This window comes from Corylus avellana, chromosome 2, assembly GCF_965113065.1.
Source record: "Corylus avellana chromosome 2, dhCorAvel1.hap1.2, whole genome shotgun sequence".
In the NCBI taxonomy this organism is placed as follows: Eukaryota; Viridiplantae; Streptophyta; class Magnoliopsida; order Fagales; family Betulaceae; genus Corylus; species Corylus avellana.
In genome coordinates this window covers 29,060,397-29,132,485 of record NC_142491.1, presented here as the reverse complement: position 1 = coordinate 29,132,485, position 72,089 = coordinate 29,060,397, and the positions used below count along the sequence as shown (strand labels likewise).

Genomic DNA, 72,089 nt, shown 5'->3' with positions numbered 1-72,089 from the left:
TGGAAGAGGACGCCAAGATGGAACAAGAAGAGATCCAAATGCTGAAGGCAAGAACCCTGCCAATTGGGTCTGAGCGACAAGAGGCCACTTTTCTCTCCAGCATTGACAAGGAAGCAGACCCACTAGTAGAGTCGACCAGAGAGTGCTAGAGGTTGGGTAGCGTTTTATTAGATAGGTTGCGAGGTAGTTAGATTATGCACTATACATAGCAGTATAGTGGTTAGACTATGCATCGTACTTAGTGGTATGTTTTACAGTAGATGCTCATGTGTTTTCCAAAGTGAATTTCGAAACGAAAATGAATTTCACTCGTACCTCGAATTTCACAAAATCAATTTTCATGTCAATCCCAACTAGCCTTGTTTTAATACCCCAATTGTTTTATGAAAATACCTTGCCTTTGAACTGCTGGTTTCAAAAAAAAAATTAGGGTTTAGGGAGAATACCATGCAGTCTCCTTTAAAAGATAGTCGAGCACTCTTTAAACCTTATTCCTCCCATCTTATTTCATTTTATCCCAAGCCAAACATGTCCTCAGTAATTTTCAGCCATGTCTCCATGAGTTTTAAATCCCATCTTTTAAATGAAGTATGTGCTTCTAACCGTTTAAAATTTGAAATTTCCAGTTTTACGATTTTAGGGTTTCGAATTGGGTTTTCATCTTTCCTTGATTTTTGGTTAGGATTGAGCATCTAGACATTTACTTGTTGTGTTAAGATAGCTGTGGTTGTGATTAGAACCAATTTCCCATTCCAAACCCCCACATATTCGGATTTGGGGATTTTTGCCCTAAGTCCGAAATCCTTGTGTCTTCTTGACCCCACCATGCAGTTGATGCATAGGTTGTGACCCAAATGCCCTATGTTGACCAATGAACAAACCCCATTCACTCCACTGTTGACCAACCCGAAACCCTAGCCGTTGGATTTTGGGGTTTTGCCCTAAATTTTTGTCTTTCATGGTCTCAATGAAGCCCAAACCCCTTAATTGGAAGCCTGATCTAGACCGATTGGATTCGGGAGTTTTTCGCTCAAATCCAAAAATGACCAAAATGCCCTTAACCCTAAAACTGTAACTTTCATACCTTGGTAACCTCATATCTTGAGGTTGCGACTGTGAGGACTTGCCCTTAGGGCAGCGTTGAACACCTCGAGCCATCAACCCTAACCTAAACGATTTTGGTATTTTGTTCGAATTTGTAAAATTACTAAACTACCCTTGAGACCTAAACTTCTAATTTTTATAATCACCCCGGTATCCTCGCAGCTTGAGGGCATCGTTATATTAGACTTCCCCAAGGGTGGCACCATTCGTTTCAGTGCTATATTCTTTTAATACAAAATTACCAAAATGCCCTCAATGCCTAGACCTAAAATTTTCATGACATATCAAGTACCTAGGTGCCCTCGCATTTTGAGGACACCATTATTTTGGGTTACTCGAAGGAACCAAATATCTATTCAATTTTGGTGTTCTTGTTGGATGACTGAAATTCCCCTACCCCTAGACAACCCCACATTTCCCACATCTCGCCCCTAAGGGCATCCTTGTTATTAAAGACCCCTCTTGACAACGTTGAGATTAAAGGGAAACTCGACATTTGAAACCCACCAACTCTCACCTAGTCAGATTTAGGTATTTGGCCTAAGAGTCTGAAATGACCTAATTACCCTTGTAACTGAATCAACCTGCTATGCTGTTGAGCATTGGACTGAATTTCTAAACTACGAACCAACCCCTTTTGTAACTCCACTAAGTTTTGCTTCAGACATACCAGTGTTTCCCGATACCTCCTTGCACTTTTTCTAACATCTGAGGGGGGACTTCAGTTTCTAGAACTAGGCCACCACTTTTATAGTTAGATGAGTTATTGTTAAGGTTACACTTAGTATCGATAGTGATGGTTTTTGGCACAAACAAGACCAAGCACGGCAGCTTCACCTAGACTTCCTACCCAACCCGATTCTGTAGGACCCGAGCCCACCTCCAAGAGGCCCAAGATCCCGACTCCGACTTAAATTTTGAGATGGAGGACGCGGAGGAAGAGGCCATTTAAGACAAGTCTTCAGCTCACAGCTCTGCTCAGGATGTTTAGGCCAAGGATAGTACCGACACTGACAGCGATGATGCCCAATTTTCTTACGACTGCACATGCTTTAGGGTTGCCAAGGTGGAGCTCCAATACTATGCTTTCTATAGCGGCTATAATATCACTGTAGAAAGATGGATGGATGTGCCCAACGTGGGCCAGCCGCCGCCGAATTAGGTCTGGAGTTTTTACGCGAACCGACATGCCCTTTAGGATGATGATCAGCTAGTATACCACGTGATGATCAGCCGAGTTCTTCCGATCAAGAATCTCACTACTGTTACGAAGGATACGGTTCTCTGCCTTTACGCCCTCTTGACTAGGAGCACCATCGACTAGGAGCGCCACAAACACCGAGAGCTACACCAGGGGGTATGACATAAAGTCTGCTCTGATAATTGAGTTTTTCAGTTTGGTTACTTGCTTAGGACAGTTAAGAATTCACATGTTCGATCTGATCTACACAAGCACATTAGCACATAATTTCTTGGGTATGACATGAAGTCTGATGTGTGTGTTTTTATGTCTTGGGTGAAACTAGATGATCTATTATATGGATCTTTGCTATATATATATATATCTATGTGTGTGTGTGGAAAAAAATATAATAATAAAAAAAATGATCGTTGATAAGCTTTTCACTAAGTAACTGGACCTCTTGCCTCAAAGCATTGAGTTTCACTTCAAAAGGTGAAGAATTTTCAATTGGTTAATGTCATGGTTGGTTTGGTTTCGTAGCCTTTTTGACTAGAGTTAGTAAGTCCATAAGGGTGTTTTACACCTAATGCCTTAAAACTATTTGGTTTGGGAGTCATTGACTTAACACTCATTTCATGAGTCAATTAGAAAGCTTAAGGGAACTAAACATTACACAGCCTGACCAAAAAGAAAAAGAAAGAAAAAAAAAAAAAGAAAAAGTTATGCTTAGTTATTCATTAGAATGAGAATTTCAGTGAATTTTGAGATATTGAGACAATGCACATTGAAAATAATTGGAAGCTTCATATTTGTGTGCTAGTTCACTGTACACTGTTTCAAACTTGTGATGCCTTAACCTGTCTTTTGTAAGCGATTAGACTTTAAAATTTCAATTCATTGTGAAGATGGAGTTTATCTTTTTAAGCTTGTTAATGAATGAAAATCATGGTTTTGAGTGGTACTTAAATTTTTGGGATAACATGAACTTGTGCATGATGTTTATGGGTAACATTCCTAGAAAACCCTCACGAGACTTCACTCGTCCTCTAGGGAATTCCTAGGGGTTTAAAAGGCTTGTTGCATATGCTAAATGCAATCGTACATCCTTCGAAAGATGAATTTATCTTTTTGTTTTCTGTTTTTCCATTCAATTTTTAGTTTTGTATTGCTAAGGGACTAGCAATATGTAAGTTTGGGGGTGTGTTAAGTGCCAAAAATATTCATATTTTAGCCCTTAACTTATATTTGTTAATTCCTTAGTTTTGTTAGTTTATACCATTTTAGTTCTTTTATGTGTTTTCTATGTTTTTGTAGGCTTTTGGAAGAAAAGGAAGCTATTTTGGAAGTATCGGGCTTAAAGAGCAAATTTGGGAAAAGCTGGAGGCTCTTGTAGTGCGACCGATCATAGGGGACCTATGATCGAGCGAACTGCAAGCAAAAGGGCCAGAGGAGTGCAGCCTTGCGCTCGTGCGCACACAAGGAGACTTGATCGCAAAAGTACGATCGAACCCACATGGGCTGTGATCGATCACACCCGTGCGCTGGAGAATAGTCAACTGTAGCTAGAATTCCCTTTCCTTCCATATTAGGGTATTCCAAGTCCCACTTGTAATAGGACTAAATCCTACGATTTTTTAGGTTTACTAGGGGTTCGAGGATTTCTTTAGGCCTATAAATAGACCTCTTAGCTTCTGGGAAAAGGGGTGGAGAAAGAGGCATAAGCTCTGGAAAGGAACTGAAGGCTAGATCAAGAGGAGTTTGGGTTTTTTTTCTCTTCCACCTTTTATTTCGTTATGTAGTTTATATTTTAATTGGGGTTAGATTGAAGCCCTAATCATGTTTTTTTAGGATTTCAATATTGGTGCCTTGGCTACAATTATATTTTGGTGTATTTAACTTGATTAATTCCTATTTTATTGAATTCCTCATATGTGTTTGCCTAATCAACATATGCATGTGGTATGGATTAGTTAATTAAATCAATTTGGATGACCGAGTCCTGGGTTTAATAAGAGTAACAAAAGAAATCCACACCGGGTTCTTGGTTTAATCAACATGGAAAACCGGGAGTATACACTCATGCCCTAGGTTCCATGTGTTTGTCGATTTCCATAGATTTATGCTTTCTTAAACAACAACTTAGTATACACCCATGCTAAATCCTTTAAGAAAGAAAAGAATTTGAGTATACACCCATGCCGAATTCGTTGCTTAAGGAAATCAATAGCTTAAGGAGTATACACCCATGCCCTTAGGTTGGCAAACATTAAATATACCGATATGATTGGCGCATTGGCATATTGTTATCTTATTGAGAATGATTAGTGGTGGATATCAAAACCCTAATCCTTTTTAGTTTTGGTTTATCTTTTATTTTATTTCTTTAGTTTAATTCAATTGTGACAATTGAATTTTATCTGTTAATTAAATAGGAAATTACTTCTAAACATAATGATCTCGTATTTGCCTGCTATACTCTCATTTGATCTTGTGCACTTGTGAATTAAAACGTTCTAAATATTATCTATTAATTTAGGTAGTATTTAGCACAACAAATCTCAAGGTCAAATTCTTGTAATAATAATACCCATGTCAAAGCAGTATGGTTAGTGAATACAATAACTTTAGAACCAATCAAGTATGACCTAAATTTCTCCAAGGCAAATATGACAGCTAACAATTCTTTTTCAGTGGTAGAATAATTTAGCTGAGCATCATTTAAAGTTCTCAAAGCAAAGTATATAGCATGAGGTACCTTGTTGATTCTTTGACCTAGGTTGAATTGGTGCTCCTAGGTTGTGGATAATATTTAAAATGTTGAGGCATTAGTGGGTATGGTATTATGAGAATTTTAGTTACATGCCAAAGCTTTGATATAATTTTCTTTTACTAGGTAAAGATAATGGATTATTATTCTTGAGGTAATTTGAAGCATAAAGGTAAGAGTTGAAAGACAATATAATATAGTGATATAATATAGTGATATGATCTAAATTTCTTTTATAAGATATATGTTCAATGATATTAAGGTATTTTAGAGGTTGATAACATGTGATTGTGCATATTTAGATGTTTTATTGAGTGATTAACTTGTTAAACAAATATTTTTTTTGGTTTAAAAGAAGTTATTACAATGACAGAATGACTACATAATGAATATTGAATGAGTACCGAATGATTACGAAAAGAAATGTTTGGAGAACAAGCTCCATATAGTATTACACACTAGTGTCCATTGTTAAAAAAAAAAAAAAAGAAATTTGTTGCATAAGGAGACATGTGGTAATGATGAGCAGATGATTCCTCAAGAGCTGCTCCAAGAAGGTTATTTCTGCACAGAGAAAACCTAGTATGAACAGAATCGTATATATTTATATAATTGAATTATCAAAGGGAATATTTATTTCTAATGAGGTACCTGACTAGAGTGTGTGCAGAGAGCAACACCCCTGAACATCGACCCGGAGTTTTTCGTGCTGTCGCTGGAGACATTCGGTATTCTTCTCCATTTCTAGCACCTTTGGTCCCAAGTATTCTGCGTAAGATAACATCATCTTTTTCAGCTGAGTATTCTCCTACTTCAAATTCACGTATTTGCGTTTGTAGTATTTGAGCAGTCACTGTAAGACCCCAATTTGGTTTCTTGAGACTTTCAACTCAACATTTCTGGCACTCAAACGTTGTGCCATGTCAGAAACTGAAGCAGCACCTTGGATACTGAATGCCAATGAATTATTAATAGCATCAGTATTCGACCTATCAGCTAACAATGTTTGATCCCGTGGAATTACGAAACCTTTGGCCACTGCTACAGCAGTAGAATCATGGAGCATGACAGAATTGTGAATAGTGATAGGACGATTGTCAAAGACAAAAGTTGGCTGCCATACATCAGGATATGTAGCAGGTTCATTAGGGTGTGCAACAGGTACGACGGGAGGTATAGCAGGCACTTCAGGGGGAACAGCAGGCACATCCGGTTGCACGTTAGGCATAACAATAGGTTGTGCTGCAGGAGCAACATTCAAATCGATGTTGTTAAAGGATGATGATGATGCTCCCATATTTAGGAGAGTAAGGAAAAATAGTTGAGAATACGAATAATTTGGGAGAGATGAAGTATTAAGAATAAGTGTGCAGAAGAGACTGAGCGTCAGAAACTGAAGAGATTGTTTTGAAGTTTCTGGAAGCAGCAGGCGAGTAGCTTTAAAGAAATTTTTCACTTCAGGTTAAATAAACAGTAAACAACAAAGCGTTAGGCGACCTCGGGCCGCAAAGGATTTTTGTCAAAAGATCCCGTTGAAGTAGGATCTGGTCTCTTGTCATAAATTCGACTGAGCTCATTTTTTCAAACTTACTGTTCACTCAACTACTTTGAATTCCATGCGTGGGCAATTGTCATGCCAACGCGCACCACACGCGCTCGTTCATTACCCAGAAATCCTTCCTATAAATTCATACCTCTTTCTCCATTGCAACACATGCCTTCTGATCACACCCCTTTTACCTGAGATCTTCTGCTAATAGCCTTCCATACAGTGAAAGCTCGACTTTTCTCCTTGAGCGTATCCTCAAGAGAAAAATATAGTATCACGACTTGATTCATAAACCCAATACCTTATACTCTCAGTAGTAAACCATTGATGCAAGATTATCGTTGATCATGTCCTGAGGAAGCAAGATTATCCTTGATCATGCTTCTCAGGCTAAGCATCTCCCTTTTCTTCTCAGTCTCCATACATGACAGAGGAGAGAGAGCATCTGATGTGGGTATTTTGAAAGTCTCGGGAAGGAGTCACATGCATGCCATGTCCTGAAATGCTTATCAAATCTTCATTTCTAGAAAGCAACAGGACTATCTTTCTCTCTTTTCTCTTCTTGACCTTGCAAGACCCAAGGGAGAGAAATTATAACATGAGAGTTTTGAGACTTCCAGCTTGGAAACTTACCCATATCCTACTTTGCTTGCTTATCAATTTCATCTCTAGAACGCAGCAAAGCACAGCATATATTAGTCAAGAATGGATGAGAATCTTACATTTGATGTAATCGTGTATTTCGTTTGAGTTGAAATCATAATTACGAGTTTCTTTTGCTGAGTTATGATTTATCAAGTAAAGATGTAGTACAGGGAGATTTTTGCGGATATTGTAGCATTGACACAAAAGTTGGGATGAGAAAATAGAAACAATTGTGTATTTAGAATGAATCGAATTATAATGTCACTTCTGAGGTATATTCATGTAATGACGTTTTTGGAAAATATAAACTGTAAAATGTTGGTGCTATTTACTTTTACAGGTTTATGATGGTGAGAAGTTAATAATTATTAGAGCATCATATTAAAATATCGTATGCATGATTTGGAATACAGAGATACAAAAGAAAATATAGGCAAGGGTGATTTTTACACCTTTTTGATAAGATTGATTAAATTAGATCGAGAAAATTACTACAGGCTTGCAAGGAGGACTATGATGTTTGGAGGTATGGACTATTGATCACATGATTTATTAATTTGATGTTTAAACCTTGACTGTAGACTGTCGATGAATAACTCGATTGTTGTTGTTGAGGTTGGAAAAAAAAATGGAAAAGATTTTGAGGTAAGATTTTAGTGTGAACTGATGAATGATTGCAGAAATCGAGACTTTAGACTGTGAATAAGATTTACTCCTAGAAGAAGGAGATGGAATTTCAATATGATAAAAGAGAGTAGGCTCTGATAAATGATTGAAAGGAATATTTTAAATCTGAGACACTCAATTTGAAGATTGGACGATAATTTATAGGCTTTAATTTTGAGGACGAAATTCCAATAAGGAGGGAAGATTGTAGCGCCCCATAATTTTAAAAGTTATTTAAATAGATTATTTCGATAATGATGTTATTTTAATATCTATTGTAGCCATGGATTTTAATTCTTGGGAAATTTATGGTGTTACAGAGAGTGGTAATTAGAGAATAGTAATTGGTGAAATAATAGGATAGTAAATGGTAGGAAGAATTGTATGGGTAGGTAGAATAGTAAAGGTTGAATAGTCAATGGTAGGTATAAGGAGGGTAGAATTTTAAATAAGAAGGTAAAATAGTCAATGGTAGGTATAAGGAGGGTAGAATTGTAAATAAGAATGTAGAATAGTTAATTGTAGGTATACTAAGTGGGTAGGTGGAATAGTAAAATGAGGGTATAATTGTAAATTGAAGGTAGAATAGTATTTGGTTTTCTCCTATAAATAGAGCTCTTTCCCTTAACAATTTCACTACTCCTCTCCCATCTCTTCCACATATACTTCCTTCTTCCGCTTTTTACTCGGTATTTCTTCTTTCTCAGAGTGTTTACTCAGAACAGAGAGAGAAAGGGCGAGACAAAGCACTACAAGAAAGAGAGAACACAAGAGATAGCGGACTTTAGAAATTAGTTTCAAAAGATATACTAGTGATGTTAGTCAGATTGGAGCAATTAGATTCCTTCAGACCATTTTTAGCTTCAGTCTAGAGGTAAGTAAATTCACTACCCCTTCTAAAATTACTTCATGTCATGCTATTTGTTCATTATTGTATCAAACTGTAAATGATTATTTTATTTACCTGTCATGGGGATATGTTGCATGCATGAAAGATTTCTAAAAGAATTTTTTAGAAAGCTTTTATTTCTTTAAACGCTTTCTAAGTACAACAAGTTTATGTTCGGAAAAGTTTCCATTTTGAGAAAAGAAAGTTGAGAAATGATGATGATTATAAGAAATAAGAATAATGATAAACCCTCCTACTTGTTGCCCTAATATGCATCAAAAGAAGTACAGAAAAATGTACAAGAAATGAGTTAAATGTTTATGAAATGAGGGCACATGTATGGAGGAGAGTATTTTTGGCCCAAGATAAGTAAGGATGAGAGGAGTTCGGTACCGATACTCGGATGGAGGCGAAACCACCAAAGGAGGCTATGCCAGAATGTGGTATTCCATCAACATGATTGTTGAGTGTACCAAGAAAAGAGTTAATTGACAGTCGGGCATGGCTGAGGCCACAGTTCAGTGCCATGGTCATAAGGAACTGCAACCCTCGTGCACAGGGGTAACAGTGTACATGGGCCCTAATATGAGAAAATGATGATATGATTTCAAAAATGATATACTATGATGATTTACAATGATGATTTATAATGATGCATTATGATGATGATTTATGACGATGATTTATTACTAGATATAATAGTATGTATATGCTACGGGAGATGCAACTGTACATACATGTATTATTATGGCTGAATGTATATTTATTTGTGAAAACGATTTTCAAAACTGAGAACAAGGAGTAAAACTATTTATGGTTGTGGATTTTACTTGCTGGGCCTCCTTTGGGCTCATTCAGTTTTATTTCTTGTTTTCAGGTAGAAAGGTCGCTGGAATAGGAGGCCGGAATGGGGACGGGAATAATTATTAATTTTCAAAGTCTTTTCATATCAATTATTGTAATAATATGATATTCTGCAACTAAAGTTTAATGTTTTCTAATTTCGCTTGTAATAAAATCTCTTGAAGAATGTTTTATACATTTATCGTATCCTTTAAAATCAAGTACTCTGATAGACCTTATAGATCTTTGCAAAATTTTTGTTGTAAAAGAAGAAAAGTCGCAAACTCAGCCTTAACGGGCTGGGGATGTTACAAGGGTAGCCTCCAGAGAATCAATATGATGGACCTGGAAAACTTTCTCAACAAAACTTGAATTATACACATGCTAAAGCATTCCAGATTATCTTGGGGTAATTTCAATGCATCAAATATCTTGAATTGTATCCTCTCACCATTTAGCTTCATACTTATAGTACCCTTTTTCGCACAAATTTTTGTATCAGCAGTTCTCATAAAGGGTCTTCCTAAGATAATAGGTAAAGGCAATAGCACAGTGTACAGTAGCAAATTGACACCCGCTCCTAGATCCAGTAATACACACTCAAAACATTGGTCACCAATCCTGCAAGGAATAGTAAAACTACTGGGATCTTTAAGCCTTGGTGGTAGTTTTCTTAACAGTACTGCACTTACCTCTTCTATTAAAGCCCCGGTTTCATGCTCCTAAAACATTCTTTTACGAGTGCAACAATCCTTTAAAAATTTAGCATATGAAGGAATTTGTTGAATTGCATCTAATAAAAAAATGTTAATTTCTACTTTTCTCAAAGTCTCAAAAATATCAAGAAGTTTCTTTTCTTTCTTTGGCTTTACTAACCTTTGAGGGAAGGGTGGTGCATTGACATTCTCCATTTCACTTACCTTGGATGTTGAGTGATAAGTGCTAAAATATTCATATTTTAGCCCATTAATTTATATTTGTTAATTCCTTAATTTTGTTAGTTTGTGCAATTTTACTTCCTTTTTGTGTTTTGTCTTTTTGTAGGTCATGGAAGAAAAGGAAGTGTTTCTGGAAGTTCCAGGCTTAAAAGGGCAATTTGGAAAAATTCTGGAAGCTTTGGGATCGAGCACAAGACAATAGGATCGAGAGCATATGTGCTCGATCACAAAAGACCCATGCTCGAGCACAGAAGCGCTCGAGCGCAAGAGACCAAGAGAATGAGTGCAGGCGTGCGCTCATGCGTATGTGAAGCAGGCTCAAGCGCTTATGCTCTCCAGCGTAGAAAGGAGTAGGATTGATCATAGAGGTGCGCTTGAGCGCACCTCCCCTAGAATTGAGCGCACTCGGGGCGCCCAGTTTCAGAAAGAGGCTTTTTCCACATCAGCTAGGGTTTTCCAAGTCCTATTTGAACTAGGACTTAGACCTCCAATTTTATTAGGGTTTCTAGGGGCTTCTAGGGTTTTCCTAAGTCTATAAATAGGCCTCTAAACAAAGAATTCCACACACAACTTCAGAGAGGAGAATTTGGAGGCTACTTCCAAAAGCTTTTCGGTTTCTTCTTTCCCTTTTATTTTTAATCTTTATTTTACTTATGTGTAACTAACTCTTAGTTAGGGGCTAGATCGAAGCCCTAATCATGTCGTTTTAGGATTTCAATATTGGTGCCTCTTTCTACAATCATATTTTGGTGTATTTAACTTGATTATTTCTTGCTTAATTGAATTCCTCATATGAATGTGCCTGATCAACATATGCATGTGGTATGGATTAGTTATTTAAGTCAATTTAGATGATCGAGTCCTTGGCTTAATATAGTGACAAAAGATATCCTTGCGGGTTATTGGGGTAATCAACATGGGGAACCGGGAGTATACACTCATGTTCTAGGCGTCATGTGTTTGTCGATTTCCACAAATTTATGCTTTTTCAAAGAACAACTTAATAGACACCCATGATAAATCCTTTGAGAATGAAAAGAATTACAGTAGATACCCATGTCTAATTCGTTGCTTAGGGAGATCAATAGCTTAAAGAGTAGACACCCATGTCCTTAGGTTCGCAAACATTAAATATACTAGTATGATTGGCGCATTGGCATATTGTTATCTTAATTAGTCTGATTAGTGGTAGATATCGAATCCCTAACGCTTTCATTTATCTTTATTTCTTTTCATAAAATCAATTTCGTGACTATTTTGATATTTAATTTAGAAAATTCATTATAAACAAAATCAAGAATCATCGTGGGAATGATCTCGTATTTGCCGCACTATACTATCGTTTCATCTTGTGTACTTGCGAGTTAAAACGTACCAAATGTTCGCCTATTAATTTAGGTGGATATTTGCACAACATTGAGGCTTCAGCTGGAAATGCTTGTGTTGTCTCTTCAATTCTTATGATCTTGCCATTTTTTAGAGTGGTTACAGCTTTTGATTGCTAGTGACCCCCTGGATTGGGTATTGTTTGGGCTGGAAATTCACCATTCTTTCTTTCACTCAGCTCCTTGCCCATTTGCCCCATTTGTGCTTCCAATCTTTGGATAGATTGCTTGGCCCTTGCATTGGTTTGGTGTTGCGAAGTCATAAATTTTTGTTGTGAAGTCACCATTTGTTGTTGCGAAGTCACCAATTTGAGTACAATACTTTCCAGGTCACTCTTCTTTGACTCCAAAACTGGTTGGACTACTTGTGGTGTAGCCTAGTAGTTATCTCCTTGTTGTGAATTCCTCTGCTGCCCTTGAGGATTTAGAATATTCTGATTGTTACTCCATGAGAAATTGGGGTGGTTACGCCACCCTGCATTGTAGGTGTTGGAGAATGGATTGTTCTTGGGAGGATAATTGTTATGTCCCACATAGTTTGCTTGCTCCTGATCTGTAAATGAATACAAAGGAAAAGTCTCAGTAGTGTGATCAGAATGGGAACATATGGCACATACTTGGATTTGTGCAGCTTGTTGAACGGGAGAGATGTTCAGAGTAGTCATGGCTTTTACAAGCGTATCTAGTTTTCTCTCCATGGCAACCATTTGATTTTGCACTCCGCTATTTGTGTTCACTTCATACATGCCTTTACTCTTTACTCCTTGTCTCCCTCTGGATGAGAATTGTTGGGAGTGCTCGCTTAATGTCTCAAAGGACTCTATGGCTTCCTCACTGCTCTTTTCCACAAGCACACCTCCACAAGATGAATCAGCAATACCTTTGTTAGTGTCATTTAAACCTTTGTAAAAAGCCTGTACCTGATCATCTAGGCCTTGTTTGGTAAAGGGGTTGGAGTTGGGTTAGACACTATTCATCACCATTTCCAAAAAAATCAACATCAAAACATTTTAACTTTTTCACTTTTTATATCACATCATTCACTTTTTATTATTATTCAAATAAAAAAATCACTACAAAACAAAAATTTTCACTTTTCCATACCACTTTTTTCACTTTTTTATACTAAATATTCTTACTTTTTTCCACATCAACTACAGTGTTTAGGCCAACCCATTTACCAAACACCACCCTAGAGAGAGATTGTGATGTGGGCACTTGAGAAGCAACTCATTGAAGTGTCCCCATGCTTCGAAGAAAAGATCTCTATCTCTCTGCTGAAATGTTTGAATCTCCCTTCTAAGTTGCCCTGACTTTTGAGCTAGGAAATGCTTCTTTAGTTACTTAGTGGCTAACTCTTCCCAAGTATGAATGGAATCTTGATAAGTGCTAAAATATTCATATTTTCAGCCCTTATCTTACATGTTTTAATCCTTTGGTTGTAGTTAATTAGGCCATTTTAATTCCTTTTTGTGTTTTTAATGTTTTTACAGACTTTTGGAAGAAAGTGAAGTAAAACTGGGTGATTTAGGCTCAAAAAGAGAAGATGGAAAAATTGGAGCTCCCTAGTACTGCGATCAATCGCAGGGTACCTGCGATCGAGCGCAATACCAGAGAAGATGCTGCAGGAGCTAGGCTAGGAGCGATTGAGCGCAGGCCAAAAGAAGGATTGATCGTAGACCTGCGATCGAGTGCACCCGTGCGCAGAAGGCATCCCACGTGGCGGCTATAATGTCCCTATTTCCATATTAGGGTTTTTCAAACTCCAAATTGTAATAGGATTGAAACCCTATGAAATCCCTAGGGTTTACTACTTTTCCAAGACTTCTAAAGCCTATAAATAGACTCCTAAGCCTTTAGAATAGAGAGGCTTGGAGAAGGGAGAAAAATAGGAGCTCTCAAGTCAAGTCTCGGGTTTATTCTTTCCTTTCTTTTCTTTTATTTTCTGAAGATGTTTAACATAAACTCTATGTGTAGCTAATTTATTTAGTACGGCTAGATTGAAGCCTTAGTTATGTTTAGTTAATATTTCAATATTGGCGCCTTTGTGATGGTTATGTTATGCTATTTAACTTGGTTAATTCCTGCTTTCATGAATTCCTCATATGTGTGTACCTGATCAACATATGCATGTGGTATGGAGTAGTTAATTAAATCAATTTGGATGATCGAGTCCTGGGTTTAATGTAAGTAACAACAGAAATCCACACCGGATTTTTGGGTTAATCAACATGGGAAACCGGGAGTAGACACCCATGCCCTAGGCCTCATATGTTTGTCAATTTCCACGGATTCATTCTTTCTTAAAGAACAACTTAGTAGACACCCATACTAAATCATTTTAAGAAAGAAAAGAATTAGAGTAGACACCCATGCCTAATTTGTTGCTTAGGAAAATCAATAGCCTAAGGAGTAGACACCCATACCTTTAGGTTGGCAAACATTAAATATGCATAACATGATCAAAGCATTGGCATATTATTGTATTAGCTAGATATAATTAGTGGTGGATATCAAAGCCCTACCTTTTATTATCATCACTTTAACAATCAATCTTTGTTTAAGGAATTTATTTTTAAAACATAAATTCAGCAATCCTCGTGGGAATGATCATGTACTTGCACCATATACTACTATGTTGACCTTGTGCACTTGCAGGTAAAACGTACAATTATTCACCTATTCATTTAGGTAGATAATTTGCACAACAAATCTACATGTAAGGAACTTAACCACAACTTAGCATTATCTTTTAAAAAAAAAGGAAAAATGATTAACCTGATTCCCTCCAAAGTTAGGCCCTAGATGTGCTGAGTCTTGCAAAGATCAAAGAACTCCCTAAGGTGCAAATATGAATCCTCAGTAGGTGTGCCTTTGAAGTGAGTCAAAGTATTGAGCATGTGCGGTGACAGATTGAAGGTGCCATGTACTTCTGGTTGTTGTTACAAGTATCTACCTAAATTAATAGGCAAATAATTGTATGTTTTACCCGCAAGTGCACGAGGTCAACATAGTACTAAATGATGCAAGTATGGGGTCATTCTCATGAGGATTGCTAAATTTTGTCTAAAATAAATTCCAAAAGTAAAACAAAATAAAGATTGGTTTTGAGTTGATAATAATAAAAAAGTAGGGCTTTGATATCCACCACTAAATATATTTAGATAATATATCAATATGCCAATGTTTTGATCATGTTATGTATATCTAATGTTTGTCAACCTAAGAGCATGGGTGTATACTCTTTAAGTTATAGATTTCCCTAAGCAACGAGTTAGGCATGGGTGTATACTCTAACTCTTTTCTTTCTTAAAGGATTTAGTATGGGTGTATACTAAGTTGTTCTTTAAGAAAGCATGATTCTGTGGAAATGGACAAACACATGAGGCCTAGGGCATGGATGTATACTCCCAGTTCCCCATGTTGATTAACCCAAGAACCCCGTGTGGATTTCTTTTGTTACTTTTATTAAACCCAGGACTCGGTCATCCAAATTGATTTAACTAACTAGTCCATACCACATGCATATGTTGATCAGGCACACACATATGAGGAATTCATGAAAGCATGAATTAATTAAGTTAAATACTACAACATGAGCATCACAAAGGCGCTAATATTGAATATTAACTAAACATAACTAGGGCTTCAATCTCACACTACTAAGTAAATTAGTTACATATAAGTTTGACGTTAAACATCTTCATAAAATAAAATAAAACAAAGCACAAGAATAAACCCGAAACTTGAACATGAAGAGCTCCAATTCTTCTCTTTCGAAATTGTGTGTCTATTCTAGAGGCTTAAGAGTCTATTTATAGGCCTTAGTAATACTCTAGAAACCCTAAAAATTGTAGGGTTTGATCTCTAGTCTGCACTAAGTTACAAAACCCTAAAAATTGCACTTTCCATATCAAGGCTGGCGGCTGACTCGCCCATCATGCACAGGTGCGCTCTATTGTAGCCCGTGTGCGATTGATCACAGGACTATGATTGATCCTCTTTGTGCTGGGCACTCGATCGCAGCTCCCCTACGATCGATCGCACTACCAGAGCCGCCAATATTCTTAAAATAGCTCTTTTAAGTCCGAAACTTCTGAGATTGCTTCTTTTTCTTCCAATGACCTACAAAATCAAGGAAAACATATAAAAGAACTAAAATGGCATAAATTAACCAAAATTAAAGGATTAACACATGTAAGTTAAGGGTTAAAAATATGAATATTTTAGCACTTAACACACCCCCAAACTTACATATTGCTAGTCCCTTAGCAATAAAAAACTAAAGACTAAATGGAAAAATAGAAAACAAAAGATAAATTCATTTTTCGTGGGATATACGATTGCATTTAGCGTATGCAATTAGCCTTTTAAACCTTTAGGAATTCACTAGAGGACGAGTGAAGTCTTGTGAGGGTTTTCCAGAAAGGTTACCCACAAACATCATGCACAGTTCATGTTATCCCAAAAATTTAAGTATCACTTTAAGATCATGATTTTTATTCATTCGCAAGCTTAAAAAGATGAACCCTATCTTCACAATGAATTGGAATCTCAAAGTTCAATGACTTACAAAGGACATGCTAAAACATCACAAGTTTGAAAATAGTGTAAAGTGAACTAGCACAAAATTATGAGATTTTCAAGTATTTCTAATGTGCAATGTCTCCATATCTTAAAGTTCACTAAAATCCCTATTAGAATGAACAACAATGGCATTTTTTTTTTTTTAAGTTAGATTGTGCAATGTTTGGTTCCTTTAAGCTTTCTAATTGACCCATGTAATGAGTATTAAGTCAATGACTCCCAGACCAGATGGTTCTAGGGCATTAGGTGTAAAACACCCCTAAGGACCTATAAACTCGAGTAAAAAAAGCTACAAAACCAAACTAACCATGACATCAATCAAATCAAAATTTTTCACCTTTTGATGTGAACACTCAATGCTTCGAGGCAAGAGGTCCAGTTACTCAGGGAAAAGCTTATCAATGATTATTATATATATATATATGCCAAATTATCCATCTAATAAATTATCCAGTTTCACCCAATACTTAGAAACACACACATTAGACTTCATGTCACACCTCACAATTTATGTGCTAATGTGCTTGTGTAAGATCAAATCAAACATGTGAATTCTCAACTATCCTAAGCAAGTAACCAAATTGAAAGACTCAATTATCAAATCATGTGTTCAAAATTTTAAGCTCACCAATGAAATCAAATCACAATTCTTAAGATTAACCAAAATTTTAAGGCAAACATGAACATGCATATTTTTTTTCTTTTCACAAACGACAAAAATAAAATAAAATTGGGACAATTTTTTTTTTCCATAAACAATAAAAATAAAAATAAAATAGAACTGGGATAAAGTGTGTGTAAAGTGTCTCCCATACCCCCAAACTTAAATTACACATTGTCCCCAATGTGTCTATAACATGGAAAGAATTTACTCGGGAAATGGATGAACTGTTTGGAATAGTATGGCTCATAGCACACCCCCAAACTTGAATTGAAGCACACTTGTCCCTGCAAAACACTAAAGTAACCAAGGAAAACAAAAACAAAATAAAAATAAAAACACAACAAAATAAAATAAAATAAAATAAAAATAAAGCAAACAAACAAAATAAAAATGATATGCTGTGGGGTGCCTCCCATGAGCGCTATGTTTAACGTCTTCAGCCAGACTGTGGCACTTTAAACTTGAAGCACCAGCCTTTTCTTCTCTTGCACCAAAGGGAATGAATCTTTTCTATTGCAAGATGCTTCCGAGTGTTTATAGATCAGGGAGGATCACTTTGAGTTTTCTCCAACAGTTTCTCATCCGGGTGGAAATCATGAACTGGATAATACTCAAGGAATTCATCTATATTGATGTCCTCAATTTGCTCATCTTCTTCTTGCACCTTGTTGTTCTTAGAAATGGAATCCAATAAGGCCTTAGCTTGCTCATACATCATGTCAAGGTCCAAATCAAATTCATATTGAGCAAAGTGCTCTAACAATGGATCCAGACTTGGCTCACTAAACATCTCAACTTGATTGAGGAACTTGTCAAGATCCAAGTCAAACTCAAATTGATCAAAACGCTTATTCAATGGATCCTCAAGACTTGGCTCATTAGAAGTCTCAGCATACTCAAGTAGCTTGTCGAGGTCAAGGTCACCTCCAAATTCATCAAAGCACTCTCCCAAAGGATCCTTAAGACTTGGCTCATTAGAAGTTTCAGTATGCTCAAGTAGATTGTCCAGGTCTAGGTTACCTCCAATTTGATCAAAACTCTCTCCCATTGGATCCTCAAGACTTGGCTCACAAAAGCTCTCCTCAACAGTTTCTTCTAAACTTGCATGCGCTTCTTCTAACACATAATTCTTCGGAGGAGGTGTCTCTTCTTTGTATTGTTGACGTGGAGAGGAATATGAATAGTCATATATGGGAGATGGTTCTTCTTCATAAGCTATTATCTTGAAAATGGATTGCCTCAGACTAGGACTAAGACATGAATATGATTGACCAAAGAATTGTGGAGATGGCTCCTCTTCATCAAGTTGTGGTGCTTGAATTCCAGGAGCTTGAGCTTGCCACGAAAGATTAGACTGTTGGCTCCATGATGGGTTATAGGAATCAAAATAGCGGTCTGTCCCGATCTAGAGAACGATGTGTTCTTATGCCCAAAACTTTTGTTAGAAATTTGTCTTATTGAAGGACATTCTCTAACATGGTGATAAGGGTCATGGCATAATGAACATGGTCCATGGGGCGCCGGAATGCCTCCCCACATGTGTGAAATTAAAAATAAAATAACAAAAAGTTAAAAGAAAAAAAAATTAAAAAGAAACAAAATTAAAAATAAAACTTACGAAGATGCAGACTCAACTAACCCTGCATGAAATAAAAGAAAAAAAATCAAATCTATAATTAGTACAGTAACTGTGCTGCTCTCTAGATGTGCGATCAATCGAAACATAAGGTGCGCTTAATCGCACTGGTGCGCTCGATCGCCCTGGTTGGGTGCTCGAGTGCACCTCCAGAGGCGGAATAGTAACTATGAAAAAAAACAAGAAAAAAAAAAACTAATTAAAATAACACAACTAAAGGAAAATAATTCTAAACAAAATTTGCTGCAATCCCCGGCAACGGCGCCAAAAAGTTTTTGTTACAAGTATCTATCAAAATTAATAGGCAAATAATTGTATGTTTTACCCGCAAGTGCAAGAGGTCAACATAGTAGTATATGATGCAAGTACGGGGTCATTCCCACGAGAATTTCTAAATTTTGTCTAAAATAAATTCCAAAAGTAAAACAAAATAAAGATTGGTTTTGAGTTGATAATAATAAAAAGGTAGGGCTTTGATATCCACCACTAATTATATTTAGATAATATATCAATATACCAATGTTTTGATCATGTTATGTATATCTAATATTTGTCAACCTAAGAGCATGGGTTTTTACTCTTTAAGCTATAGATTTCCCTAAGCCACGAGTTAGGCATGGGTGTATACTCTAACTCTTTTTTTTTCTTAAAGGATTTAGCATGGGTGTATACTAAGTTGTTCTTTAAGAAAGCATAATTTTGTGAAAATTGACAAACACATGAGGCCTAGGACATGGGTGTATACTCCCGGTTCCTCATGTTAATTAACCCAAGAACCCAGTGTGAATTTCTTTTGTTACTTTTATTAAACCCAGGACTCGATCATCCAAATTGATTTAACTAACTAGTCCTTACCACATGCATATGTTGATCAGACACACACACATGAAGAATTCATGAAAGCAGGAATTAATCAAGTTAAATACCACAACATGATTATCACAAAGGCGCCAATATTGAATATTAACTAAGCATAACTAGGGCTTCAATCTAGCCCTACTAGGTAAATTAGTTACACATAGGTTTGATGTTAAACATCTTCATAAAATAAAATAAAAGAAAGAAAAAGAATAAACCCGAAACTTGAACTTGAAGAGCTCCAACTCTTCTCCTTGGAAATTGTGTGTATATTCTAGAGGCTTAAGGGTCTATTTATAGGCCTTAGGAATACTCTAGAAACCCTAAAAATCGTAGGGTTTGAGCCCTAGTCCGCACTAAGTTACAAAACCCTTAAAATTGCACTTTCCATATCAAGGATGGTGGTTGACTTGTCCATCACGCACGGGTGCGTTCTATCGCAACCCGTGTGCGATCGATTGCAGGACTGTGATCGATCCTCTTTGTGCTGGGCACTCAATCGCAGGTACCTTGCACTTGTGGTCCTCGCTTGTAGTGCGCTCGATCGCAACTCCCCTGTGATCGATCGCACTACCAGAGCCTCCAATATTTTCAAAATAGCTCTTTTAAGTCCGAAACTTTAGCATAAATTAACCAAAATTAAAGGATTAACACATGTAAGTTAAGGGCTAAAAATATGAATATTTTTGCAGTTAACACTGATTAGTAGGCAATGCATGATGGTTGGTTGAGGTTTTGAGGAATGAATGTATGTTTCATAGGTCTCCACACTGGTGGCAGATTCTCTAGAAGATCTTCCATTGTTTCCTCAACTTTTTCTTCTTCTTTTGTGTCGGAGTTGTCTCTATGCCTTTGTCTAATGGTCCTCTCAATTTCTAGATTGAGTAGAATGATGGTTGAGTCCTGAGATCCACGACCTTGCATAAGAAGAAGGTCAGTTTCTATAGTTCCAACCGATTTTGGATGCTCTCTGGAAGTGTACTCGATCGCTGCTAGGCATGCGCTCGACCGCTCATGGTATGCGCTCGATCGTCGGAACAGATTGCAGGCTGTCCGCAGAACTAAAACAAAACTAAAAAAAAAAAAACATAAACAAACAAAAAAAAACACTAAAAAAAAAAAACTAAAAACTAAAAAAATAACAATTTTAGATTTTGATAAAATTAAAAACATACTGAGTTAATATTAAAAATTAAAATAACAAAACTAAGAGAAAATAATTCTAAACAAAATTTAATGCAATCCCGGCAATGGGGCCAAAAACTTGTTGTGACAAATACTACCTAAATTAATAGATAATATTTTGCTACGTTTAAACTCGCAAGTGCACATGATCAAAATAGTAGTATAGGGTGCAAGTACGAGATCATTCCCACGAGGATTGTGTAAATTATGCTTAAAATTACTTCCGCAAATAAAACAAGATGAAAGATTGATTTTGATTTAATAAAGATAAAAGGTACGGCTTTGATATCCACCACTAATCATACTCAAATAATATAATAATATGCAAATGTTCCAATCATATCATGATTACTTAATTTTGTCAACCTAAGGGCATGGGTGTCTACTCCTTAAGCTATTGATTTCCCTAAGCAACGAATTAGGCATAGGTGTCTATTCTAATTCTTTTCTTTCTTAAAGGATTTAGCATGGGTGTCTACTAAGTTGTTCTTGAAGAAAGCATTAATTTGTGAAAATCGACAAACATATGAGGCCTAGGGCATGGGTGTCTACTCCCAGTTTCCCATGTTGAGAAAACATTAATTTGTGAAAATCGACAAACATATAAGGCCTAGGGCATGGGTGTCTACTCCCGGTTTCCCATGTTGACTATCCCAAGAACCTGGTATGGATTTCTTTTGTTACTTTTATTAAATCCAAGACTCGGTCATCCAAATTGATTTAACTAACTAGTCCATACCACATGCATATGTTGGCCATACACATTCATATGAGGAATTCAATAAAGTGGGAAATAATCAAGTTAAGCATCACAATATGATTATCACAAAGGCGCCAATATTGAAATATTAAAGAGACATAATTAGGACTTCAACCTAGCCCTACAAAGTATTTAGTTACACATAAGTTTGATGCTAATCATCTTCATAATAAAATAAAAAGGAAAAGAATAAACCCAAAAAACGCGTCCTTGAAGAGCCGTCAATCCTTGTCCTAGAGCTTTCTTTAAAAAAATTGTGTGTTTTTTTCCTAGTGATCTAGAGATCTATTTACAAGTTTAGAAAACCCTAGAAATCCTAGAAACCCTAGTAAACTCATAGGTTTAAGTCCTAGTTCAACTAGGATTTGGAAAACCTAGTTTGATGAGGAAAAACCCTTTCCAAAATAAGGCCAGCCGCTGCATTGTTCTCTGGTGCACGACTGCGCTCGATCGCAGTGCTAGTGCGCTCGATCGCACACCTACAATCGATCTTCTGTGTGGGGGCTCGAGCGTTGATGTGCTTGAGCTTAGCTGCAGTGCGCTCAATCGCATGGTGCCTTGCTGCTTGTGCTTGTTCCCAAACTTCTAGCTTATTCCCGAATTGCCCTTTAAGCTTGAATTTTCTGGAATGCCTCCTTTTCCTCAAAAACCTATAAAAAGACATAAAACACAAAAAGGAAGTAAAATTGCACAAACTAACAAAACTAAGGGATTAACAAATATAAATTTAAGGGCTAAAATATGGATATTTTAGCACTTATCACCCACCCCTTTCTGACCGTACGTACGCCCTTGTCTTTAGTTAGGACGTACGCCGGGGGACCACCGTACGTATGCTCTTGTCTTTAGTGAGGATGTACACCGGGGAACCACCATACCTACTCTTTTGTCTTTAGTGAGGACCAATGCGGTCTTTTTGTGTCCAAAAATAATCAATAATAACCACTCACAATAGAACGATTCCTTGTCGGATAGGGCTATATAGAGAGTGTCAAACTTCAAGGAGTGCGGAGTGTTGTTATCAAGCTTTTCAAGATTAAATATAACTCAGTTTAAAAGAGATTGATTTGATTTTGTTTATTACTAAATTAAATGCATAAAAGTAAAGACGTAAAAGTAAAGGAGTAGTGATGAGAAAAAGAATAGGAGGTTGATTTCACCACTAACCGCATAACAATGGTCAGTCACAAATTAATAAGAGAAATTCATATTATGCATGATATAGGGCTTGTCTCACTCGAGTAGTCAAGAAAATACCATCGTTTAAGAAATAAGTATAACCCATCTTTGGTTGGCATGGATCGGCCACCTAACCACTAAGATGCGGTATGATCTATCTTTCCTAGGTATGGCCTATCGAGTTTCTTAATAGGATACACACAATCGATGGAATAGTATAACCCATCTTCGGTTGGTACGAACTGTCTACCCTAGGCATGGTTTATCTAATCCTATTGATCATGTGTCAATTAAAACCATTGTATAACAATCATTCATATAATCACAGAAAATATAAAGGATTACATTTTTTCCTAAAAAAAAAAAAAAAAAAAACTTGACTCATTGCCAAGCTGGTCGTGGGTCATAGAAACCTTGAATCTACTCTCTCTCTCTCACACACTGGAAAAAAGTATAGCAGAGAGAAGAAGGACAAATTTAGTGTGTGTGTGTGTGTGTCTTCTCCTGCACAAAGATAACCATGGATTATGAAAAGATTGAATAAATAAATGGATTTTCTTATTTCAATCCCACACCTACTACGTAAACCTGTAGACATTATATACATGATGTAGGTGTTAATTTATAAAGGAGAAAATAAATGTCATTTACATCAAGATGCTACTATCCAATTGTCTGTAGCTATATTTCCTTGTTGAGATATATGTGGACTGGACGTAATGCCTTTCCTGGATGGTTGCCTTAGTTGTACAGATATATGTTGAGATGCTCGGCACGTGTTTCCTTATACAACTCCAACTTATTAATGGACAACATAAGGAAAGGATCCCATGAATGCATATCACGTCTGATTGGCTTGCTATATAGATTAGTTAATGCCTTTCTTAGATGGTTGCCTTAGTTGTACAGATATACGTTGAGATGCTCTGCACATGTTTCCTTATGCAACTACAACTTGTTAATGGACAACATAAGGAAAGGATCCCATGAATGCATATCACGTCTGATTGGCTTGCTATACAGATTAGTTGTCAAGGTTTCCTTTAATACACCCCCGCAAGCTCAGGGGCGATCCCAAACCATGAACTTGTCTCAAAGCAATTTAAACCTTGCACTAGTGAGGCCTTTAGGGAACACATCAACAATTTGGTCAACAATGTTAAGATAATGAACATAAAGCTCCTTGTGTACAAATTTTTCTCTTAAAAAATGATAATCAACTTCAAAATGCTTCATCCGAGCATGATAGATTGGGTTAGAGCAAAGAGAAATAGAGCTGATGTTGTTAGGGCGAGTGAGGATAAGGTATTGAAGGGCCCCAACAATGCTTCGATTTGGAGTAGGGTCGGGAAGAGGATCACCATTTGTGGCATGAAGTTTCTGACCACTCATAGTTGGAGAAGCGCATGGTTTAGCCAAGTCCATTTTAGCATGAAGAAGAAGATCCGTGGCATATTTGGTATGAGTAAGAGACAAGGAGGCGCCTTGGTAGGAGGCTTCAATGCTAACAAAGTAATGCAACTGACCAAGGTCCTTCCTGGCAAACAAGGAGCCCAATTGTTGAATTAGATAGCTAATATGAGAAGCATCATTACCAGTGATTAGAATGTCATCAACATAGATGAGAAGGTACACGAAGATGTTGTTATGACGATAAGTGAACAAGGATGGATCCGCTTGTGAAGCCAAAAAACCAAGGTCCTCAAGATAATTCGAAAATCTTTGGAACGAAACCCGAGGAGCCTATTTCAAACATAAAGGGACTTGTGAAGGCGGCAGACATGATGAGGAAAGGTGGGATCTTCAAACCCATGAGGTTGGCGTATATACACTTCTTCCGTCAAGTGACCTTGGGGAAAGCCATTGTGGACATCGAATTGACAAATGGACCAACACTTGGAGGTAGCCAACACAAGAATAGTGCGGATAGTAGTATGTTTAACCACAGGACTGAAGGTCTCATTATAGTCCAAGCTCAGTTGTTGATGAAATCCATTTGCAAGAAGGTGTGCCTTGAAGCACTAAATAGAACTGTCGGAGCGACGCTTGATTTTGTAGACCCATTGTTGGAGAGCACATTCAGATCCGGAGCAAGGGGAACAAAACTCCAAGTACCATTACATTGAAGAGCATCAAACTCATAACACATTGCCGCAAGCCATTCAGGTTGTTTATGTGCCTGTCCAAAATTAGTGGGTTCAACAAGATTAGTGTCAACAAAAACAAGTAAAGCATACCTCGGATTTGGTTGAACAACTCCCCGTTTGGAACGAGTAACCATGGAATGGGTAGAGGTTGAAGGGGCATGTGAGCTGGTGTAAGACAGGCCTTGGTGGTGATTTTTGGTGTCACTAGAAGGTGCTAGAGCTAGGTTGTTTGGAGGCGCTTCAATTGAGGCAGGGAGATGCTCTTGGTTTGGAACACTAGCAGGAGTATGGAGAGGCAATGGACTCTCTTCGGCTGGGCTTTGGGCATGCACTATGGCTGTCTCGAGCAATTGGGTAGGGACTAAAATAGGCAAGGAAACCATAGGCGAGAAGGCATCCACGACAATAGAGGAATTGGAGCTAACCTACACATCTTGAAGGGAAACAGGTTTTCATTAAACAGAACATGACAGGAAAATAGACACGATTTATGCTGGGATCAAGACACTGATACCTTTGATGATGAAGAGAATATCCTAGAAACACACATGAAGTAGACCTAAATTGAAGCTTATGCTTGTTATACGGACGGGGATAAGGAAAACACTCACACCCAAACACTCGGAAATAAGTATAATCCGGAGAGCGATGAAATAGAGTTTCATAAGGGGACAACCAACCCGTCAAGACCTTTTGTAGGTAAACGGTTGATAAGATACATGGCACAATTGAAAGCTTTGACCCAAAAGCTGGTATCCATCCTAGCTTAGGCGAGAAGTGTAAGGCCGGTATCGACAATTTGTCGGTGTTTACACTTCGAGACACAATTTTGCTCAGGTGTATGCGGACAAGACATGCGATGGTGGATACCATTGGAGGAGAGAAAATTTTGAAAAGAAATGTCAATGTACTCCCCTCCTCCATTGGATTGAAAACTTTTAATTTTGGTTGAAAACATGTGTAACACCACAAGTTCTAGAGGTAGAGTGACTAGGAGCAATTGTAGCATATTCTTAAGATGAAACTACCTTTTACCCCCATGAACTACAACGTGTTGGCACTTTTCCCACATGAATTGCCAGTTGTACTACTTTGCCCCCATGAACTACCATTTTGTGCCTAAAACCCCTACCGTCAATCAAAGCTGTTAACTCAGACAGTTAAAGTGACAATGTGTTGTGGTTCATAGGGGCAAAGTGACAATGCGTTATAGTTTATGGGAGCAAAGTGACGCAAAGTGACGGGCTGACCATCTAAGTTAACAGCTTTGACTAACGAAAGGGGGTTTTGGGCAAAACATGCTAGTTCATGGGGGTGAAGTAGTACAGTTGGTAGTTCATGGGTAGAACGTGCCAAGGCGTTATAGTTCATCGGGAAAAAAGGTAGTTTCCCCTATTCTTAATAAAAATAAAAATTCTCCTACCATATGATCACCATAAAAACATAGCATCACTAGAGTACTATAAACTCTCATTATGAAATCACAAACACCTAATGTGCTAGTATTCAATAATCTCAAAAGCAATAAAGTTACACAATCTATGTTTATCCCAAGCGATCTAGTCTATAGAATGGAGTCCCAAACACTTGTACTACTACTGCTCCTGCTAGTCCACAAAGCAATAAGCCCAAGTGTCCCAGCCATTAGGCCAGATGATTGGGTCTTTAACAACTAAGAGGCCCACCGGTATCCCTGTCCTCAGTACTACGATATATAGGGCAATCTGAAAAAGATGTATAGGGAGAAAGGGTGAGTTTGACAACTCAGTAAGTAGCCATAATACCAAGATGCTATAAAACATGCTATGCAAATTTTTATGCCATAATTTCAGTCATCCACAATAATAATTAATAAAATTATTACAATTAAGTAAGAATAGCTAGTTATAAAATAAGTAAGCACTTCCTTTTACTTTTCTTGCAAAATAGTTGTTTTACCCTTTGACCCGACACCGCAATTTTTCCATGAGCATCGCACGTTGGCTTGTCCCAAAGGACCTATATGCTCATCCTATCGTCGCAGGGGAGAGCTACCAAGTTGGGAACTTCCTTAGGTGAAGGCTAGCAGGCCAATAGCACACACCTTCTCATAATTGTCTTTCAGTGTGCTTGCCATGCTACCCATGCGGTACCGATCGTGACCATAATTTTGCCTTGGGGTTAAACATTTATGAACATGACTGCACATATAACATTTCATATGATCTTGTAATCTCTTCTATAATGGTATAATATACCCTGAAACTTTGTGAGCTCCTTTCATTCATAATCGCATTCAGGCATAACTCATAAAAATGAGGTAATTGTAATATGTAACATTCTTTAACAATGACATATGATTGAATAAAACATGGCATTAAAATATGAAAGGAAGTGCAATTGAAAATCATGTAAGTGGATTCTTTATAAAATCCCCAACATTTTTCCAAAGATTTATAATAAAATTTGTTGGGGTTTCGGTGTTGTGTCCCCTTACTTGGCATCGCATGTCCTTTATTTTGAATCTGCATCCAACTCACAATTCCTACAATGGAGGTAAAAAGTACCTTAGTCATCAATTCATTTACAAGTTTTAATCATACATCACTTTGGTTAAGGATCATATCTCTCATCTCTATCCTTTCACCGTCTGTCCTTAGTCAAAACATAAATCCATCATCTATTTACCTAAATTCAGAACTGAAACATCATCAATACATTAATTCCTCAAAGTCAAAGAGTCATCTAGTAAGCAACGATCCAACTTTTGATCATCAAAGCAAACTCAAGGCTAGTCCCAATTTTTGGTTAACAAAACAAGAACCCAAAAAAATTAGTCAATCGCTTAACAACCCAAAGATCATTATTACCAAATACTACAAATCGAAACCCATTCGCAATTTCATCCAACAAACCCACGAATTAATAATATCCATCAACAGAGACACCCATGAATCAAATTTGTTAACCATATAAAAAATTCATCAATAATCAACCCATTTTGGAAAACTCTTCAAAAGTTAACAATAAAATATATGAAGTTAAAAAAATTTTACCTTGGAGAGTTCTCATATATTTTTTATTTTTTATTTTCATCTTCCTCCTCTTTCTTTCTCTTCTTTCTTTTCTTTCTTCTCTCTTTCCTTTCTTTTCTTTCTTCTCCATTTCTTTTCCTTTCTTTTCTTTTCTCTTATCTTTTTCTTTTCTCCAGCAGATCCTCTTGGATCTCTCCCTCATCTCACGCTCACTTGAGTTGTGAGTAATTGAGGGGAAATTGCTCCCCTTAAATGCTTGCCAACTCCTCTGTGAAACAAAACAAGTGTCAAGTATGTTTGGCACCTTAGGCCCAAGTGTCCACCGAAAAAACCATAGAAGCATGTTGTATAACACATGTTAGTCTAGGTGTCAATCAAATGGGTCTAGTAGGCATGTAGTGCTTTCATCTTAGAACTTAGGTGTCTTGGCATGAACCTATCAAGATGTAGTCATAAAACTTTATAATTAATCCTCAATGACTATAAATCTTTTGAATACCACATACGAAAAAATGGTGGCCTACTAGGATCATTAACCTATCCAATTAATTTTCCAAATCGCAGGTACTTTAACTACTTGACAGCTTGATCTATTAAACTTGGAAAAATCATAACTATTTCAATTAAACTCCTAATGACATGAAATTTAGCTTGAAATTTTTATCATTCAAATACTCACAATATATCCAAAAATCATAGCAACCCATAACATTTTGGTACCTCAAAAGGTCCTCGAAACTCTGTGCCTCTGTTTGACTGAAATTCCTGTTTTGACACTTGCATCTTCTAAAAATCATAACTCCTTCTACAAGTGTCCAAAAATCATGAAACCACTTTTAAAATCTTCCTTTCTCATCAATATACAAGGTCTTAAAACTTTTTTATTTAAAGTCACTCATTGAATTTTCGGTGTTCAAAACAATGTGACTTTTCTTTCAATAACCCACTAAATTTCGAACTAGCAATATCCATAATCTTTCACATTAAGTCTATTTACCTATAAAATTGCAAATCCTTCTTATCCTTGATATTAAGATCACCTTTATCCAGGGTATAAATTTCGGGGTATTACATCCTTCACTCCTTATAAAGATTTCATCCTCGGAATTTGCTACTAGCAAAACTTACTTGGAATTTTCTTGCTTAAAGTGCAAGGTTATCAGCATTGTTGCCCTTAGTCTTTATGATATTCCTACTATTTGTTTGGCACATTCCAACATCTACATCCACCATTAAAATAAGGTCAAGTGTTGTGGGTAAAGCACAACTCCTATACAAAAAGAATGTTCAGACTTGATACCCATTCCAAAATTAAATAACAATATACGTAAAAAGACATGCACATATCGCCTTAACTTTATATCATCAATTCCACCGATTTTACTTTTACAACAACCTGCCTCAATAACTTTACAGCATGTACCTTGACCCAACTAATTGTTCTCCCCAATATCTTTCCATTGTAGGGTAAGCTATCCCATAAAACCCAACCAGCCATGGGTCATTCAAAATTGTTAACCTTGTTCCGAATTACCTCATAATTATTTTTTATCACTGTTGTGCCAAATACCCACATAAATTAAAAGACGAATATTCAGTACGTTTTAACTCCCAAGTAAACAAGATCAAAACAATTGTATAAGTTGCAAATACGAGATCATTACCATGAGGATTGTTGATTTTTGTTTAGAATTGCTTTTCTAAATAAAAATACCAAAATTGTCACAAAATTGATATTATGAAAATAAATAAAGATAAATGACATGGTAGGGCTTTGATATCCACCACTAATCATGTTCAATAATATAACAATATGTCAATGTTCCAATCATATCAAGATTACTTAATGTTCACCAACCTAAGGGTATGGTATCTACTCCTTAAGTTATTGATTTCGCTAAGCAACGAATTAGGCATGGGTGTCTACTCTAATTCTTTTCTTTCTTAAAGGATTTAGCATGGGTGTCTACTAAGTTGTTCTTTAAGAAAGTATAAATCTGTGGAAATCGACAAACACATGGAACCTAGGGCATGGGTACCTACTCCTGGTTTTTCATGTTGATTAACCCAAAAACCCGTGAGGAGATTCTTTTGTTACTCTATTAAGCCCAGGACTCGATCATCCAAATTGACTTAAATAATTAATCCATACCATATGCATATGTTGATCAGGCACATTCATATGAGGAATTCGATAAAACAAGAATTAATTAAGTTAAGCATCACAATATGATTATCACAAAGGCCCCAATATTGAAATATTAGAGAAAAATAATTTGGGCTTCAATCTAGCCCTACTAAAGTATTTAGTTACACATAATTAAAATAAGGGGAAAAGAAAATAAAAGAAAAGAAAAGAAAAAAAAAAAACCGAAAACTGCTCCTAGAAGTAGCCTCCAAATTCTCCTCTCCAAGCAAGCATATAAAAATTTATCTATTGAATAGTCCCTTGAGTTGTGAAGCTTAGAGGTCTATTTATAAGGCTTAGGAAAGTCCTAGAAGCCCTAGTAATCCTAAGAAATTCGTAGGTCTAAAGTCCTAATTTTGGGAAACCTAGTTTAGGAAGAAAAATGAGTCTTGCTGAATGTCTGAAATTTCTCCAGTGCCCGAGTGCGCTCGATCGCAGAGGTTGTGCACTCGATCGCACTTCTGCGATCTTTGGTGTTGGGTGCTCGAGCACATATGTGCTCAAGCCTAGGCAATGTGCACTCGAGTGCACCAGCTGGGCCTTCCTCTTGATCCAAGACTTTTAGCTTTTTCCCAATTTTGTCTTTTATGTTCGAACTTTCCATAAGACTTCATTTTCTTCCAAAAACCTATAAAACACAGAAAACACAAAAAGGAAATAAAATAGCATAAAATAACAAAACTAAGAAATTAACAAATGTAAATTAAGGGGATAAAATATGAATATTTTAGCACTTATCAATAACAAAAGGTTTATTATAGCTAAAAAGCAACTCACTCACCTTCAAGAGTATTAGCTACCTTAATTTTGACAAACAGCAAACTCTAACCGTCAACTTAGATGTGGTAAACAGTAAGGAACCATATAATAAAACCAAAATCAATGATCTAAATGAAGCAACCTTTCCACAAAAATTCAAGTGGCTAAATACCATGTGACCATCTTTCCTTCCAAAATTCATTGTTGATTTTGCAAGTAACATAGTCTCTCTTAACTTAAAATCAAACAACAATTCTAATTACAATTGTTAGTCTAGGCCATAGGTACACACACTAAAATCCACAAGGCTTTCAACATGCAGTCCATAAATCATTGACATACCTTATTTCCTTAATCAAGCACGGGATGATTTGTACAAAAATCCAATCATTCCATAAACTATCTAAAAATACAAAAGTGGAATGAAATCGATCTCGTCAATTATTCCAAAAATATATCAATCACTATTCCAAACTTAGCGCATGACTGTTCCTCTAAGTGCCCTCAATCTCTTGGTGCTGCCAACATATAAATGTCTTATAATACTTATACCTCAATATTGGTAATGAACCTTGTATCCAATTGGAACTCTTCATCTTATTAAAATTCTTATTCCATCATCAATAAGCTAGACCACAAAATTTTAGTATTTTGGAACTTGACATTCTCAAAAGTCATCAACTATATTGCTATACCTCAATTAAGCACATAAGTCCAAAACTTCAACTTTTTTTTTTAACATAATCCCATAATTTTTCTTGATCCAAAAACTCTAGGTGCTTAATGATTATTTCTCATCACAAAAAACTTTAGAAGGCTTTCCAATACCGATAATAAACTCTAACTATATTTCCAAGGTATCATACTTCAAAACCTTCAATGTACGTTTAATATTTTCAGTCCCCAAATCATAATCTTTTGACCAAGCATAAATATTCTCTAACCACTATCTAGAATTCAAATTGGTCGTAAAATAAAGTTGGTGGAACCTCATGTATTTAGTCGTACCCAATTTCATTAAACACTCAAGCTAAAATTTTATCCAATAATCTCTTTTATGAACTATCTCAAACATGCAGTAATATTGTCATACATAAATAACTTCAACCTCAAAGAAGTTTAAGATGTCATCATGTATCTATACTTTCATCTGAAGCTCAACAAGAATCAATAACCCATCTAATCCTATCAAATCTTATTACTCTTATACCTAAGTACAGCCATTAACAATTCCTCATCTGCACAAATCTGAAATTGAATTCAATAGGATGCCTCTAACATTTATACCTTGCAATTGTAGTGCCTATATCAATATTCCCATACAAGAAAATCAAAAACCCAACCTCCAACCATTCGGCCCCCACAAATTCCTCAACCAGAAATCAAAAGAATCATCCATAACAAAATATCAAAAGTCAGTCAATCACTAGATTACCTCTTCCAATTTCAATTATCACAAAACTACCCAAGAAGTTTGATTCCCAGATACGATAATGAGCTTCCTACCATATTGCCCGGATGTTATTCAAACCACTAAGTAATGATCATACCTTCATCCACATTTGCCAAATCTTCCATGTAACTTTAAGAAAGACAGTCTCCATATCATAATTTATGAATTTAATCTTTTTCCATCTTCTTCTCTAAAACCTAAATTGACCTTTGATAAATGATTGATCAAACCTCTACTAGTTGGTCATACCTAGTTCCTTTAAACACTTAAATTGAAATTTTCATTGCTGACCATTAGTAATCGTTCTTACTATTTACCTCAAACCATAACATGGATCATACCTATATAAAAACAGCTTTCAAACAAAGTAACGCAATAAATTTCTAATGTAATTTCCTCCAAGAAAATCATCCTTAAAATCCACTAATTCGCACCATAACAATATTCCTATAGTCCTTATGAATCTAACTTCACCCAAAGTAATATATTCCTCAAAATGCCGTTAAAGATGAACCATCAATTAACTTTAGTACCTTTACTCCACAATCAAAATCAAGGATAGTTGCTTATATCTTAAGATCAACCGAGTCCGAAAATGAGAATTAGCAACCCATACTAGTCCATGCAAATCATGTCAATGTTGAATCTTTTAACAAATCACATCCTAAAGACTCAATAAGATGTCTCAAAATATAATACGTCTTCAATTCTAATGTAAAAATACCACAATGTTTCAAAAATTATGACTCCCATATATCTAGATGAATTACTTATCTAACTTTACTAAACATATACATCATAAATCCATCTTACCCTTATAGTGGAGATTATAGAATCACACAAGTATATAAATCCAGTTTTATAAGAAATTCATAATCTTGTTTGAAACCTCAAAACCTTTCATTAATCAGAAAAACACCAACCACAATAATTTTAGATGCGCATAATTTAGATATCAGGGTCTGTGTACTTCAATAATCATGATGGTCAAATAATCATCCGATCACTCCTATGACCATTATTGATATAATTCTAATAATTTTAATCTTAACCAATCTTAGCATTCTTTTCAAAGTCCTCAATATATCATCACTACGAATTTCTCATCCCTTGCATTTAAGACACGTCCTAATAAAAAATTTAAACTATACCAGTACGAAATGTATATCTCTTTGTAAGAATCATAAATCCCACTTGTCACAAGATTTATTTTAGTGTTAACAAGATCTACACCTTCAACAATTCAGTCCTCAAGTTATAGAATATTCTAAATCCATTCCATAGAAATTCTTATCCTTGGTTAGGACCTCAAAATCTACTCTTAACCATTATCTGTCAACGACATTAATCGTATGTAACTCATGCAAGTACTTCAACTCTAGATCCTTTATACCTTAGTCTTTAAATCTCAATTTAATGGCCTCCCCTTTTCAGGTCAACACTTACCTTGCTTCCTACTACACTACTCTGATAACATATGGAAAACCATCAAAATAAACTATTCACATAAGGAACACATGACTATTGGGGTCGAAACTTAGCAACCTTCCTCCATTATTTTCCTAATCATTATGACAACTTGAGTCTTATTCATGTCCTTAATGAATGCCTACAAAGCATTAGACAAATTAGTACCATTATAATGCATCCACTTTGGTGTCGCACCAATTAACTTGTTTTTGGGTGCATATTAATGTAAGCCCTAATTCCCTAAAATATCTTCTTGTCCTAACTCTTTTGATTAAAACCTAATGCTTCAGTAGTGATCATCACCTAATAGGTCATTAATCCATACTTAATATCCTCAAGTAATTGATGTCTCCCAATCAACTAAACCTCTTTGCTCTGATACCACCTGTAACACCCCAAGTTCTGGAGGTAGAGTGGCTAGGAGCAATTGTAACATATTCTTAATAAAAATAAAAATTCTCCAACTATATGATTACCACAGAAACATAACATCACCATAGTACTATAAACTCTCATTATGAAATCACAAGCACATAATGTGCTAGTATTCAATAATCTCAAAAGCAATAAAGTTACACAGTCTATGCTTGTTCCAAGCGGTCTAGTCTATAGAATGGAGTCCCAGACACTTCTACTGCTATTGCTCCTGCTATTCCACAAAGCAATAAGCCCAAGTGTCCCTTCCATTAGGCCAGATGATCGGATCTTTAACAACTAAGAGGCCCACCGCTATCCCTATCGTCAATGCTACGATATATAGGGCAATCTGAAGAAGATGTATAGGGAGAAGGGGTGAGTTCGACAACTTAGTAAGTAGCCACAACTATGTTGTCACAATTACCTACCTAAATTAATAGGTAAATAATTGGATGTTTTACCCGCAAGTACACGAGGTCAACATAGTAGTATAGTGTGCAAATACGGGGTCATTCCGAAGAGGATTGCTGAATTTTTTTCTAAAATTAATTTCAAAGTAAATCAAGACAAAGATTGATTTTTGATCTAATGATAATAAAAAGATAGGGCTTTGATATCCACCACTAATTATATTCAATTAATATATCAATATGCCAATGTTTTGATCATGTTATGAATATCTAATGTTTGTCAACCTAAGGGCATGCGTGTATACTCCTTAAGCTATAGATTTTCCTAAGCAACGAGTTAGACATGGGTGTATACTCTAACTTTTTTCTTTCTTAAAGGATTTAGCATAGGTGTATACTAATAATTTGCTCTTTAAGAAAGCATAATTTATGTGGAAATCAACAAACATATGAGGCCTAGGGCATGGGTGTATACTCCCGGTTCCCCATGTTGATTAACCCAAGAATCCGGTGTGGATATCTGTTGTTACTTATGTTAAACCCAGGACTCGGTCATCCAAATTGATTTAACTAACTAGTCCATACCACATGCATATGCTGATCAGGCACACACATATGAGGAATTCTTGAAATCAGGCATTAATCAAGCTAAATATCACAACATGATCATCACAAGGGCGCCAATATTGAATATTAACTAAACATAATTAGGGCTTCAATATAGCCCTACTAAATAAATTAGTTACATATAAGTTTCATGTTAAACATCTTCATAAAATAAAATAAGAGGAAGGAAAAGAATAACCCAAAACTTAAACTTGAAGAGCTCCAATTCTTCTCCTTGGAAAAGTGTGTATTCTAGAGGCTTAAGGGTCTATTTATAGGCCTTTGGGAATGCTCTAGAAACCCTAAAAATCGTAAGGTTTGAGCCCTAGTTCGCATTAAGCTACAAAACCCTAAAAGTTGCTCTTTCCATATTAAGTCTGGCGGCTGACTTGGCCATCACGCATGGGTGTGCTCGATCACAGCCCATGTGCGATCGATCGCAGGTCTACGATCGATCCTCTATGTACTGGCGCTCGATCGCGGTTGCCTTGCGTATTGCGATCCTCGCCTATAGTGCGCTCGATCGCAACTCTCCTGCGATTGATCGCACTACCAGAGCTCCAAAATTCCCAAAATAGCTCTTTTATGCTCAAGACTTCCGAAATTGCTTCTTTTTCTTCCAATGACCTACAAAATCAAGGAAAACACATAAAGGAACTAAAATGGCCTAAATTAACCAAAAATAAAGGATTAACACTTGCGAGTTAAGGGCTAAAAATATGAATATTTTAGCACTTAACACACCCCCAAACTTACATATTGCTAGTCCCTTAGCAATACAAAACTTAAAACAAAAATAAAAAACTAAGAACAAAAAGATAAATCCATCTTTCGTGGGATATACGGTTGCATTTAGCATAAGCAACAAGCCTTTTAAACCCCATTCCCTAGAGGACGAGTGAAGTCTCGTGAGGGTTTTCCAGAAATGTTACCCACAAACATCATGCACAGTTCATGTTATCCCAAAATTTAAAGTATCAATTCAAGGTCATGATTTTCATTCATTAGCACGCTTAAAAAGATGAACTCCATCTTCACAATGAATTGCAATCTCAAAGTTCAATTACTTACAGAGGACATGCTAAACCATCACAAGTTTGAAAACAGTATAAGGTGAGTTAGCACAAAATTATAAGGCTTCCAAATCTTTCCAATGTGTAATGTCTCCATATCTCAAAATTCACTAAAATTCCTATTAGAATGAACAACAATGGCATTTTTTTTTTTTTTTTTGTCAGGTTGTGCAATGTTTGGTTCCCTTAAGCTTTTTAATTGACCCATGTAACGAGTGTTAAGTTAATGACTCCCAAACCAGATGGTTTTAGGGCATTAGGTGTAGTGACACCCCTAAGGACCTACTAACTCGAGTCAAAAAGGCTACAAAACCAAACTAACCATGACATTAATCAAATCAAAAATTTTCACATTTTGACGTGAACTCTCAATACTTTGAGGCAAGAGGTCCAGTTACTCAGTGAAAAGTTATCAATGATCTTTTATTTATATTATTATTATTATTATTATTATTATTATTATTATTATTATTATTATTATTATTTTCATCTTATATATGCCAAAGTGTCCATCTAATAAGTCATCCAATTTCATCGAAGATACAGAAACACACATATCAAACCTCATGTCATACCTCACAAATTATGTGCTAATATGCTTGTGTGATCAGATCAAACATGTGGTTTTTCAACTGTCTTAAGCAAGTAATCAAACTAACAAATTCTCTCATCAGATCATGTGTTCAAAATTTTAAGCTCTCTGATGAATTCAAGCCACAATTCTTTTAGATTAACTTAAAATTTTAGGGCAAACATGAACATTCAAATTTTTTTTTTTCTCTTTTTTTTTTTTCAAAAATAAACAAACAAACAGCAAAACAAATAACATGAAATTGGGACAAAGTGTGTGAAAACAACATGTGTGCCCATACCCCCAAACTTAAATGACACATTGTCCCCAATGTGTCTAAATTAAGGAAAGAATGTACCCGGGAGATGGACGACATCGTCTTGGAAAGCATGGCTCATAGCCCACTCCCAAACTTGAATTGAAGCACACTTGTCCCTTCAAAATAAGAAAACACAAAAACAAGTAAAAAGAGCAAAACAACTAAAGATAAACAACAAGTTAAAGGAAACACACAAAAATAAAATGACAGGATAAACTATGGGGTGTCTCCCATGAGCTCTAAGTTTAACATCTTCAGCCAAATAGTGGTCCCCGCTCAATGCTATTCAGAAGATGATGCGCTTGATGGCGGTGCTACATGTTGGATGGACTGGAGTGCCAAATCTTCATCTCTTGGTACTAACTTTACTTCAAGATATGGCTTGACTCTGTGTCCATTAACCTTGAATGACTGATTTATCTGTGGGTTGTGAACCTCCAAAGCTCCATGTGGAAATACTTATGTAACAATGCAAGGTCCAGACCATCTTGACTTAAGCTTTCCAGAGAAAGTTTCAATCTTGAACTATAGATCAATACCTTCTGTCCTACTTGAAACTCCTTCCTAACCAGTTGCTTGTCATGGTATGCTTTGGTTCTGTCCTTGTAGAGCTTGGCATTCCCATATGCATCACGCCTCAATTCCTCCAGTTCATTTAGTTGGAGCTTCCTTTTGTCACCAGCTTGCTTCATATCAAAATTAAACTTCTTGATGGCCTAGTACACTTTGTGTTCCAATTCCACTAGTAGATGACATGCTTTTTCAAAAATCAGACGATATGGAGACATACCAATAGGTGTCTTGTAAGCAGTCCTATAAGCCTATAATGCATCATTCAAGCGTAGTAACCAAACCTTCCTACTGGGATTCACTATCCTTTCAAGGATACCTTTGATCTCTCTGTTGTTGATTTCCAGTTGACCACTGGTTTGGGGATGGTATAGAGTACCAACCTTATGAGTGATGCCATACTTCTTTACCACTAAGTTAAACGCATAGTTGTTGAAGTGGCTCCCTCCATCACTAATGATTGCCCTTGGTGTCCCAAATCTAGCAAAAATGTTTTCCTGCAGAAACTTCACAACCACTTTATGATCATTAGTCCTTGAGGGGACAACCTCAAGGACAATTGATCATTCACCCATTTAGACACATAATCCACACCCACAAGAATATATAAATAACCAAATGAGCTAGGAAATGGTCCCATGAAGTCAATACCCCAGACATCGAAAAGCTCTACCACTTGAATATTTTGCAATGGCATTTTATTTCTAGATGAGATGTTACCTATCTTTTGGCATCTATCACAAGAGTTGCAAAACAAGAAAGCTTCTTTAAACACATTAGGCCAATAGAAACCAGATTGTAATACCTTAAGAGTTGTTCTCTTTACCCCAAAGTGTCCACCACAAGCAAACTGATGACAATGCTGCAAAATACTCAAGTGCTCTTCTTCTGGGACACACATTCAAATGATTTGATCAGGGTAAAATTTAAACAAATAAGGGTCATCCCAATGGTATTGTCTAGATATAAACATTAACCTCTTCCTTTCTTGACTAGACATACCTGGAGGGAAGACCTTAGCAATTATATAATTCACAATATCTGCATACCATGGGAGTTGGATATCAACTGCAAACAACTGCTCATCTGGAAAATTTTTGTTCAATAGAAGCTCATCTCCTTCCTCCTCATGGAGTAGTCTGAATAAGTGATCTGCCACCACATTCTCACTGCCCTTCTTATCTCTAATCTCATGGTCAAACTCTTGCAGCAATAATACCCATCTGATCAATCTAGGTTTTGCATCTTTCTTAGCAAACAAATATCTCAAATCAGCATGATCAGTGAATACAATAACCTTAGAACCAATTAGGTACAACCTAAACTTCTCCAAAGCAAATATGACAGCAAATAATTCTTTCTCAGTAGTAGAATAATTTAGTTGAGCATCATTCAAAGTTCTAGAAGCATAATAAATGGCATGAGGTACCTTATTGATTCTTTAACCCAAGACAGCTCTCAAGGCAAAGTCACTGGCATCACACATGAGCTCAAAGGGTAGACTCCAATCAGGTGCCCGCATTATGGGTGCAGATGTGAGGAGCTTTTTCAGTGTGTTGAAGTTCATTCAAACTTGGCCTCCTTCCCTAGCAATGCACAGAGGGGTCTAGAGATCTTAGAGAAATTCTTGATAAACCTTCTATAGAACCCAGCATGTCCAAGAAAACTCCTCACCCCCTTTACTGTCAGAGGTGGGGAAGTTTGGAGATGATGTCAATCTTAGCCTTATCCACCTCAATGCCCTTGCTTGAAATAGCATGACCCAATACAATTCCCTGTTGAACCATGAAGTGGCATTTTTCCCAATTGAGCACTAGGTTGCATTCTTCACATCTCTTGAGAACATTCTTCAAATGGTTGAGGCATTCATCGAAACTAGACCTAAAAACACTAAAGTCATCCATAAATACCTCAATGGATTTCTCCACCATGTTTGAAAAAATGCTCGTCATGCATCTTTGGAATGTGGCTGGAGCATTGCATAATCCAAATGGCATCCTTCTATAGGTGAATGTACCAAAAGGGCATTTGAAGGTGGTCTTCTCCTGATCCTCTGGTGCTATTGCAATCTAATTATAGCCACTGTACCCATCCAAGAAATAGTAGTAGCTATGGCCAACTAACCTCTCCAGCATTTGATCAATGAAGGGTAATGGAAAATGGTCTTTTCTTGTTACCTTGTTCAGCTTTCTATAATCAATACATACCCTCCAACCGGTGGTTATTATTGTAGATATCAGCTCATCATCTTCATTCTTCACCACTGAGATCCCACTCTTTTTGAAACTACTTAGACTGGACTGACCCATTTACTGTCTGAGATGGGGTAGATAATGCCCACATCTAGTAGTTTTAATACCTCTGCCTTAACTACCTCCTTCATGTGTGGATTGAGTCTTCTCTGTGCATCCCTGGTTGGCTTTGCTTCGTCTTCAAGGAAGATTTGATGCATGCACTTGGCTGGACTTATTCCCTTGATGTCGACAATGGTCCACCCCAGAGTAGTTTTATGCTCTCTAAGAACTCTCAACAACTTTTCTTCTTCCCCACAACTCAGATTTGCAGCAATTATGACTGGTAGTGTCTTGTTCTCTCCTAGGTAGGCATATATTAGGTGTTCTGGCAATTGCTTTAATTCCAACTTTGGTGCCTAGACAATAGAAGGAACAAGAGAGGTATTAGTAGGCTCAAGAATCTCAAAGGGAGGGGTGTACTTACTTGACTATTTTGGAGAGGCCTCAAGAAGGTGAACGGTTTCAATGATGTCATCAGTAACATCTTCAAGTTCTGGCTCAATATCTTGCCTTGTGAAACTATGGGTGAGGGTGCCCTCCAATGGATCTTTATAAGGGTCCTGCAAAACTGGTTCACTAACACTTTGGATCATACAAACATCAAGACACTCTAAATCATCATGAGGTAATTTCATTGCATCAAATATTTTGAACTCTATTGTCTCACCATTCACCTTTATACTTACAGTACCCTTTTTCACACCTATTGTAGTATCAGCAGTTCTCATAAAGGGTCTTCCTAAGATGATAGGCAAGGGTGATGGCATAGGGGATTCCTCCACATCCAACACAATGAAATCAACAAGTAAAATAAATGTACCTACATTTACCAACACATCCTCAAGTATACCTCTTGGTCTTTTGATACTTCTGTCTACCAATTGCAAGGTGACTAAGGTTGGTTGAAGTTCCCCCAAACCCAACTTTCCATATACTGTGTAAGGTAGCAAATTGACCCCTGCTCCTAGATCCAGCAATGCATGCTCAAAAAGATGATCTCCTATCCTGCAAGGAATGGTAAAACTACCCGGATCTGTTAGCTTTGGTGGTAATTTTCTCAACAAAACTGCACTTACCTATTTTGTAAGGGCCACTGTCTCATGCTCCTGAAACTTCCTTTTGTTAGTGCAACATCCTTTAAAAATTTTGCATAAGAAGGAATCTATGTGATTGCATCTAATAAAGGAATGTTGATTTCTACTTTCCTCAAGGTCTCAAAGATATCCATGAGTTGCTTTTCTTTCTTTGGTTTGACTAACCTTTGAGGGAAGGGTGGTGCCTTCACCTTCTCCATTTTGTTTACCTTGGAAGTTGATGCTTCATCAGGAGATGCTTGAGGTGGCTCTTCAATTCCTATGACCTTGCCATATCTAAGAACTGTGACTGCTTTCAACTATTGATGACCCCCTGGATTGGGTATTATTTGGGATGGAAATTCACACTACTTTCTTTCACTCAGCTCCTTTGCCATTTGCCCCATTCGCACTTCTAGTCTTTGGATAGCTTGCTCGGTCCTTTGAATGGACTGTTCATGCTTGGCATTGGTTTGTTTTTGATCAGTCATAAACTACTGTTGAGAAGTCACCAGGGTGTGTATCATCTTCTCCAGTTGGTTCAACTTTGACTCTTGAGTTGGCTGGCTTGCTTGTTGGGGACCCTTATGTTGTCCTTGATTGTTACTCTATGAGAAATTTGGATGGTTGCACCACCCTGGATTGTAGGTGTTGGAGTACAGATTATTCTTGTAGGGGTAATTGTTTTGTCCCACATAATTCACCTCTTCTTAATTTGCAAATGGAGATAAAGGACACATTATAGTAGTGTGATCTAAATGGGAACATATAGCACATACCTGGATTGGTGTGTCCTTTTGAATAGGTGAGATGTTCTGAGCAGTCATGGCTTTAACAATCATATCTAACTTCTTTTCTACAGTAGGCATCTGATTTGGAGATCCCCCATTGAAGTTCACTTCATACATGCCTTTGCTTTTTACTCCTCACTTTCCTCTAGAGCAGAATTGTTGGGAATGCTCACTTAGTGTTTCAAAAAGCTCCATTGCTTCCTCACTGCTCATTTCCATAAGTCCTCATCCACAAGCTGAATCAACCATCCCTTTGTTAATATCATCTAAACCTTCATAGAAAATTTGTACCTGGTCATCTTGAGGGATGTTGTGATGTGGACACTTGAGAAGCAGTGAATTGAAGTGATCTCATGCCTCAAAGAAAAGATCTCCATCTCTTTGTTGGAACATTTGAAGTTCCCTTTTAAGATGTCTTGTGCTTTGAGATGGGAAAAACTTCTTCAGAAACTTAGTGGCTAATTCTTTCCAAGTTTGGATAGAATCTGCAGGCTAAGAATTATACCACAGTTTAGCATTATCTTTCAAAGAGAAAGGAAAGAGGACTAACCTGAGCCTCTCTAGAGTTAGGCCTTGGATGTGCTGCAATTTGCATAGATCAAAGAACTCCCTGAGATGCAAGTTAGGATCTTCAGTAGGTGTGCCCCAGAAGTGAGTCAATGCATTAAGGATTTGAGGAGAAATATAATAGTTGCCTTCCACCTCTGGTTGATATGCTATGCATGATAGCTGATTGAGGTTCATTGGGACAAACACCTGCTTCATTGGTCTCCACACCGGTGGTGGATTTGCTTCTAGTGGTCTTGGCACTATTGGTGGATTCTCTTGCAAATCTTCCATTATGCTCTCAAAATTTCTTCCTCTTCTTCTTTGTCTCTAGGTCTTTGTCAAATTGTCCGCTCAATTTCGGGATCAAGTGGAATGAAAGTTGAATCTTGAGATCGACGACCTTGCATCAATTGAATTGCTTCTTCAGTCAAAGCAGCTTCAGTACTACTTGTCCGGATGCTCCTTGGAACTGCGCTAGATCGAAGGTTGGTTCGCTCGATCGTACTCGGTTGACGTTCGATCACAGTAATAGAATCGCGAGTCCACAAACCTGAAACAAAAAAACAGAAAAGTTAAGAAAAACGGAAAATCTTTTTGATTTTTGATAAAAACAACATTTAAAATTGAAAATTAAAATAACACAATTAAAGAGAAATAATTCTAAACAAAATTTGCCGCAATCCCCGGCAACGGCGCCAAAAACTTGTTGTCACAATTACCTACCTAAATTAATAGGCAAATAATTGGATGTTTTACCCGTAAGTGCACGAGGTCAACATAGTAGTATAGTGTGCAAATACGGGGTCATTCCCACAAGGATTGCTGAATTTTGTCTAAAATTAATTCCAAAGTAAATCAAGACAAAGATTGATTTTTGATTTGATGATAATAGAAAGGTAGGGCTTTGATATCCACCACTAATTATATTCAATTAATATATCAATATGCCAATATTTTGATCATGTTATGAATGTCTAATGTTTGTCAACCTAAGGGCATGGGTGTATACTCCTTAAGCTATAGATTTCCCTACGCAACAAGTTAGGCATGTGTGTATACTCCAACTCTTTTCTTTCTTAAAGGATTTAACATGGGTGTGTGCTAAGTTGTTCTTTAAGAAAGCATCATTTCTATGGAAATCGACAAACACATGAGGCCTAGGGCATGGGTGTGTACTCCCGGTTCCCCATTTTGATTAACCCAAGAATCAAGTGTGGATATATTTTGTTACTTATGTTAAACCCAGGACTCGATCATCCAAATTGATTTAACTAACTAATCCATACCACATGCATATGTTGATTAGGCACACACATATGAGGAATTCATAAAAGCAGGCATTAATCAAGTTAAATATCACAACATGATCATCACAAGGGCGCCAATATTGAATATTAACTAAACATAACTAGGGCTTCAATCTAGCCCTACTAAATAAATTAGTTATACATAAGTTTGATGTTATATTCATAAAATAAAAATAAAATAAAGGAAAAGAATAAACCCGAAACTTGAACTTGAAGAGTTCCAATTCTTCTCCTTGGAAAAGCGTGTATTCTAGAGGCTTAAGGGTCTATTTATAGGCCTTTAGGAATACTCTAGAAACCCTAAAAATCGTAGGGTTTGAGCCCTAATTCGCACTAAGCTACAAAACCCTAAAAGTTGCTCTTTCCATATTAAGGCTGGCAGCTGACTTGGCCATCATGAAGGGGTGTGCTCGATCGTAGCTCGTGTGTGATCGATCGCAGGTCTGCAATTGATCCTCTATGTGTTAGCGCTCGATCGCGGTTGCCTTGCGTGTTGCAGTCCTCGCCTGTAGTGCGCTCGATCGCAGCTCCCCTGCGATTGATCGCACTACCAGAGCCTCCAAAATTCCCAAAATAGATCTTTTATGCTCAAGCCTTCCAAAATTGCTTCTTTTTCTTCCAATGACCTACAAAATCAAGGAAAACACATAAAAGAACTAAAATGGCCTAAATTAACCAAAAATAAAGGATTAACACATGCAAGTTAAGGGCTAAAAATATGAATATTTTAGCACTTAACAAACTACAAGATGCTATAAAACACGCTATGCAAATCTTTATGCCATAATCTCAGTCATGCACAACAATAATTAATAAAATTAGTACAATTAAGTAAGAATAGCTAGTTATAAAATGAGTAGCCACTTTCTTCTACTTTTCTTGCAAAATAGTTGTTTTATCCTTTGACCTGACATTACAACTTTACCATGAGCGTTGCACGTTGGCTTGTCCCAAAGGACCTATATGCTCATCCTGTCGTCACAAGGGAGAGCTACTAGGTTGGGAACTTCCCTAGGTGCAGGCCACCTGGCTGATAGCACATACCTTCTTGTAACCGTCCTTCGGTGTGCTTGCCATGCTACCCATGTGGTACCGATCTTGACAATAATCGTGCCCCGGGGTTAAACATTTATGAACATGAATGCACATGTAACATTTCATATGATCTTGTAAGCTCATCTATAATGGTATAATATACCCTGAAACTTTGTGAGCTCCTTTCATTAATAATCACATTCATGCATAACTCATAAAAATGAGGTAATTGTAATACGTAACATTCTTAAACAATGACATATGATCGAATAAAACTTTGCATTAAAATATGAAAGGAAGTGCAATTGAAAATCATGTAAGTGGATTCTTTATAAAATCCCCAACATTTTTTCAAAGATTTATAATAAAATATGTTGGGGTTTTTGGTGTTGTGTCCCCTTACCTGGCATCACATGTCCTTCATTTTGAATCCACATCCAACTCACAATTCCTACAACGGAGGTAAAAAGTACCTTAGTCATCAATTCATTTACAAAGTCATCAATTTATTTACAAGTTTCAATCATGTATCACTTTGGTTAAGGATCATATCTCTAATCTCTATCCCTTCACTGTCTATCCTTAGTCAAAACATAAATCCATCATCTATTTACCTAAATTCAAAACCGAAACATCATCAATACATTAATTCCTCAAAATCAAAGAGTTGTCTAGTAAGCAGTGATCCAACTTTTGATCATCAAAGCAAACTCAAGGCTTGTCCCAATTTTTGGTTAACAAAACAAGAACCCAAAAAAATTAGTCAATCGCTTAACAACCCAAAAATCATTATTACCAAATACCACAAATCGAAACCCATTCGCAATTTTATCCTACAAACCCACGAATTAATAATATCCATCAAAACGAAGCATGTTGTATAACACGTTACTTTAGATGTCAATCAAATGGGTCTAGTAGGCATTCAACGCTTTCATCTTAGCACTTAGGTGTCTTGGCATGAATCTATCAAGATGTAGTCATAAAACTTTATAATTAATCCTAAATGAATAAAAATATTTTGACTACCACATACCAAAAAATGGTGGCCTACTAGGATCATTAACCTATCCAATTAATTTTCCAAATCGCAGGTACTTTAACTACTTGACAGCTTGATCTATTAAACTTGGAAAAATCATAACTATTTCAATTAAACTCAGAATGACATGAAATTTGGCTTGAAATTTTTCTTATTCAAGGACTCACAACATATCCAAAAATCATTGCAACCTATAACTTTTTGGTACCTCAAAAGGCCCTCGAAATTCTGTGCCTCTGTTTGACTGAAATTCCTGTTTTGACACTTGCATCTTCTAAAAATCATAACTCCTTCTACATGTGTCCAAAAATCATGAAACCACTTTTAAAATATTCCTTTCTCATCAATATACAAGCTTTTAAAAAAAATTTATTTAAGGTCTCTCATTGAATTTTTGGTGTCCAAAACAATGTGACTTTTCTTTCAATAACCCACTAAATTTCTAACTAGCAATATCCATCATCTTTCACATTAAGTCTATTTACCTATAAAATTGCAAATCCTCTTTATCCTTGATATTAAGATCACCTTTATTCTATGGTATAAATTTCAGGGTATTACAACATGTTCTCAGCAAGGGATTTGACTTTTGAAAATATTGAAATGCTTCCCTTTTGAATCGCATTGGATATAGCCATGAGTATTTAGAAAAATCATCCATAAACACAATATAATATTTAGAACCTTTAACAGAAGAACATAGAGAAGATCAAACACCCAAATGTATTAATTCTAAAGGACATGATGACCGAGACAAAGACAATTTAAAAGGTAGTTTATGACTCTTTCCTAAAGGACAGGACCCACAAAATGGTGCACGTTTGTGCATTCAATGAATGCTTATTAACTTATTGAAGGATAACTGACTCAATGTGGAGGCAGAGAGATGTCCTAAACGTTGATGCCAAACAGAAGACGTTGTGGATCTACAGAGAAACGCCACAGGAGACTTGAACAGATGCTGACCCAAACAAATAGGGTAAACTCCAATTTCACTCTTGCCATGGAAAAGTGTCCTCCCCGACTTGATGTCCTTGATCCAAAAATCAGAACCAATGAGTATAAAAGCACAATGGTTATCTCGGGCAAAGCAATTTACTGATAAAAGATTAGTAGAAACATTGGGATAATGAAGTATTTGCTTTAAAATAAAAGGATGAGATTTATAAGGCAGAATTGAAGAACCAATATTCGAGATAGGCAAACCTGCACCGTTTCCAACTATGACCTTGTCCTTCCCTCTATATTCATTATGGAGAGATAGGTTTGCTAGGTCTGGTGTGATGTGTTCAGCAGCTCCACTATCTGTGTACCATGTATCTTCAGTCTCAGTCCCCATGGCAGTGGACGTTGCAACCATAGCTGCAAGTTTCTTTGTAGGTACCCCTCCCTTTGTATTTATGGTCCATACAGTGAAAACAATTGATTACAAAATGATTTGTCCTACCATAGATTTGGCATGGAGAGTGTGGCCTTGTTGAATCCGAGATTGGTGGCTTATGGAAACCTGAGTGGTTGTTAAGTGGAGGTGCCGAAGAGAAATCATGCTTAGGACGACAATCTAAATGTGATTTGAAGTATGGAGGACCTCCTCTACCACAGTTAGGTCTGGATCGATTTGTGTACATGGCTAAAGTGATGCTTTCTGTAGGATTCGCAAAAAGCTCTTGTTGTTGCAATTCAGCACTCAACAACAGCCCAACAACATTGTCAAAAGAGAAAGGCATTTCACGAGTTTGAATCAAATTCACTGTCGCTTCAAAGGATAACCCAACACCATTAAAAATCAATAGAGTCAGATCGTCTTCATCCATTAGTTTACATGCCAAGGCTAGATCATCAGCAATAGAATTCATTTTGTCAACAAAATCAGAGATTAAGAGATTTCCTCTTTTGCTGGTTCAAGGTTGATGCTTGAGTTGAAGTATTTTGGATCAGGATTAAGAGGCATAACTTTTCTTCAACGATGCCCAGACTTCTCGTGAAGTAGAGAGATGGACTACTATGCACAAAACACTTGGGCTAAGCGTGGATGTGATCCAGCTCAGCACTGTCTGGTCTTGTTGTTGCCATTTGAGATAGGATGGATCAACTTCAGCTATTGTTTTTCCACTGTTGTCATGAAGATATTTGGCTAGACATGGATTTGTTCCTTTGACAAATCCAATCACATCATTGCCTTTGAGGATTGGGAGGAATTGGGTAACCCACAAATTATAATTTGTGTGATCAAGTTTGATCAGATGAGAAAGGTTAGGCGAATTGTTGGATGCCATTGTTGGAAACCTTGACAATGAATTTGTACAACAAGCTAATCAGACATGATATGCATTCATGGGATCCTTTCCTTATGTTGTCCATTAACAAGTTGGAGTTGCATAAGGAAACACGTGCATAGCATCTCAACATATATCTATACAACCAAGGCAACCATCCAAGAAAGGCATTACGTGCAATCCACATATATCTCAACAAGGAAATATAGCTACAAACAATTGGAAAATAACATCTTGATGTAAACGACATTTATTTTCTCCTTTGTAAATTAACACCTACATCATTATATAATGCCTAGAAGTTTATGTAGTAGATGTGGAATTGAAATAAGAAAATCCATTTATTTATTCAATCTTTAGCATGATATCAGAGCAAAAGGTCATGTGATCGAACCTTAACTCCATCAAATTACCCCCATTCAAATTAAATATTACACGTGTTGGGCCTCACCTATTAAAATTGAGTTTGAGCCCACATGTGAGAGGGGGGTTTTAAAGTAATGATTAAGTGATTAAAGTTACCTCTTTCTATTAACTTAAACTTTTGAGATAACTGGTAATTTAGCAGATTAGTGGATCATTATCATTATCTTATCCTGGACGAAAACAAGGATCCACAAAAATAAAAAACAAAACAAAACAAAAACTGCTACCATGCATCATGAAGGTTCTATTATATTCCAAGAACCAGTTGCGTCTTCAATCTCGTATCTCAAGGCTAGCCGTGGGTTTTGTCATGGAGTATATCAAGGTTTTTTTTGAAAAAAAAAAAAAAAAAATTATATTTGGAGACATTATGGAAGATTTCACATTTTTCATTTAGATTTAACAAAAAAATCTTAAGACATTGCAAACTTTTAAACTTGAATACATTAAATTGCAATTTTTTTTTAAAGTTTAGAAAAGTGATTGTAAATGTGATGAAAGTTTAGGAGAATTAAGTGAAATTTTCTCTTTTATTATATTCAAGATATAATTATAATTTTACATGAAATGATGACATGGTACATCTTGTCGGGGATTGGTTGATGTAGTAGACACTTCTTCAGCAATTAGACATAATATCAAATTAGAAAAAAAAAAAAAAATTGCTACAAATAGGTTTGTGGTTAATTCATACAAATTCATCTAATAAAAGTGACATTTGTATTTTTAGATGTGAGAAACACATGTTTTTTTAATAACATTTGCTTCTAATATGTTTTTTAAATGAGTAGTGATTTAGTGGACATCGGTGTGCGTGAACAGTATGCACGCCGATGACATGGCATGTGCCACGTTTGCCCCAAATTAAAAAAAAAAAATCAAAATCTCAACAACAGGTGTGTCCCCGATCATTTTATCCCCCCACCCCAAACCCATTTTCCCTCCACCCAAATTCTCTCTCGACCGACACCGGGGCCGTGAACCCCACCAAAACCGGCGCCATGATCTCCTCTCTCCCACCGTCACTGCTGCCGACTGACCCCAAACCCTTTCCTTTCCCCCTTTTTCTTCCCTAACCCATTTTCTCCCCCCCACGGGCACCGTGCGTCCTCTCCTCTCCCCACCGTCACCGCCGTTGACGACCACCTCCACTTCCTTCCATCAGCTCCAGCCAGAACCCATTCCCCCACAAAAGGCAGCTCTTCCCCCAAAACCCTTATTTTTCTGAAACCCAAAATGCTCCCCAGTCCGCCATCTTCATCACCACCTACGACTACTACCTCTACTACCACAATGGAACTAACAATTGGCTCCACGAACGCCTGGAAGGCCACCATCACAATTCATTCTACAAGCCGCAGCTTGACAGATACGGCCACGCATCCACCTGCTGCTACCCCCAGTCGTGGCCAATCCCCTTGGGTCACTCCTCAATCAGTTGTTGGCCCAAATTGTGGTAAGCTCACACTCGGCAAAATTTTTTCACTTTGAACACTAATCCTCATAAATTGTAATTGTAATGGGTGTGTTGAGGTTAATGGGCTGGAAATGCATAATTTATTGTTCATAGCCTTGCTCATTTTATGTTTATAAAATTTGTTGCTGCCTTACCTTAGGCTAAGTCTCGATATTTATAACAGTGTTCGTTACAAGAAAATAGAAGCAATTACAAATTGTAAACAAATAAAACTCTATAAGTTAAATAAGATAAGTACAAAGCAATTGCAAATTGTAAACAAGTAAAATTCTATGAGCTAGATAAGATAAGTGTTGTACACGATAATAAGTGATTATAAGAGTTATCTAATGCTTGAATTGTTGTGATCTTCATCTTTATTGTTTTGATGAGAGGTTGAGTTGAGGATGTATCTAGTTTGATCTCTATCTTTATCCTTATAACTCTTATGAGAGATTGAATTGGAGATTTCTCTAACAATGTTTAATTAAGTTCTATGTCTTTTGTTAACTTAATATGTTATTAGTTATCTTTGTAATGTTGTGTTGAGTTGTGTGGCTGAAATTGGTCCATGTGTAAGCTTCCTATTCCTATTGGATGTACTTTCATGTATAAAAACTTGCTTGTAAAGAGAAAAACATGATTGAAGTCCACTCATCTCATTAATTACGGAGTGGTGGAGCCTACGAAATGTCTAAAAAATGTTCCTTATGTTAACTTCTAAATAAACAGAAAAATTAGATGTAGATTAAACTCTTCCGGCAAAAGTAATACTTAGGAAGTTCTTGGATCTTAAATGGGGAAAGGATAATCTTGACAAATCAACAAACAGCTGCCATATCAATGAAGGAAAAACATAGAATCTCTCTAAAGCAGTGCCGTTTGGATCCACTTCTATAAAGTAAACCCCGAATACCTGTAGTCACCTGCAAACCATTCATAAATGGAGGGCCATTAAAATGGAAGAAATTGGTAATTGTTTCACACCCATGTGTTTGCTTTTGTTATCTTGTTGATGAATGATATATAAATACATACATATATTGAACTTGCATCGCTATAAATGCAAACAATTACAATATGATAGATGTGCAACCTTTCTTTTTCTTGAGTTTGGGGTTTCTTTTATTTATTTATTTATTTTAATCAAATATTAAAAAATGAGAGATGTGGTCAATGATGAATGATATTGGAGAGTGGTGGTGATGATAGTAGTGATGTAAAATGGCACATGTAACAATTCCATTATTATCAATGTTTATATAGTGAGAGACAGAAGGTGGGGGTTGTTTTTGAACTTATAATAATAGGGCCTTACTCTATATTTCTAGAGAGACAGAAAGTGAAGTTTCCATATATTTGTTTTATTCATTACTTTCGGGATAACATGTGTTTGATAGTAATAATATTTATCTAGGACAGTAGGATTTGAATTTTTCTATTCTAAATTCTTAATAATGTCAATATGATGGTTATCCTTTAGAGACAATGGACAACCGTTACGAAGAAAGATAGCACAGCTTGTTGCAAAAGTTTCTTCAAATAGCAATGATTACAGCATTAAGCAATGAGCATTACATGGATGTCATGCATGCTATACACATGTTAACGTTGAAGTAAAGTGGCTCAAGGTTTGAATACAGTCAACATTCCCATCACTGCAAATGTGCATTCTCTACAAGTAATGAAGGTAGTGTGGCAACGCAAAGAAAGGTGTGACTATCAAAAAGGAAGGTGCTTATAGTTAAAAGGATTGTGGAACAAGCAAAAAAGAAACAACTGAATAAATTCCTTGCCAAACAACAGAGAAGAAAAAATCAGGTTTCTCACTATTTTTCTTTCTTTATGTGTGCTTAATTATGCTTACTAAAATTGGTTTTGCATCCAAAAAAATTTCATGCATATAGTAACATACTTGGTACTTTATTTAATTGAAGACCTGTGAATCAATATAAGAAGAAGAAATGAACACAAGTGAAGTTCCATTGAATTCAACAACTTGTATTCATCACGGTCATGTAATTGGAACTGAAGATAGTGTAATGACTCAGGTACACATTAAATTGTAGAAGCTCCATTGCCTTTGATTTATATATTTGTAAGTGTCAAAACTATTAAATACTTGTAGGGTTTACAAGAAATCACAAAGTTTATTGCAGCTAGGATGGAGAAGTTGGCATTAGCACCTGTTGGTGGTGGCACTTTCGATTGTGTAATGTTTTGCTTATAAGAACCTAGATTTTTTCTGTTTCTCTCTCCTAGTCTCATTTTTTTTTTCCATGTCAAAAGAAATTATGTACTTGCTTGTCTCCCTTATCTTTTCATTCTTGTTAAAGCTTTTTATAATTTCTGCAAGTTTGTTTAATTTGCTAACTTATAAATTTGTTTTACTGCAGGATACAGGTTTCAACCTCTTCAACTAGGTGATTGAACATGCTGTTTTGTTTCTTTTTGAAAGCACTACTCTTTTTTGTTCAACTAGTGCTTTTAGTAGATGATACCACCTTTTGAGTATGTAGTTGTCTAATGGTAGTGTATAGTTTTTGTAGTGTCAATTAGTTGGAATGGTGTATAGTTTTTGTAAGTATGGAATAGTTGGAATGTTATATGGTTTTTGTAAGTACTGAACTTGTGGAATGATTTTTGTATGGTTTTATTAAGCGTTGAATAGATGGACACCACTTTCGACTACAAGAGGTACCTATCTATTTACTATTCCTACTATGTATTTTCAAATCAATTATTTTGCTTTACTGTATTAAATGACATTAATTCAAAGGTATGAGAGTTGATTTGTATAGCACAATGATAGAACCTTTTTGTTTTGTTTCATTTTAAATAGGTAAGCATGTGATCAATCTTTTTATTCAATTAAATAGCTGGAGAGCTTCATTGTGATCCTATTCATTTACCAACAGGTACGCCAAAACTTCTCATCTCTTGACTTGTTAGGTTGTACTGCTCTTTCTATATTGGCTTGAAAAATTTTGTCCATTTATTCAACAATAGGTAAAACTAGGGCTATGCAAAATAACTGCATACCACTTGCCGGCCAAGAACTGAGCGACATTGACTATCACCGCTTAACTGACGGCTGGTACGCGGTAGACTTTTTCTATTTCCAACAAACTCGGTTCGGTAGGCGGAATAACATTTTTAACCGACCGACTTTACTGACTGTCTTTTTTCATTTCTTTGCTTAAACATATAGTCATATAAAAGATTAGCGAAGATTACTACATTACCGACCGACATTACGGATTGTCATCATAATCACGTCGGTACTGGAAAAGAAGGTTAGCCGAAGACAAAATTTTGACTTTACTGACCATGGCGGTGCGAAATACGAAAATGCAATTTTTGTAACCGAGTTATCTGACTTCCAGCCCTAGGAAAACTATCATGTTGATTTGTTATATTACGGAAGTATTTAATGAAATATTTGCTTATTAGATTGCATTTTGTTTTTACGTTTTAAACCATCATGAAGTTACTAGTGCTCTAATTTTGTACTTAAAATATATAAACAAAGGACCATGTATGTCACTGCCACAAAGAGTGTGTGTATTGGACTTCTATGTTTGGATTTTTTTTTTTTTTTTTTAATTTAGAAGGAGTAATAGATTTATGCAAACTAGTCAATTGTGACAAATGAACTACATGCCTCTTTTTCACTACGTTTCCAATTCCATTTGCTTCTACTTTTATAAAGCCTCTTACAAGCATGCTTTGTCATTGTAATCTTTCATCCATTTAAAATTTTTGTGTTCCTCAATGTTATAACTGAGTTTGATTTTTTAAACAAATTTTGGAAATGATTTGTCATTGTCCTCTTTCTTTCAGTAAGTGGAACTTTTGACTGCCTCTAATACGTTTTGACTATATCATATGACTAAAACGTGGTGAGTTCATTCCTACCATCTCCATAAATGTTAGCTTGCTATCGGTTTATTCTTATTGCAGTTATTTAGCATGTTTTGTTCTTTTTCATTTTTATATTGATAAGGGTTAAGTGTTTTATATTCTTGTAGGGATCTCATGAATGATAGAACATGTTGGAAGGACATGACACTGCATGTTTAAAAGTACTCATCTTTGTGTTCTTTTCTTGGTTGGTGTCTTTCTAATTGCAAGATCTTAAACATAAAATTAAACAATTGTTAATGTGAAAACAATTTAGTATACAAGGAAAAAAAAAATTAAGAAATAAACAAAGTAGAACAAGACAAAACCCCACTTTTTTTCTCTACATCTTTGAGTTATCCAAAAAGAAAGAGATTGTGCTAGAACACTGAGGTCGAGAGTGGCTTAATCTAACCTTCTACTAGCTGTGACTTGTAGCTTATAAGGATGGCCATTCATGTAGAATAGTACGCTTCATTTTTTATTTTAAGTGAGTCCGTGAATGGCAAGAGATCATCAACAAATTAACCATTTGCAAGGGAAATGGGAGGAGGAAATTGCTTGAATTATCTTCTTTAATCAAGTTAATAAATGTCGTTCCCTTATAGAATAATATTAATAAAATCTACTTCTCTAAATTACTAGCCTTAGGTTGTTCACTTCTTCTCAAGAAAGAAGTAAAGAAACTGGTAACTAATTTGACAACCTCGTAGGCAAGAAATATCATGTTATATAACAAAGACATAATAGCTTTGATCTTAGTATCACAATTTATGTATGTACTATTCCTCATCTATTGATGCATTTGATTCCCGATCAGGTTGCATTTCTCATGTTCTCTTGATAGGAGCAATCATAGAAATTTTATGTGAAATCAATATTCAATTAATCATCATTCAAATTCACATTAACACACAAATTAAAAGCCACAACATGATCTTGAATGGTTAATTAAGCTTTGGTGAAGTAGTACTCGTCAGCCATACATATTGAAACTTAATAAATATTCTTAGTGGGCGCATGTTAATAAACTTAAAAACCACCATACAAGTGTGGTAATGAGCATATGTCCAATGATGTACTCAAGTACATGCAGCTTCAACTCCTCCAAGACCAGAACCGAATTGGCCTTCTTGTAAACTATATAGAGCAGCATCTGAACAATGCCAAAGAGAAAACCCACTGTAATTGGAAGTTGCATGTTGATGATGCCAATAAGAACAAAATCTTAATATAGTAATATGCCAGCCAAATAAAATTAATAATAATAACAAATAAATAAAAATCTAGCAGGCAAAAAAAATTAATAATAAATAAATAAGAGTTTAAGGCCTTCAATTTTTGGTAAAGAAATGAGATGGGCAAAGAAGATTGTATAGGACCTGCTTGTGGATTGGTCTAGATTTTATGCTTTCTGCAACTCAATTGTTCTAAATGAAATCTCTACATCAACTTGCAAGAAAGGTGAAAGATACATGGAGAATTAGTACATTTTTTATGACAATAGCAGCACTACTAAGTACCAACAAACAAAAAACAAAATCAATATTCTTAGTGGGTTTTGATTGACTTGTACAATTACATACATATTGAAACTTCCTGACGGCATAGACTAAGCTACATGTTGATGATGCCAAGACTTTTCAACAACGTCAAAAGTCAACACATATAGGAAAATGCACCTAAGCTGTTAAACATCAAACAATGTGCAAATAATTAATGCCACATGTGATTTCCTCCCATTTTCTGTATGCAATAGCTTTTGTATATTTTTCAGTGTAGATATTCTAATGAATCTCCATGATAAAAATACTTTATGCCATCACAAATAAATTTCCCCTTTCAGTTTCTGAATGCATGTTGCAACCAATTGACATTCTATAGCCCTTCACAAATTCAAAAACTAGGTCATACCTGGTTAATGAGTTAGATCACAATGAAGCTCTTCAGCTCTTTAGTTGAATAAACAGATGAATCATATACTCATCTATGTAAAATAAAATAGAAAATTAAATTCTATCAATGTGCTATCCAATTCAAAAGTTAGTGTAATAATTCTTTCAATGTTGATCGACAATTGATTTGGAAATACCTCATGGATACAGCAAATAGATAGGTAGCTGTTGTAGCCAAAAGTAGCTTGCATCTATTCAACACTTACAAAAACTGTACACCATTCCACATGTTCAGCACTTACAAAAACCATGCACCATTCCAACTATTCCACACTTGCAAAAACTATACACCACGATCAGCCAAAAAAGAGCAATGCGTCCAAAAAATTCTTGTAACATGTACTAAAAGCACTAGTTGAACAAAAAAGAGCAATGCTTTCAAAAAACAAAACAACATGCTCAATCGCCTATTCAAATGGGTTGAAACCCATATCCTGCAGCAAAACAAAGAAACCATTATAAGTTATTAAAGATTAAAATAAAAATAGAAAAGAAAAAGGGAAAAGGAAAAAGGAGAATGACAATGACATAACAATGTAATTTGACAATAGCAGGGAGCTTCAAGTGTATTTACCTTACTAAAAGCAGTTTCCTGCATTCCAATTATGCAATCATATTGGGTATCAGTTATTGAAGCCAATGGATCTTCATTTGTGTTCAATTCCCTTTCTTGGATTCCTTGGCAAGCCTTCAATTTAAAAAGATACCAAATGTGTTACAATATGCTTGAAATGTTTGTATGCGATCACGAGTTTAATAAGAATAAGTGAAACACTCATAAAAGGAAGAAAAATAAGCAACTTGATTTTTTCTCCCATTCTGGTTAGCATTGTTGTGACTCTGATGTTTCTTTTTTGCTTGTGTCATGACTTTTTCAACCGTAGACCCATTCTTTTGAATGGTGCCTTGCCTTTACATTTAACCGCTGTAGGACTAAGAACCTTGGTACTTTTCACTACTACACCATCAATGGCTTCATTACTTTTGGAAGATGGGGGTGGAATATCATGGGAGGGTGGACAGGGTTCATACCTTGAGCACTTGCATTTCGCTAGCAACATGTCTACACAACGCATGACATCCATGTAATGGTCCTCACTGGTTGATGTAAGCATTGCTAATTCACTACATTTTTTCAACAAGCAATCATATCTTTGGGCATCAGGGTTGCAACTGAAGACGTTATAACTACTCTCAACAAGAGTATATGCGCGCTTCAAATCCTTCCTCCATCGGTCAAGAAAATATTTTGTGGGCAAAGATTTAACTTTCTTTAATGTCAGTACATCAAGGGCATGCCTACACAAGATTCCTCTACATTCAAACAACCCACAAGTGCATTTAACTTCACTTTCATCTCCATTGAAGTAAACACAAAAATTTTGTTCTTTTGTGTAATCATCAATTGTTACCTCATCGGATACTTCGTAGGTAGAAATTGCACATTCACTTTTAATAAGAGAGCAATTGCAATACATCAAGCAACTAAACTCCTTATGAACTTCTTTGAACTTTGCATTGGTGTAAAGTTCTTGAAATTTCTTCTCAATAGAAAAATGAGATATACAAGGAATGATGGCATTAAAAGAATTGAAATCAGCTACTTTCTCATTCTCAGCCTTTCTCCTCAAAGCATTGTCAAATTGGCCAACAAATTCCTTTAGCGTGCTTCTAGAGTGCACATAATTATCAAAAAATGCATTCATACTTTCACTTCATTGTCTAGTTGCATTCCGGCCCAAAATGTATCTTTTAAATACGTCGATACCCAATGAGCCCACTCACTATATAACCAACACAACCATGCATTATCCCGAAGATTATACCTTTCAAGTACACCTTGCCAACTGTTATCAAATTCAACACAAGTTTGAGAGTCATAGATTGCACTTTGTATGGCACTCTTCAAGCCACACTTGTATTGAGCATGTGATCCTAGCTTCTCTGGGAATTTTTTCATAATGTGCCATAAACAAAATCTATGTCGGGCTTTAGGAAAAGCTTTTGCAATTGCACTTTTCATAGCCTTATCCTAATCTGTTATTGTTGCAAGTGGAGCTTGGCCGTTCATGCATTTCAACCATGTTTCAAACAACCAAACAAATGTGGTTGTATCTTCACCTGATAGTAATCCCGCCCCCAAAAGTATTGACTGACCATGATGATTTACTCCCACAAAAGGAGCAAATGACATGTTGTATATATTGGTCAAATACGTTGTGTCAAATGTAACCACATCCCCAAAATACTCATATGCAGCCTTGGTTCGTGCATCAGCCCAAAACACATTCCTTTAGCCTAGAGTCATCATCCAAATCCATCACAGCGTAGAAGCCATCATTCATTTCTCGCATTCTAGTAAAGTAGTCATAGAGTACTCTAGCACCTCCTTTGCCAAGCCGAAGATGTCTTGCCTTGCTAATAAAATTTTGACAATCTCTCTCTATGAATGACAGATTCTCAAACCCTCCACCTTCAACAACGAGAGAGTTAAAGTTCTTACTCACACCTATCCCAGCTATATCGTTTAATTCGAGCCTTCTTTTCACATTATCATCTATCCTCCTATAGCATCGAAAAAATCTTGTTTTACTAGGGCCTAAAGCATGATTATGGTTCACATTAACAGTAGTTAAACACCATGCTCCATCCTTGAACAATGCATTAAACTTGGCCTTACACCCAGTTTTCGTTGTTGGATTTGGCTTGTCAATATTAATTGCATCAGTTTGCTTCTTGCCATAACAAGCACATGTAAGGGTGACATACTTATGACTCCCGTCTGGATTATTTTTACCTCCTTTAGATGTCACCCCAAACCCTTATTGCTGAGCATACCGCCTATAATATAGTTTTAGTTCTTTTTCAAAACTAAACTTCATTCCTACCTCCAGTTCTGCTACTTTCTTATTACATTGCACATCATTATCATCCTTGTCTACCAACTCTAAATCACAGACAACTTCATTTCCATCTAGATGACAAAAAAAATAAAAAATAAAAAATACAGTTACCCAATCAACATATCGGGACAAGATTGGAATCACAACATTCACTAAACGACAATCAACAACTAATGAGTAAAATTTACTATGAGAAAGAAACTCAATGATATTAATAAAAGACTATAAGGACTAACTAACCAATTTGAGGGACAACTTCGAGGAACGGCTCGTCGTCATTTGGAATCTATGTAAGCAGAGAATTGTTAGGTTCATAACAACCACAATGCCAACTTTTAACATGTAATATATTCTCTCCTTTAGAAGCAGAGAAATGCTACACTTACCAAATTTTTCTCCTAAAATTGGTTCCCAAGTAATGTGTCACCATCCCATGAGATGGTCACACATTTCCCAAAATAATTTTTCTCATGGAATGTTAAAACATCATTTAGGAAATGAATTTTATGGATAAATTTTAGTAAGTGTAGCATTTTCATTAGAAGCAACATATAAATACTTTACATTGACAATAGGGATGTGAAACGATTATTAAATTGGGGGGATAGGGGGAACCTCTAACATTAATACCTGCATCAATTGCTCAAGCATTACAGATTCAGATCCCATCACAAGTGGTAATGAGGTAGGAGGCACTGAAGCTTCACCAATGGCCCCAACAGTGTGACTTTGTGCATTGGCTCTTGCAGAAGTTATAGTGAGTACAAAATCATCACAACCAAGAGGGGATGAAAATATAGATGGTCACACATAAGCAAGAATCGTTTAGGTTGAAACTGAAAAATATACCATCTGCAACCATATGGTGAAACCTTCTTTCCTTACTTCCATAAGAATCCTACATTGATTGGCACGTTTTCATAAGACAACAAATAAATAACAACATATCAACAGAGGAATGTAAAGCTAATGCTATAAATAAATATTTCGATCATTAGGGCATATGCATACATAAAACACTAAACTTATCAATTGAGAAACCAAACCCTATTGATGCATGATATAATGTACATGTTTCTCATTATTCTTTTCAATTGCATCTAATGTACCCTCATTACCACTATCAACACTATTAACAAGAGGGGAAGAGAAACAATGTGAAGCACCGTCATTGCCTACGCTTCCAGGAGTTCCCATGGATTTTTTAGTACAAACTCGATCATTTCCATAGGGGCCCTTCCCTTCCAACTCTACATTGACATGTAGTGGGTTTGGAGTCTACATAAGATATAGTAACAAACTTAGATGAGAAATTCATAAACTTCACAATATTTATAAGCAGCAACGGTGTGCATTGTGTCACACGTGCAGCACGTGTTTGCATTGTGCATCTACATGATCCAAAGAATAGCTATAATTTACCTGGCTTCTTGATAGATAGGGGTGGGGAGTTGTAGAAGCAACTGTTGAGGCAAAAAATGGGGGCAACGTAGCTCCAGGACAATAATAAGCATAATCAAGAAACACCGAGTATCCAAAACTAATCCATATAAATAATGAAAAAAATTCATAGTCATAATGATTTTTTTGGTTCTTTAGAAAAAAAAATACAAAAATAAACTAAACATATTCTTATCATGAACCTGCATGGAACTCGACCAATCAAAATAATGCGTTGTTGGAATTTCCTGAAAAAATAAATGAGAATACTTTAAAACATCGAAAAAAAAAAATGTAAAAGAATATAATTAGGGTTAAGAAAAAGACAAGGATACTTGAGCTGAAGAAGCTGGTTTGGAAGGATTAGGAGGCTTGCTCTCTTCCCCTATCCCCATCGAGTTGTTTCAAAGCAAGAAATCTTCAACTTATGCATTTTATGACAAGTTTACTTATATCTGCAATAATATCTATATATAACCGTCTTAGTTGATAGAGTAACCAAAGAAGGTACACTAGAAAAATATAATACAACACCTTGTTAGGCCAACCTGCAAACAAATTTGCATCAAAAAATATCAAACGAATAAAACACTAAAACACTTTATTTCCTTACTGGGGGGGAGGGGGGGGGGGTTAGGAAATAAATTCAAGGGGCTGCCTCCAATTTTGATCAAAAGTAAACAATTATGATGGAATGTACATGACGCACCACATTTCTATTGAATCGGGTATCATATTTAGAAGTGCTGCATGCTTTAGTAAGCATTAACAATACACAAATGTTCAAAATTTTCTACTATCTTTTTTGTTTTTGTTTGCGTATTCTTTAATGATTTTGAGCATCCAAAGCAAGCTACAATGAAGTAAACCATCACTAACCCCAAACAAAACATAGTTCCAATATCGGGCAGCTTTACGGAAACTATCTTAATAGAAGAAATATCAAGTCCTTAAACTTGCAGCTACACGAGCTAAAAATATTAAAATCAAAGCATGGAAAAACTTCAAATTTAGACCATTACCATATACATCAGAACATTTTGCATCATTTTTGGTGAGTTGTCTTTTTCCTACTTATAATCAGATTTAATATTTTTTTTTAAAAAAATTATTAGTGTTGAGCAATGATTTTCCGTTTCTAAGTGCTTTCCATGCCTTATCTATTGATTTTTTTTTTTTTTTTTTTTTTCAAAAAGCAACTTGTTTCACCTAGTTTTCTATTTGGCACTATTGAGACTACATATATGGGCCATGCCACTTCTAAGAGTTATAAGTCAAGACAAATACTTCTATGACGGTGTTTTGGAGGCCAACAACATCTTCAAATAGAGATGTCTTGCAAGCAGGGAAGAGTTTTATAAGGACTAAGAAAAAGGGACATGAAGTAGGAAGTGTTTGAAATACATCAATTAGAGATGTGACTTGAGATAAATTGTTATATGACATTGATTCAATGTGGTTCACTGAAGCTTTTAGATTTTGATCAGTTTGCCACAAGATTGTTCTCTTTCACTTTTGACCTTGTCCATTTTATATCATGTTGCTTTTCTTTCTTTCTATCTTGATTTCTTGTTGCTAATTTTCATCTGGAGGTTTACATTATTATCCATGTGGTGGTTGTTGTGTATTTTATCAAAGGGATTCTCTCTCCAAAAATGTTCAAAGTTGCTGTTACCTTTGTTATATCTATTGGCCTGTACACTTCCATTATTTAGTTTATTCAATATTTACATAATATGGCAGAACACAAATTTGATTTCCGCTCCTTGATCCGTTCGTAAGTACCTAGTTCACACTTTACAACAAACAAATTCAAACCAAACCAACCAGTGTGAAACAAAAAAAAAAAAAAAAAAACAAAACAAAACAAAACAAAACAAAAACAAAAAAACAAGCAATTTGGTGGCATTTTTGTTAACAAATGAGGGCACAAATTGGCGAACAGAGAGAGTGGTTGACCCGACAAAAACGAAATTTACCAGAACCCTAGAAACAAAATCACAGCTCCTCCGCAAAACCATTCAGAATAACCAACCCACAACATACAGAAATGATTTTCAAAGAAAGGAAAAGAAAAGGTACCTCGTAGTGGTTTTGGGCATGCACACGGCAGTGACGGTGGAGGAAGAGCTACCATTTGTGGGGGAATGGGTTCCGGCCGGAGCTAATGGAAGGAAGTGGAGGTGGTCATTGACGGCGGTGACGGTGGGGAGAGGAGAGGACGCACGATGCTCGTGGGGAGTGAATATGGGTTGGGGAAGAAAAAGGGGGAAAGGAAAGGGTTTGGGGTCGGTCGGCGGCAGTGACGATGGGGAGAGGAGATCACGGCGTTGGTTTCAGTGGGGATCACGGCGCCAGTGCCAATGGAGAGAGAATCTGGGTGGAGGGAGAATGGGGTGGAGCGAAATGGTCGGGTTACAAAGACCATCAATAAGTGCTCTATAAACTGCAACATTAGGTAGCATACCAATGTCATTCATGCAATGAAAATACTTAATTGCCTCTTCAACCAATCAGTTCTTACACAAACCATCAATTAATGCAGAATAAGTAACAATATTGTGGTGATTAAAATTCAAAGAGTATGTTTTGAATTACATTTGAGAGTTTAAAAAATACTTTTAATACTTACAAAGCCGTGTTATTTAAAAGTTGACATGTATGGTAAAAAAATTTCAAAAGGTTTTTTTTTTTTTTTCTGATTTTTTACTTTAAAAATGACCAAAACGCACTGAAAAAAAAAAAAAAAAATTTTTTTGACTAAAAGCTTTATTTTTCAAACACAATCTCATACATGCTCTAAAGAGCACACTTTTTTAAGCTTTTGTCAAAAGTACATTTTGGCCATTTTTTTTTATCTTTAAAAACGCTTTTAAATTTCTTTTACTAAACGTTTACTTTTTTCTTCAAACAAATTTTTTTGAGTGTTAAACGTCTTTTTAGGCTTCTCAAAGACAACCAAATAAGCTCTAAATCTTCACTTTTCATGAATCGATGAAAAAGGAGTAGTGGGTGGGCTTGGAGTTATGGCCCGTTTGAATGTTTACACTTGCGGACTTGCGGCTCCTGTGCCGCAGCATCACATATTTAAAAGCCGAAAACCTCAACAGCTTTTCTACTCATAAACCCTAAACCATCACCATTTCCATCTTCCTTGAAAACTCAAGAGAAAAGATATGAACACCTATTGTTCACCCAAAACCCAGAAAAAATGGATCTAATTGACGGAGTTATTATCAGTCATCTCATTTCCTACCAAAGATGCTCGTTTTCCTTCGCAGTCTCTTCCACGCTGGTCGCAGAGCCTCTCACCGTGTAAGCCCTTTCTCTCCCAACCCTCCAAGCCCCACTGACCCATTTTTCAATGCTTTTCCTGTTTCATCATCATATGCTTCTTCGCTTTCTTGCCCTTTAATTTGGTTCACCGGCTTCCTTTTCATAATCAGATACCCTTTTGTCTCCATATCAGGCTCCAATAGTTTTTTTGATGATTTAAGTAAAGAATCAATGCGTAATATTATTCAACTAGAGCAGTGGGAAGATTATAGGATTGTTAGTTTGCTTGATTTGGCGCTGGCGCCGATATGGGTGTCTAAGGTTTTGGTGGAATTAAAAGGGGATCCTAGGTTAGCTTTGAGGTTCTTCAAATGGGCCAGAACCCGAAGCGGGTTTCGCCACACCACGGAATCTTATTGTGTCTTGATTCATATATTGTTTTATGCGAGAATGTACTTTGATGCAAATGATATTTTGAGAGAGCTGGTTTTGTTGAGGTGGGTTTTGCCGGGTTGCCATGTGTTTGACGTGTTGTGGTCCACGAGGAATGTTTGTGTTCCGGGGTTTGGAGTGTTTGACGCTTTATTTAGTGTTTTGGTTGAGGTGGGAATGCTCGAGGAAGCAAGCCAGTGTTTTTTGAGGATGAGGAAATATAGGGTTTTTCCGAAAGCACGGTCTTGTAATATGTTTTTGCATAGTCTTTCAAAGTCAGGGAAGGGGGAATTATCGAGGAATTTTTTTAAGGATATGGTTGGGGCTGGGATTTCACCTTCAGTTTTCACATATAATATAATGATTGATTATTTGTGCAAAGTAGGAGATTTGGGAGCAGCTAGAAGCTTGTTTGAACAAATGAAGCGCATTAGCGTTATGCCAGATATTGTCACGTATAATTGTCTTATTGATGGGTATGGAAAGGTTGGATTATTAGATGAATCGGTTTCTATATTTGAAGAAATGAAGTCTGCAGGTTGTGAACCTGATGTAATAACGTATAACGCTTTAATTAATTCTTTTTGTAAATTTGAAAGAATGCCTCAAGCATTTGAGTTTCTACATGAGATGAAGATCAATGGGTTGAAACCAAATGTTGTAACTTATAGCACATTAATTGATGCTTTTTGTAAGGAAGGGATGAGGCAAGAGGCGATTAAATTTTTTGTGGACATGAGACGAGTTGGTCTTTTACCCAATGAATTTACTTACACTTCTTTGATAGATGCAAATTGTAAATTAGGTCATCTAAATGATGCTTTGAAGCTGGCTAATGAAATGTTGTGGGCAGGAGTTAAATTGAACATTGTTACCTACACAGCTTTACTGGATGGCCTTTGTGAAGATGGGAGGATAAAGGAAGCAGAAGAAGTTTTTAGGACAATGCTGAAGGCTGGAATAATTCCTAACCAGCAAACTTATACTGCCCTTGTTCATGGGTATACTAAGGCTAAGAAAATAGAGAATGCTATGGAAATTTTGAAGGAAATGAAGGAGAAAAGCATCAAAGTGGATATTATGCTGTATGGGACCATCATTTGGTGTCTGTGCAGCCAAAATAAGTTTGAAGAATCTGAACTTGTAATCAATGAAATGAACTGTCATGGTGTAAGTGCGAATCATTTTATATACACAACACTTTTGGATGCTTACTTCAAGGCAGGGAAAACTGCAGAGGCACTCAATCTGCTACAAAAAATGCAGGACTTGGATATTGAGGTCAATATTGTTACTTATTGTGCACTAATTGATGGTTTGTGTAAGAACGGATTGGTTGAAGAGGCAATTAAGTATTTTCATTGCATGAATGACATTGGTATCCAACCTAATGTTGCAGTTTATACAGCACTTATTGATGGTCTTTGTAAAAATAATAGCATTGAAGCAGCCAAGAAGCTGTTTGATGAAATGCTGTACAAGGGTATGATTCCAGATAAAAATGCTTACACCGCTTTAATTGATGGGAACTTGAAGCACGGAAATCTTCAGGAAGCTTTGGACCTGCGAGACAGAATGATTAATATGGGTATGGAGCTTGATCTGCCTGCCTATACTTCCTTGATTTGGGGATTTTCTCAATGTGGTCAGTTGCAACTTGCAAAAGAGCTTCTTGATGAGATGATTGGGAAGGGTATCCTTCCTGATGAGATTCTTTGTATTTGTCTATTGAGGAAGTATTATGAACTGGGAAATATGAATGAAGCCATTGAATTGCAAAATGAAATGGTGAAAAGGGGTCTAATTGCTGGCAGTCGTGATTGTGCAGTTCCTAATTTGCAAACTTGAGAGATAATAATGTTTCACCATCCTTACTTTGATGGGGCTTCGTAAAAAAATTGAATCGGAAGCACATGATGGTTTTCCTTTTCCTAAATGGAGGTATAAGAACCCAAGGGATACAAAGTTCCTCATGGGCGTCTGACTGTATGGAATGACATTGCCAAGTTGTGTTTTGACGGTTTTTGATGAAATAGGCTGTTGCTGATACTCGATGTGTATCACATCTAAAGATCTTTTTGTGGTCTCATCATGCAAATTTGTCCACTGGATGCGATTTTAGTCTGATGTTCTCATGCGATCTTCAGCAGAAAACCCAGATTATTTACGTCTGGTTTAATTACCTTAAACTTTCTGTCAAGGTGAGTGATTACCTTTTTCTGATCATTAAAAAAAAAAATAGAGTAACAAGCATCATAGGACATGGCTAAAATTTATAGTAATCAATAGTTTTGTAAATGCATCTAAACCAAAATTGATAGCCATAAATCTTTCCTACATTTTCTTTTAAACTCTTTTAAGAATCTGGACATACTTTCATCAATTATGTGTAACAGCTGGGTGGTTCCTGAGTTGGAAGAAAGATATGTCTGGGCTCAAGGTTCAGCACAAAAGTGAAAGTGAAAGCAATATGCATCCGAGGATGTAAACAATATTAGTTGAGTTGGTTGTTGCTCTGATTGCTTGGACAAGCAAGGTGCAGTATTGATTTACAGAAATCCTACCAGTTTTTTTATATAGCTTAGGCTCTTATTTCATACTTGCTTGGTAAAGTCCACTATAATCATCATAATGCTGTAATGTTGTTGTACAGCATGACATTTGAGCCACCTTTGAGCACCTAATTTTGTTTCATAGGTGAGCAATGTCGATGGCCTAGATTTAGCTGCCCAATTGCATGACCAATAAGGATCAACCATGTAGAGAAAAGGTAAGCTATGGAATTCACCTTCTTTTTTTTTCTTTTTTCTTTTTAGAATTTAGTAGGTCAGGTTGGTGCCACTTTGGCAACAAAGAGAAGAAAATAAAAGAATTTAAGAATTTAGTTTGGATAAGCAAATAAAATAACTCTTAAGAATAAAAAGGAAATAAAATATTTATCTTTTGGAGGCATAAAAATTGCTTGATATCCACTCAAATAAAGACTTGGAGGTGCTAGGGAAGACCAATCAGGGGCGGATGTACGTTGATGAGTATTCGTCCCCCCAAAAGTTTTCAGAAATTTTATATTAGCATGTGAAATTTTATATATATCCCCAAATTTCGAAATTTGTCCCCCTAAATTACTGAAGATGTCCCCCCAAAACTCTCTCACCAAAAAATTCTTCAACAAATTGTCCCAGCAAAATTTTTTTTATTCTTTTTATCTTCAGCACTCTCTCTCTCACTGAAAATTTCTTAAATTGTCCCCAAAATAATTTTTTATTCCTTTTGAGCAGCTTTGGCTGCACTCGAAGACGATGAATCCCCATTTTCATCAAAACAGGAAGGAAAGTCTACCTCAAATCACTGAAGGTGAATTCAAGCACCCATCACCCAAATGCTTCAAAATCAGCTTCTCAGCGCATCAACTTGATCTGGGTGTCTGGCTTTTGAAGCCTGCACTTGAATATGAGCAAGAGAGAGAGAGAAGACTCAAATTTGCTTCACTGGCAAAGTCCCTGCCAAGTCCAAGATGACTCGAAAGAAAAATAGGCTTAGAAATAATAAAGAAAGAAGAGGAAGAATGGGTAATAAAGAGAGAGAGACAGCAGCTTGCTAAGTCACATGGTGGGGAAAAACGAAGAAATGACAATTACTGGGTATTTGCTGGATTTGGGTATTTCCAGATTCACGCATGGAGAGAGAGAGCCCTCGCCGGAGTGGATTTGGCTTGTCTCAAACTCTCATATTTTCTTTTTTCTTCTAGATAATTTTCACGCCTTTTTTTTTTTTTTTTTGTGAATAATTTTCACAGCTTAGTTGTTAAAGATTAAAATTAACATTTTGACTTATCTAATTTGAGATTTCATAGGATTAAAATTTGGGTTATCTTAATTATTGCAGGCTGTAGCATTGTTTTGGCTTGTCTCATACTCTCATGCTCAGCATTATTGTAGTTGGGAGCCTACGGCATTTTGTTAGGAGAAACAATTCATGCTCAAAGGTACAATTTTTCTTGAATCATATAGATTGTGCTTAGTTTATATTACTAATAATTTATGCTAATGTGTGTTTGTAATGCCATAAGATTAAGATTTTGAATGAGTATTTACTGTATTTTGATGTTATACAAGTTTTGTTTTTAGCTTTCATTGTTGGTTAATTTGATGGGTTTTAATTCTTTAATTTATTTATCATTCTTTCACTTGTTAGTGGTAATAAAAATTATAATAAAATTCTAACAAAAATGACTTGTGATTTACTATGAAATTATATAAGTTCAGTAGGTGCTACTATGTTCACACTTAGGTAAGATAGTCACAATTGATAGCTTCGGCCTACCATTTTAATTAGAAGAAAAAAAAAAAAACAAATCGTCCACCAAACACAAAATCCTGGTTCCGCCTCTGAGACCAATGCCACTTTCGTTCCTCAGCTGCTCTATTGCGTCTTGGGTTCTTTCAAGATGCTATGTGTTAAGTCCAGCAATATCTTTGGCAACGCTGGCACTTTTTCTGGTAGCAAATCAGGGGTAGCTGCAAGAATTGGCTGGTCTCACACTCATACAATCACATAGTTGACATATCCATTTGGGCTTTGCTTGGCTTTTCAATGAAGTAATGGGATGATCATTGGCTCTGTGCTTGTGTGTGTTTTCTTCTTTGATAATTACTGAACCTGCATACATCTGCCACTATAGATGCTTTTCCTATAAAATCTAGATTTTGAGACCTGTTATGGTCATTTTTTCTTTATAGTTTTCTGGTGACATGTTGGGCCATATCTCTTTGTGCTTTTTGCTCTTTTCATCCTTCTTTAGATTAAGAGGTAGGATCTTATTTAAATTATTTCTGTCCATGAGTTCTCCATAAAAATATTAGTGTGTGTTTCCGTATCTTCTTTTCTTCTGGATTTTATAGGGTTTCCTTAATTGTTTGATTAGAAACTAGTAGTTATGTCAAATGGGCGTTGAAGAGTTTCACTGAACTTTCACAGGTAACCTTTATTTTTTCAGGAGTTGTAGTTAATGGATTCAGATAAGTGACTGCAAAAATATAATTTATTTAGTGTTCTGGAATGTCTTATATATTTATCGAGGTTCTTGAGTTTGTTTGTTTTTTTTTTTTTTTTTCGATTTGGTGTCAGAAAATGCACTTGCTATTTAGCTTATATCTTATTGTTTTTTGGCAAGACCTTTATCAACAGCATAATGTTGTAACGTTGTCATCCTGCAGGACATATATGCCAAGTTTGAGCACCCAATTTTGTTTCATATGCGAGCACTGCCGATTGCCTTGATCTAGCTGCCCAATGGCATGACCAGCTAGTTTCAAGCATCTACAGAAACAGTAAGTTATTGAGTTCACATTATTGTTTTTTCTTTGTTAAAATTTAGTTGGTCAAATCAGTGCCAGTTTGGCGACATTATTTTATCAATGCTCTCTAATATGATACAAAAAGTAGATATGTGCATGATGTTATGGTTGGCCTTTTTCAGCTCACAAATTAAGACAGATGAACGAATGAAGTTCATACGAGCGGGTGCCAAGGTCACTGCCAAAGGAATTTTGTTTACATTTACATGATTCTAGAATTTCAAGTGGCATAACAACATTTTAATTATAGATGTAAAATACTAGTGACCTTGTGTTCTATAATTTCTGATATGTTCGGTAATTTTCAGCAACAAATATATTGATGGTAATCTCAAATGCATGTTCTTTTTTGGTGCTAATAATAGCAACCATGTACTCCTGTACTCCTGATGTGAAGACCAAATGTTTCATTGTATGGTACGCATAATCATTTTGTTTGTTGTATTGCAGAAATAGCGATTTGGTGAGACCGTGGAAAGTGAGATGAGGAGATTACATGGGTAGAGATCCAAGCTGCTACATCCTCAACACTGATCCACTGCTGCTGTGCTGCTGTGGCTGTTGAAGGAGAATATGGAACAAAATCTTGACTTGCTGCCGCCTTCATTACAGTGCAAGTTCTTTTTCTGTACCTTCAATACTCTTATTATATCCTTTGAAAACATTTCTACATTCTTGAAACTAATTCCATTGAGTAATAATAACAGAGACATGCTAAACTTTCAAAAAAAATCTCCAAAATTTGCTTCTCAAATAATGTGTCAAAATTCTATCTAATCAATTCTTCTGGAAAATGTGTCATCATCTGATAAAATTGCGATACATCATTTGGAAAACAAATTTTGGAGAATTTTTTTGGGAAGTGTAGCATTCCTCATAATAATATTATATTTGAGGCGATAATAAAACAATTGTCGACTCCATTCCTTGTAAATAGTCATATAGGTAATAAAGGAGATCATAACATTAATGTGTATACATGCTTATTTTGTTAATAGCTCTTCATCAGTCTTTTGCCATTTTCACAAAAATACTTGCATATACAAAATACTTTGCTGTCTCTTTACAAAATATACAAGGCTCATCACACGATATTAATTTTATATACGTAAATAGCATTACATTTCAATAAAAATACTTATACATAAAATGGAAGTGTAAGTGTCTCCTTTCTCTTTTTCTTTTCTTTTGTTCTGAGGCTGCTTAAAACTTTAACCTACTTACTCGGCGTCCTACACCTCAGTCTTCAACCCCTCATTCGGTGTCGTTAACCCTACATCATAAAAGATTACCTTAATTATCGACAAAAAAATCACTGACTATATATCATGAAAATGATTGCACTAACAAGCGGGGTCCTTATCAACCGCTTAAAATTGAAACCCTAACTTCATCATTTATTAGGTCTCTCTCAAAGTCAAAACCCTAATTCCTTGCTCACCTTTGGTCACCTTAAAACCCCACTAAAGGGAGGGATTCTAGCCCTCAATTTGAAAACGAAAAGAAAAAAAACAAACACACACACCCCACATGAGATCAGTTTAAGTGAATAAGTAAATCATAGACTCCTCCCTTCTCTCCCGTATAAAAACTTATCCTTATTTTATCCCAACCCTCTAGGATAGTAGAAAGGAGAACATATCGTGGGAAGGAGTAAATCAAACATATAACACAAGGTGTTGTACCTAGACAAACCTTTATAGCAATACAGGCTAGGTATTGACATAGGATCAACCCCCAATAAGCTTTAGAGTGTGTTTGGGATTGCGATTTCATAAGAATAATTTACGTTTTTAAAATATATCGCAAAACTTAAGGTGTTTGGCATTGCGATTTAAAAAGCACTTAATTTAAAATAGGAAAAAAATTTGCAATTTTTATAAGCAAGCTAGGAGGTGTTTATTTAAAAAAGCGCGAATTTAAACCAAAATTGCGATTTTGCATAACAAATATTTGAATTTTTTTAACATATTTTACCAAATGCCTTTGCGATTTTAAAAAGTAGTGATTTCAAAAAAAAATTAAAAATTAAAAATTAAAAAACAATTTTTAAAATCGCACTTATTGAAACTGCAATCCCAAATGGAACACTTTGGCCATTGAAGGCTAGGAACTGTCATGCTCGCTTTCAAACACGTACCCGGTTCCACTTGCAAATAAGAGGAGAGAATATCTTCAATGTGGTCGGTGCACAAAACCCTATTTTGTGCACACCATTTAGCAATTGACACATCAGCTTATTACATAAACTTAAAATGAGAACAAAATACCAAAATAATTTCTATTCTCACAGTTAAAAAAAAAAAAATTAGAAGTGGCAGCCTTGGAGGAGCATCAGCCCATGGGAGTGGCGGGTCATGGCCAGACCCACGGGTCTGACCGTTTCTCCGACACCGGAGTTTCTTTTTTCAGCCTTTAGGGTGATAAAATCCTTAAAGGGTTCACTTTCTACTTCTACCTTTTAGTTTTGAATCCAAAAACGAGTTTTGAAGCATTAGAATCCAGTTTTGAGGTGGGTCACGATGGTTTCAGGCAGGTTTTGAGGTGGGTCATGGCGAGATCCATGACGAAGACCCAACAACTGTTGCTGGAGTTGCCTCACGATCCACCGCTGTCAAGGACCCAAGCCACCCTATTAAACCTCCAAACCAGACTGCAACGCTGCCAGTCTCCACGCTTGCAAAGCCACCGATCCTTGGACAACCGGAGCCCTAGCCACGCTACATCGCCGATCGTTGA

The 72,089-nt window shown here is 36.2% G+C and overlaps 3 protein-coding genes, 1 long non-coding RNA gene, 1 other non-coding gene and 1 pseudogene across 5 annotated transcripts; 2 read left to right on the top strand and 4 right to left on the bottom strand.

Annotated features, from left to right (window-relative positions):
• The first annotated feature begins 13,169 nt into the window (after window positions 1-13,169).
• LOC132168300 (small nucleolar RNA R71) lies at window positions 13,170-13,276 on the top strand. Its single transcript, XR_009438818.1, has one exon. It is a non-coding gene; the product is annotated as a small nucleolar RNA R71 (small nucleolar RNA).
• Window positions 13,277-40,557: 27,281 nt separating this feature from the next.
• Window positions 40,558-47,782, bottom strand: LOC148587584 (uncharacterized). Its single transcript, XM_088512706.1, has 6 exons — window positions 47,459-47,782; window positions 47,133-47,316; window positions 46,857-47,024; window positions 43,067-43,092; window positions 41,982-42,071; window positions 40,558-40,689 (listed from the first exon to the last, which is right to left on the bottom strand). Exons 1-6 carry the CDS (start codon window positions 47,780-47,782, stop codon window positions 40,558-40,560), a joined length of 924 nt encoding a protein of 307 aa, XP_088368832.1.
• Window positions 47,783-54,977: 7,195 nt separating this feature from the next.
• Window positions 54,978-56,582, bottom strand: LOC132175307 (uncharacterized). Its single transcript, XR_009439416.2, has 4 exons — window positions 56,517-56,582; window positions 56,080-56,376; window positions 55,902-55,974; window positions 54,978-55,143 (listed from the first exon to the last, which is right to left on the bottom strand). It is a non-coding gene; the product is annotated as an uncharacterized LOC132175307 (long non-coding RNA).
• A 223-nt stretch (window positions 56,583-56,805) lies between these two features.
• Window positions 56,806-57,965, bottom strand: LOC148587583 (protein FAR1-RELATED SEQUENCE 1-like). Its single transcript, XM_088512705.1, has 2 exons — window positions 57,769-57,965; window positions 56,806-57,613 (listed from the first exon to the last, which is right to left on the bottom strand). Exons 1-2 carry the CDS (start codon window positions 57,963-57,965, stop codon window positions 56,806-56,808), a joined length of 1,005 nt encoding a protein of 334 aa, XP_088368831.1.
• Window positions 57,966-57,974: 9 nt separating this feature from the next.
• On the bottom strand, window positions 57,975-60,042 carry LOC148587582 (protein FAR1-RELATED SEQUENCE 5-like; annotated as a pseudogene).
• A 3,350-nt stretch (window positions 60,043-63,392) lies between these two features.
• EMB2794 (Tetratricopeptide repeat (TPR)-like superfamily protein) lies at window positions 63,393-70,354 on the top strand. Its single transcript, XM_059589760.2, is given in 7 exon segments — window positions 63,393-63,526; window positions 63,529-66,194; window positions 66,390-66,529; window positions 66,691-66,763; window positions 67,272-67,978; window positions 69,210-69,323; window positions 69,801-70,354. Coding segments are annotated over 2 exon segments (2,343 nt in total). The 5' UTR covers window positions 63,393-63,496; the 3' UTR covers window positions 65,842-66,194; window positions 66,390-66,529; window positions 66,691-66,763; window positions 67,272-67,978; window positions 69,210-69,323; window positions 69,801-70,354.
• Window positions 70,355-72,089: the final 1,735 nt, after the last annotated feature.

Coding starts and splice junctions, on each gene's coding strand:
- LOC148587584 (XM_088512706.1), bottom strand. CDS start 47,782: ATGAATTCTATTGCTGATGATCTAGCCTTGGCATGTAAACTAATGGAT. Junction 47,025..47,132: donor CATAGTTGGAAACGGTGCAG/GTTTGCCTATCT, acceptor ATCTTTTATCAG/TAAATTGCTTTGCCCGAGAT. Junction 40,690..41,981: donor AAAAGGACACACCAATCCAG/GTATGTGCTATA, acceptor CCAGTTTTGCAG/GACCCTTATAAAGATCCATT.
- LOC148587583 (XM_088512705.1), bottom strand. CDS start 57,965: ATGAAAAGTGCAATTGCAAAAGCTTTTCCTAAAGCCCGACATAGATTT. Junction 57,614..57,768: donor TGGCAAGGTGTACTTGAAAG/GTATAATCTTCG, acceptor TGTGCACTCTAG/AAGCACGCTAAAGGAATTTG.